This window comes from Tursiops truncatus, chromosome 15 (genome assembly GCF_011762595.2).
Source record: "Tursiops truncatus isolate mTurTru1 chromosome 15, mTurTru1.mat.Y, whole genome shotgun sequence".
NCBI lineage: Eukaryota > Metazoa > Chordata > Mammalia > Artiodactyla > Delphinidae > Tursiops > Tursiops truncatus.
In genome coordinates this window covers 188,422-252,047 of record NC_047048.1, presented here as the reverse complement: position 1 = coordinate 252,047, position 63,626 = coordinate 188,422, and the positions used below count along the sequence as shown (strand labels likewise).

Genomic DNA, 63,626 nt, shown 5'->3' with positions numbered 1-63,626 from the left:
GGGAGCTACAGCAGATGTTATCCTCCCGGGAAACTGAGGCCCGGGGGTGACCTGGCTTACACACTGAACACGCTCAGAAGAATCGGGGCCCGGATTCGGGCTGGGTCCCTCGGTGCTGAGCTGCCCTCACACAGGACCCTGCAGCCGTGCTGGAGTTCTGGGGTCCTTGTCAGACACTCGGCGACATCTGGAGGCCTCTCCTTGGCCACGTCGGGCCCAGCGGCCTGGTCTCGTGTCCGAAGGCCATGCGGCTCCCCGAGGTGTGTGGCAGAGCTGTGCGGGACCAGGAGGCCAGGCTGCCTTTGGAAAGCGGGTGGTCCTGAGTCCAGGGATCTCTCGGGAGGCAGAGCGGGGCTGGGCCGGGACAGACCCCCAGGTCTGCGGATGGAAAGCGTTTCTGGGCTCCGAGGCTGCCTCTCTCCATGGCGTGCGCCTGCCTCTGCCCACGTCAGCTTTGCCAGAGGGGACCTGGCGGGGAGGACAGACTTACTTATAAGCTGTCATCTGTGGTAGAGCTGTGTCCTCATCACCAGGGGCTGGGCTCACCCCGGAGCCCGACCAGCGCTTAATTCTACATGAGGGTGGGCACCGTTTAAGCATCTCCTGGTGGGCTTCTCCATCCTGGAGCGTATTAGGGTAACTTTGGAGCAGAAGTGACCTGGGCGGATTCACGTCTGAAAGGATCACTAATTAGCTGTGCAGACTGGGGGCGCTGGAGGAGGTGGGAGGTTGCACAGGATAAAGGGCAGGGGTGGGGCTGGGGCCAGCTCAGTGGCATGGACTGGGGACTGGTCAGGTTTCAGAGACATTTTGAGGGCTGAGTCGACGAGGTTTCCAACCAGCTCAGACGATCCGTGCGAGAGAGAGCTCCCGGTCGGCTCTGAGACGCCTGGTCCCAGCAGCGGGGGGCATGGTATCCCCGGGAACCCAGAGGTGGGTCTGGGGGTTTGTCTTGGTTGGGTCAAGGTTGACTCATCTGTGGGGCTCCCAAGAGGAGGAGGTGCTGGACTGAAGGGCCCTGGGGTTCAGGAGGGGGCTCTGGGCTGGAGATCCCACTGTGGAAGGGTCAGCGTGGAGGCAGCGTGGCAGCCCGTGAGGCTGGGGGGTGCTGCCCAAGCCGGGGGCGACAGGAAAGGCCCTGGACCCGCCAGTGTGCAGAGGTCGAGACTGGGCCTCTAGGGAGGACACTGCCCCCAGGACTGGCCTGGGGAAGGGGGCGCCCGTCCAGGGTAAGTGGGTGCTGGTGTCCCGGGCGCAGAGGGATCCTGCGGGGCTGCCGCTGTCCCCAGACCCAACAGGTGTGGCCCTGCTGCCCGTGGCTGCCCCGCCCAGGGCTCCTGTTGCAGGGCTGTCGGAGCAGTGCTGCTCACTGAGCATCTGCTGTATACCAAGCATGGCGGCTCTGCAAACGGCACCCTGTGCAGCCCTTTCCGTCACCGGCGGTGGGACACCGGCTGCGTTCGGCCACACGCCCAGCTCTGTGCTCAACACGTCTCCGGCATCACCCTTAACATCTCGAATCTCCTTCTGCTGTATTGCCCACTCTGCCTTTGAGGCCAACAAGGCTCAGAGGGGGGAGCACTTGCCACACGTCGCACAGCCGACAGGGGTGGAGCTGTCCTCGAACCCAGGACTCGCTCCCCGGGCCCTGGGCCTGGGCTCTGTCCTGCCTAGGATGTAACTGCCCCCGAGGCCCCACGGCGGGGGGCGCATGGAGGTGTCGAGAGGCTACAGGGCCTCCTCCACACCCCAGGGGTGCCCTCAGGTCACAGCAGGACGAGGAGCAGACCATGTGGCGTACTTTGCTCTCTCTTGCTGAGAAAAACAGCTACAGACAAAGAGGCCTCCTCCAGCCGCCACAGGCCAGGCCCCAGCCACCTCCCCTCAGAAGGGCAGCCACGTGTCCAAAGGCGGAAGGAGGTGGTCCGCATCACTCCGAGCAGAGGTGTGAGCCCCAAATGCCAGCACCCCTCCCAGGGTGCTCCAGGGGGCCGGGGCAGGGCAACGCCTCCCAGGGAGGCTGGGGGCAGGCGGGGGGTGTGTGGTCTCATCTACCTGGGGGCTAAGGGCGACCCAAGGAGTCCTGGGTACTTGGTCCAGCCTGGCCAGTGGGAGCATGTGTCCACACCCCTGGCTACAGTCAGCGTCCCAGACGGGGCCAGTGAGATGAAGCCCTGAGAATTGTGGGGCTGGGAGGGTTCAGTGGGTGCTGCCTTCCACTGCGGAGAAAGTGGGAGATGAGCCTCTTGATCCAGCCACACCTGAAGCTGCTCGCTCCTGGCCCAGCAGTCACCTTCTATCTCCTTGGGCATTTTGCGTTGGGTTCTTGTCATAAGAGGTCTGATCTACAGAATTGGAAGCGGGGGGCTGGGCTGTGACTTTTCTTCCTGTCTGGAAACTCACATTCCGGGAAATGACAGGGAGTGGGGGGGGGGGGCTCCTGTTGGGCCCCTGACCCAGGACTTCCCTGACAAGGACAAAGGGGGTCTCCTCGCCCACCTCCTCCCTTCTGAGTCGCCGGGCCAGGGTCTGATCGCCCTGTTTTTGCACGAGGCCGTTTACGGGTCTCGTCTGTGATCCGGAGCCCTACGTGTGCAGGGGAAGCTGTGTGCGGCTGGGTCCCGGTGTGGCAGCTGAGAGGGGTGGTATCTTCACGTCCCACACACCACGCACGTGTCCCCTGAGCGGAGGGGTCACAGTCGTGACATCGACTGGCCATGTCTGTCCTGTTCAGGCTGACGGAGGAGCGTCTTCTCGCAGCCACAAATAGTGCACAAGACTTGGGGGGGGCCTCCTCCGTTCTCGCTGTCTCCTTCCTTGCTACCCTATTTTCCCCTCCCCCTCTCCCTCCTTCTCTCCTGCTGCCCTCCCTGTGCCCTCTCTCCCCGTCCCCTCCTCCCCTCCCCCCACGTCTTGGCCTCCCCTCTCCTCCCCAGGCCTCCTGGCCTCAGGGAAGCCGCCTTCCACTCCCCCAGTTGCTTCCCCTGGGGCGTGCCCAGTGGGCCAGGCCTGCGGTGGAAGCCTCTTTTATAGGAAAGTCCTTTGCCCCAGACCTCACTTGGCCCCGGAGGGCAGGGGTGGGGATATCCCGGCTGCCCCAGCCAGAGGACACCTGCCCCCAGGAGGACTCGTTGAGCCACCCCCGCCCAGACCATCCCTGTCCCTCCCCCAGAGGCCAGCCCACCAGGCCAAGGGCGCTGCCGCAAGGCAGCCCTTCCCTCCTGCGCCAGGCCGGTGGGAATGTGGCCAGGCTGACGGCACGGCCACAGGAGAAGAGGCCACGATGCTCTCGGGGGTCTTTACATCACTTCTGCATTTTCTTTCCACAACAGCTCTGGAACCGAAGGATCATCGTCCTGTTTTCCCCGATGGGGAAACTGAGGCTTGGAGCTGTGATATGATTTGCCCCGTCACAGGGTCAGCAAGAGGCTGAAGCCAGGCTCAGCTGGCCCTTGGATGGCTGTCCAGGGCTGGCAGTTTGGATGAGGGGAGGGCTTCCTGGAGGAGGAGGACCACCTGGCAATGCTGTCAGTTCAGAGGGAACTTGAGGCCCAGGTAGGGTGGGGACTTGCCAGCCCCCAGCCCAGAGCCATGGCTTCTGATTCCCACATGTCTCTTTTCAAATAGAAGCCACTGAGTTTCTTAGACAGAATATTAGTCATCGCAGGCCTGGACGCTGGATTAAAAAGATGCCAGACAAGCAGCCCCGCCCCCCGCCAACCTCATGGACCATGCTGCATCTCTGCTAACGCTTAGAAAATCAGGGCTCCAGGAATCCCACTACTGGGCATATACCCTGAGAAAACCATAATTCCAAAAGAGTCATGTACCACAATGTTCATTGCAGCTCTATTTACAATAGCCAGGACATGGAAGCAACCTAAGTGTCCATCGACAGATGAATGGATAAAGAAGATGTGGCACATATATACAATGGAATATTACTCACCCATAAAAAGAAATGAAATTGAGTTATTTTTAGTGAGGTGGATGGACCTAGAGACTGTCGTACAGAGTGAAGTAAGTCAGAAAGAGAAAAACAAATACCGTATGCTGACACATATATATGGAATCTAAACAAACAAAAAAAGTCCTGAAGGACCTAGGGGTAAGACAGGAATAAAGATGCAGACGTAGAGAATGGACTTGAGGACACGGGGAGGGGGAAGCGTAAGCTGGGATGAAATGAGAGAGTGGCATGGACATCCATACACTACCAAATGTAAAATAGCTAGCTAGTGGGAAGCAGCCGCAGAGCACAGGGAGATCAGCTCGGTGCTCTGTGACCACCTAGAGGGGTGGGATAGGGAGGGTGGGAGGGAGGGAGACGCAAGAGGGAGGGGATATATGTATACATATGGCTGATTCACTTTGTTATACAGCAGAAACACACCACTGTAAAGCAGTTATACTCCAATAAAGATGTTAAAAAGAAGAAAGAAAGAAAGAAAATCAGGGCGCTCAAAACCCGGCAGGAGAAAACAGGGGTGAGAGTACAGGACACATCACCAGAGCTTCCACGTGGCAGGAAACCATCCTCACAGCCGCCACCTGAAGGAAGGATGCCATTTCTAACCAGAGGGGAAGGGTTAAGAAAACACAGTCTGTTCACACCTGGGGTTTTAGGTTGTTTCCAACTCTTGCTTTTTCAAGTTGCACTGCCCTGAACCCTTTAGTCTGTGGCCGTTCTGTATGTGGGTCATTTTCTTAGGCTAGGTGCCCAGACGTGGGATTATGGGGTCAGGGACCATGGCCACTTTCACGGCTCCTGATCCAAGTGGCCGCCAGCTCTGACCGCGGCCAGCAGCCGCTGGGAAAGCAGCTCCCACAGCCCCTCCCCTCCCGCTCGGTGTCCCCCCGCCATGGGAAACAGCGGACCCTGGGCTGCGTTTTCATTGTTGGCCGGCAGTAGAGTGTCTCCATGAATTTGTCCCCATGTGTTGCTTTTGTGCATCTTCCCTGGTCTTCTGACGAGAGAACATGAGCAAAGACCCCGGCAGATGATGTGATTTAAAGATTTCCTGATACACTTGTTCTGTGCAGATGAAAATACACAGGGACAGTGGAAACATGATTATAACACGCAACTGAAGGATTCCCTTTGTTCAGGTTTTTAAATTTTTTACCTGTTTTCAACTTCTGTGCTGTCAAATCTGACAGTCATTTTTGAACTTTAAAAATGTGACACATAGGGCTTCCCTGGTGGCGCGGTGGTTAAGAGTCCGCCTGCAGGTGCAGGGGACACGCGTTCGTGCCCCGGTCTGGGAAGATCCCACATGCCGTGGAGCGGCTGGGCCCGTGAGCCATGGCCGCTGAGCCTGCGCGTCCAGAGCCTGTGCTCCGCAACGGGAGAGGCCACAACAGTGAGAGGCCCGCGTACCGCAAAAAAAAAAAAAAAAGTGACCCATAGCAAATGTGATTTGTTCTATGTCTTCTAGAGCTCTGAAAGTTCCCTGCCTTCTAGAAGTCTGATCAACTATGGGAAAACTAGAAAATACGAATTAGCAGTTTTTCATAACTTTCATTTTGAAAAATTTCAATCTTATAGAAAAGTGGTAACAATAGTACAATGAGTGGCTGGTGCCCTTCACCTGCGTTAAGCACCCACTTGCTCTCCCCACCTGGGCTCTGCCATCCATCCACCTGCCATCTATCTGCCATCTACCACCCGTCTCCCCACTAGGTATCTATGTATCTTCCATGTATGTATGTATACACATATGCATCCATCCATCCACCCATCCATCCATCCAACCACCCATCCATCCATCCATCCACCCATCCATCCATCCATCCATCCATCCATCTATCATCTGTCACTTCCACTCCCCACTCCCTGAACCATGTGAAAACAAGCTGCAACATCCTGGCGCTTCACCCCAGGTACCACAGGTCTCCCAAGGACAAGGAAGTCCTCCTGCATTACTGTGACACCATCACCACACCTAGCAGTTTGACTTGGATACGATAACGTAATATTTCTCTGGTGGATCCAGTTATGTCCTGAGAGCTGCTTGCTGGTCTGGACGGAGGAGCCAGTCCAGGACCGGCAGCCGAGCTGACCGTCCTGCCTTTTCAACCCCCGTCGGCCCCAACAACTCATTCCCCGTGTTCTCTTCCTGACAGTGATATTTCTGAAGCATCAGGAGCAGGTGTCTGCTGGACCCTCTCTGAACCTGGGTGTGTCTCCCCCTCCTCAAGGCAACGGTGTTGGTGAGAACGCTGCAGGGGAGGGCGTGGACCTCCACCAAGACACACGTGGTTGAGTTTGTTCCAAAGCGTTTGTTTAACAACTTATTTTCTCAATCCATTGAAATGTATTTAGTGGCGAGGGGAAGTGAGGGTTTAGTCAGGCAGTTTCTCTAAACTGCCCCAGTGGCATTTAATAAATAACCCTTTCGATTCCTCTAGAACAGCCTTTTCTGGGCCCTTTGGTCTGAGAGCCACGCTGCTCTGATCACCCCAGCTCTGTAGTATTGCACCTTCCTTCTCACACTCACAGCCCCTGGTCTTCTTCACTCTGGAAGTTTCTCTGCTCACCCCTCAGCCCCGCCTCTACGGGCCACTTTGATTCCTTGCTCCCTGTGAGCCGAGGTCACCTGTGTGCGGATCCACCAGCCCTCGTCTGACCTGTGCCTTCTGCTCCAGGGAGGTGCTGGCTTCCCCGACGTAGGAAGCCTTTGCCATCCGGTGAGCCCGTCTCTCTGGAGGACACCATCTCACCACCTTTCCTCCAGGAGGCCTGGAAAGCCAGTGAGGCGTGTCCCCCGACTTGCCGTGAGCCCCAGGCTCCGACCTCTGCCTGCGGGGCTGGGGGGGGTGCCGGGGTGGGCGAGCCCTGTCAAATCTGAAGGCCAAGGGGGAATGTAGGCCCCTCCCACCCCATCCACAGTCAGGACAGAGGGACAGGGCCTGCAGGCGGCCCCCAGGGAAGGAGATGTGGGTTAGCTATGGGTTCAAGCCAGGTGATCAGCCAGACGTGAACCCTTGGAATTGGCCATGAGTCCTAAAGACCCTGGGAGTTGGTGGTGGTGGGGGGAGCGGTTAGCTGCTTTGGCCTGGCAGGCTGGCCAGTAGAGTTTCTGTTTATGTCTCTACATGTTGTGTCCCTGCCCACAGCCTTCCAGTGGCCTCTGTCCCCCTAGAACAAATCCACATCCCTAACTTGGTCTTAAGGCCTGTGTGACCTGCTCACGGCCCACCTGTCTGTCCCAGCCCATGCCCTCCTACCACCCCCTCTTGTTGGTCCTCGACAAACCAAGCCGGTTCCTGCCTCAGGGCCTTTGCACGGGATGCTGTGACCTCTGCTTAGAATGCTCCATCCCGATCTTCTCATCACTGGCTCCTTTTCTTTCTTTCTTTCTTTTTTAAATGAAATAGCTCTTTTTATTTATTTATTTTTAATTAAATAAAGCCCATTGTGGTGTGTGGGCTTCTCATTGCAGTGGCTTCTCTTGTTGCAGAGCATGGGCTCTAGGTGCGTGGGCTTCAGTAGTTGCGGTGTGTGGCCTCAGTAGTTGTGGCATGCAAGCTCTAGGGTGCATGGGCTTCAGTAGTTGTGGCGCGCGGGCTTAGCTGCTCCGGGGCATGTGGGATCTTCCCGGACCAGGGCTTGAACCCACGTCCCCTGCATTGGCAGGCGGATTCTTAACCACTGCACCACCAGGGAAGCCCCGCACTGGCTCCTTTTCAAACAGGCCTTCCTGACAACCCCAGATTCCTGACCTGGAAGAGTGTACACTTACTTGTCACTTGTTTATTGCTCCCTGAAGAGACTGTGTGTTCCATGAGGGCATCGTGTTAGCGCTGCATCCCTGTGCCGCGCCCAGTGCCTGGCACAGAATATCTGTTGCGTGAACGAGTGAATATTTCCTCAAGTGGCCCTGTGAGTTGGCTGCTACCCAGAGGAGGCAGCTGAGGCTCCGAGGTGCTGAAGAGTTTGCTCAAGGTCATACGGCAGATGAGGCAACGGGGGTGGGCAGAGCTGCCCCCCAGCTCTGCTGCTCTCCAGGTCCTTCAGGATTTTCAGGGCAGGACATGCGCCCCCCGCCCCCGCCGCCCCCTACACCCACACTCACCTGCTTAGCTCCACCAAGTAGATATGAGCTCCGGGTGTCTAGACCAGCCTTGTCCAGTAGAAACGTCATTAAAGCCACATACAGAATTTAAAATTTTCTAGTAAACACATTAAACAAAGGAAAAACAAACGGGTGAAATTAATTGCAATCATACAGTTTACTGAACTCAATATGTCAGAATCTTATCATTTTAACAGGTGATTAATGTCAAAATTATTGACGAGAGATTTTACTCTTCACCTTCATACCAAGTCCTGGGCGCTGTGTGTGTTTTACACTAACAACAGCACGTCACAGCTCAGACCGGCCATGTTTCAAATGCCCGATGGCCTTGCGTGGCTAGTGGCTCCTGTCCTGGACAGTCCAGATCTGGCGTCGGTTCCTGAAGCCCCCCCAGTGCTCCTTCCCTTAGGTCTTTATTCACAAAATAGCCACGAAACGACTGCGGGCTCATGTGCTATTTGAGACTCCATTGCTGTCTGTGTATTGAAAAAGGAAAATAAAAATGTCTAATAGAGAGTTAAAATCAGCATTGAGAGTGCCCTCCTGGGCTGCTGGCTGCCTCATCTCCCTTTCTGGGGAGGCTGGACTGGAAAGGCCTGATCCCGAGCCTGGGCCTGGGGCGGCCTGAGATGACGACTTAATTAACACCCGCCCGGCACTTTTGATCTTCAAGGAGCGGTGCCCACTCAGCTGAGGCTGCTCCTGGATTAATTGCCCTGAACCAAGAAATCCTTGCCCAGAGATAAAGGGAAATATGCTGTTTCGTCATTACAAATTGCTCTGAAATCTGCTCTGGCACCCGGCAGAGGCCTGGGTCTGAACGCCCCGCTGGCCCCCACCTGCACCACCCAGACGAAAGCAGCTGGGCGGCTGTGCCCTTGCCTCGGGGCACCGGGCCCTGCGCGTGTGCGCAAGGCTGCTGCCTTCGTGGGCAGGAGGCTCAATGGCGGGGGGCAGCCGGGCATGGTAAGGTTATCGGCCCCCACTTTTCAGATGAGAGAACAGACTCAAGGCAGTGCGGGGACAAACCACCCCAAGGCCAAGGTCAAGGGGCAGAGGGCAGCTAGAGCACCTTGGGACTGGGGGTCAGGTGGACGTGGGCTCCAGTCCTGATGCCTTCACTGTCAGGTGGCCACATCATCCGGCATGCCTGTCTGAGGAGTGCAGGACAAGCCGGCCCGAGGGTCCCCTCTGGAGCACAGGAAGAGCCCGTCCAGAGCTGCCACGGCCCAGGAGCGACCGTCTCAGACAGCGTTCTGCGGCTGTGGGCAAATGCCTGACTTCCTGGTATCTGTCAAATGGGAGGTGGGGCAGCTCTCCACTCCCAGGGGTCACTCAGGGACCGAGGTGCCCAGTAGATATTAGTCATGACTCCCACTGTGAAAACAATGGTGAGAGCAATAATGGAGCGCCGACTGGTGCCCGGTCCCAGGCAGGCACTGCACAGGGCAGAGCGGGAGTGGGGTGAGGGGGGCTTGTAGGGTGAAATGCTGGCTGCGTACCACCAAGTGCTGGGCTGGCTGACAGGTCCTTACTGACGCCCCCCGCCCACCACCTCTGAGGAACGGCCAAGGCCCTTCCCTCTCCTCCCAGGGTGCGGGGGCCATGGGCGGTGCCGGAGGGAACCCAGCGAGGGGCTGACGGCCAGACAGTTACCCCAGCTGCGCCGGGAGCCCCCCTTTGCGCCTATTCGGAGCACCTGACTCACCTTAATTATAGGTCCGCGGCACGTCGGGGCGCGCCGGGGACGCCCGAGATAGTCCGGAAGCACCGGCTCCGGGGGCGACCGGACATCCCGGGCAGCCAGGTGCGCCTTCAACGCCCGCCGGCACCTCCCCACCCCGACCCGCGGAGCTCCCCGCAGCGCCCCCTTCTTCCGCCAGGGGCCCTCTGGCTGGCCTGGGGGCGCCCGCAGCCTGCCCGGGTCACGTGTCCCGGGTGTGGGGTCCGAATTTTGTGTGTGGGGGGGGGCGGGGGCGGGGCGGGGGGCGCACGCGGGGCGGGGAACTGGCCGGGGGTCTGAGCCGGCCTCCCGCCCTGGGCGCCGGTGCCCCGCGGAGCCTGCAGCGCCGCGCCCACGCGCTCAGCACAGCCGCCCACGCCTCCTCCGACTCCAATGTATATTTAGCCTCTTTATCAAATGTTTGCAGTGAACCGTGCGAACCGCCTAATAGCGGCTGGAAGTGAAACTCGATTCCCGGACAGAAAGGAGCATGTGCCCGCGCCCGAGCTGCAAGGATCGCCGACAGGGGCAGGTGCTGGAGCCCCACGCGCCCGGCCTCCGGAGTGAGGTCCCCTCTCCCGCCGAGCATCCGAAACCGCCTTCCCACTTAGCCCCCTTCTCCAGAGATGAGGACGCCAGAGTCTGAAACGGGGAGGGGTGTCGGGGAGAGGTGCCAGGGCTGGGGAGTCCACGCGTGCGTGGGTTCTCATCCAAGTTGGTGACCTCTTGGTCAAGACAGTCCAGGGTCTAGGAAACAGCTTCTAGGGATCTATTTCTGCCAGTTTCTTCCGAGGATCCGGGGGGAGGGTGGGGCGGGCTGGGTCGGGGGTCCCTGTCCCACCCCAGGGCAGGCCTTGGTGCGCCAACGCGCGTCGTGCCCCGAGTCTCCCCCCAAAACGGCTGTCGCGCGGCTGCACAAGTTTGTGCCACCCTCGCGCAGCCGCTGTTGTCGTGGTCGCTATGACGACGCGCCGCGGTTTTATTTTTAATAGCGGCCAGCGATTAGAAGGATGCCTGCGCCGCCCCCCCGCAGATCTCCAGTCCCGGTGGTGGATGCACCCAGGCCTGCCCCTCTCCCCGCCTAGCTTTGGTTGGAGCTCCCGTAGAAGGCGCCCCCCACCCCCGTTTCCGCCTTCCCAGATCTCCTCCCCTCCGCCCCAAACTCGAACTGAGAGCCCCTGAATTGCCAGGCCGGGATGGGGCACAGAGGGAATCACCCTTCGAGGTTTGCTCAAAGGTGGCGGGACACCCAGGAACCAGCGAGCCTCTGTACAGAGGTTAGAGCCGGAAGGGCCCCTGCCCCCACCCCCCCTGCAATACAAGGTGACCTTTCCTCTTTCATTCCCACACCCACTATCAAACCGAGTCCTTTCACCCCAAAGAAGTGTCCTCGGGTCCCCTCTGCCTGCGAGGAATCCGAGGCTCAACCAGACGTGCTGCAGTCAGCAATCAGGATGAGTGAGCCACGGAGGGCTCTGCTCGGGGTGCAGCCTGAGTCCTGGCAGTGTGCTTTTGGCGGCCGTCCAGAAACCGTCCAGTGGTCTCCCTCCGAAGCAATGGAGGTCCACCTGGGTGGACAAGGGCTGGCTCTAACGCGCTTTTAAACGGTTCCAAGGTTTCCCTAGTTCTGCCTCGGTCATCCTTCATCCTGACCCCTGAAAGCGCGCTTGACGGGGGAGGTCGCAGGTGGGGCTACGGTAGACGAGGCAGGTGCGTTGGGGGGCTGCAGGTGTGTGGAGGCCAGTGGAAGAGCGCTGGTAGCCCCGGCCCACTGGGAATCGCAGGAGGGGCCCACCCCTCCCCCCAGGAATTTGGGGGAAGGCGAGCGCCCCCCAAGCGCCCACTGGACTCCGCCTTTGAAATGCCAGAGCCGGCCGAGCCGAGGATGAAAGACCGCCTGCGGGGCTGAGCCTTTACTGCCTTTGGCGGGAGGGCGGCCGCGGCGGGCAAGGGCCTAATCCACAGGATGGGGGCGTGGGGGTGGAGGACTAGGGCAGGCGGAATTCTCCTTTGGCCGCCCACCGCTCCGCAGTCTCCTCGCCTCTAACGGCCTCGCCGTCTAAGTTCGGGGTCGCTTGGCACGTCACCCCTCTAGCCGATACCGGGGATCGTCCGCCCCCTCGAGGGACCCGCCGCCGGGGTGCGATCCCGCCAGGTCTAGGCAGGCGGAATCTACCCAGCCCGGCGCATCGCCCTTTGGTGGCGCGGGAGCCGTCCGGCCCAGTTCAGGCCTCGGCCTCCCTCGCGTCTCTCCCCCGCATCGCTCTGTGCGGCGCCGCGGCCGGAGGTGGCGCTCTGTGCACCCAGCGGATCCCGGCGCGGGAGGCTCAGACTCCCGGGTGCCTCATGAGCGGCTCTTTTCTTTTCCTTGCCTTCCAACCCCTCGAGTTCCCGGCTCACGCCGCCGCCCGGCTTTCCACGAGGCAGCAGGGACTTGGAGGATGAGGGGTCCCAGGGTGGGGACGAGGCACGCTGCAGCCCCCTCCTCCGACCTGGGCGCTCTCCCCTCGTGGACTGTGGGTGGAGGCTCCACAGTCAGACGCCCCAGTCATCGGATTCTGGGCGGGGGCGCGTGGCAGCCGCCAGGTGAGTGCCCCAGACGCACCCCTAAACCCGCCCCACCTCTCACCAGAGACTCACTCCCCCTCCTTTTATGGAGAGGGGGAGGCAGGGGCCCATGATCCAAACCGTGGAAAGAAGCCGGAGCGCCGGGGCGGGGGGCGGGAGGCGGGGGCCGGCTCGCTTTTGCCCTTTTTGGCGTAGCAGTTCTGGGCGCTGCCCTCTGCCGCCGCTGGGGCCCGAGAGAGGCGAGCCGGCGACGGCGGCACTTCTGCGGCGGCCTCCTCCCCTCCCCGTCCGGTGCTGCAGGATTGCAGCTGGCACTGGAGGGTGGGCAAGCTCGAGGGAGGGGGTGCGCGGGGAGCCCCGGCGGCTGTGCTCGGGGCCGGGAGCGGGGCCTTGATGGATTTTACTGCCTGCGTGAGCGCGTGTGTGCTCACTGCGGCGGCGGCGGCGGCGGCGGCCGGGCCCTGCCCGGCCCGTGCGGCCCCCGCACGCTTCCGAGGTGCGGGTCGCGGTCCCGGAATCCGGGGGAGGCGAGGGGGGGGGGGGGGGGGGGGGGCGCGGCGGCGGCGGCGCTATAACCCCCTCCCCGCCGCCGGCCGGCTCCACACGCGCGCCCTGCGGAGCCCGCACAACTCCGGCGAGCCGGGCCTGCCCGCGCCCCTCCTCCTCTCCTGCCGCCGGCGGCGGCGGCGGCGGCGGCGGCGGCTCGGCCCTGCGCCCGCCCTCAGGCCCGCGCGGCGAGGCCCCGGGCGGGCGGCGGCTGCCAGGCGGAGCGGCCGCGGGCTCTGCCCGGCTCGGGCCGGCGGAGGGCGGAGCGCGGCGCCGGAGCCGAGGGCGCGCCGCTGAGGGGCGCACGCAGGCCGCCGGGCCGCGCCGTGCTGGGCCGTGCCGTGCCCGGCCGGGCGGCGGCGGCTACAGGAGGCCGGAGGCGAGCGCGGGGCCGGCGGCGGGCGCGCAGGGCCGCCCGCAGCCCGCAGGGAGAGCGCGAGCCCGCGCCGGGCCTGGCCGGGTGTCCAGACAGGTGATGGGTGGTGCGGCGGCAGCGGCTCCAGCCTCGCTCCGGGGTCCCTTTCGGGGCTGACGCCCGCAAATATGCAGAATTACCGGCCTGGTCGCTCCTAGAGCCAGCGCCGGGGAGCGAGCGCGGCGGCGGCCAGCACCGGGAACGCACCAAGGAAGAGGCCCAGCCCCCGCCCTCCGCCCCTTCCGTCCCCACCCCCTACCCGGCGGCCCAGGAGGCTCCCGGCGCGGCGGGCGCGGCGAGCGCGCACTCCCTGCTCCTCCTCCTCGGTGGCGCTGCCTGCCTCTCCGCACTCGCTGCTCGCGCCTGGCGCGCTCCGTCGGCTCCCTGCTCTCCGCGCCACCCTCCTCCGGGCCGCGCTCCCTGAGGGATGGTACTGAATCTCGCCGCCACAGGAGCCCGGCTGGAGCGCCCGCCCCGCGGCCTCGCCACCCCGCCGAGCCGCCAGCGCCTCGGGACGCGATGAGGACCTGGGCTTGTTTGCTGCTTCTCGGCTGCGGATACCTCGCCAGTGCCCTGGCCGAGGTGGGTGCCACCCCCGCGCCCCGTCCTCTCTCCGACTCCCCCTGCGCACGCCCCCTGCGGCCGCTCGCGGGCCGAGGAGCCCGGGCTCTGGGGCTCTGCAGAGCGCATTTTGATTTCTGCTAGCGTGGTCGATTTTTAAATTTTCCCAACTGGGTTCTATTTTCTGCCATGCCTAAGTGTGTCTGGTGAGTTTCCAGCGTGTTGCGTCGCTCTGCCGTGGAGGGACGGAGTGGCGGCTGGGTGGACGAGTGGGGAGAAACTTCGGGGGGCGCGGGCTCCTTTCCGAGGAGGGAAATCCGGGGCGCGGCGGACAATGCAGCATCGGGGTGCGGGGAGCGCGGAAGGGGGTGTGTGTGTGAGCCAGCGGAGTCAGGGAAGGTAGAAGAGCCGCCGACAAACAGGTAGGGGCGGTTGCGGCGGGAGCCCCCGGCAGGCAGGGTGGGCAGCGCGGAGCCGCAGACCCAGGTTCCCGGTCCCCATGCCCGGAGGGGCGGCTGGGCCAGCGCAGTCCCGCCCGCCCGGGGCCTGCTTACAGGTGGCTGAGCGAGGCGAGCCGGGGCCGGGCCAGGCGCCCTCGCCCTCCCACCGCCCGCGTCCCCACCCTCAGCCCCCAATCTCGAATTCCGAATCCCCGGGAGCTCTGCTGTGATGAATGACTTTCTGCGCCCCGTCGTGGGAACTTAGTGCTTGAGACCCCCCAGCTACCCGCGACTCCCTTTAAAAAGCAGGAAGCAGCGGGGTTGGCGGGGGGTGGGGTGGGGGGGTGGGGAGGCCGAGTGGTGGGGGTGGTCTGGGCTGGGACCCGGAGCTGTGAGAGGTAGATATTAACCCTTAAGTTCCCTGGCAGCCCCTCCCAGCCGCGGCTGGATTTGGGGCGTCTTAGTCGGCGCTAGGGCCGCGGCTGGGCCGGAGCCCGGGGTGGGGCGAGTGTGTGTGTGTGTGTGCGTGCGCGTGTGTGCTGACGAGAGACCCTCTCCCCCGCAGGTTCGGCCCGGGATTCTGGGTGTGAAATTTAAGCCCCAGGGTGGATTAAAGTGTTAGGGCTGCCGTGACTTTCGTCGCCCATCCGTGACGCATTTCAACTTGATCTTCCTAGATGTTGATTTCACTGTTAGATCAGCAACTCCCTGGGCCCCTCTCTGCCCCAGACCTCTTGTAACCGACACCCCGGGGCGGAGGGGCCGAGCGGTTTTTTTTTTTTTTTTAATTTAATGGTGGGGAGCGCTTTCTTTTTGCAAGGGCAGACATGGCTGGGGACGGAGAAATGGGGGTCTCACCCAGCCCCACCCCGGCCTCAGGCTCCAGGGCCCGGGCTGGGGGTCGGGCGGCCTGCGTGCGAGGCGCCCGCGCGCGCTGGGGCGGGGCAACCTCGGTCCGGGGACCAGGCGCTCTGGGCGGCCCGGGGCGCTGACCGTGTTGCTCTGCTTGCAGGAAGCCGAGATCCCCCGCGAGGTCATTGAGAGGCTGGCGCACAGTCAGATACACAGCATCCGGGACCTCCAGCGACTCCTGGAGATAGACTCCGTAGGTAAATCGCGCCCCTTCCCTCGGCGCGCTGGGAGGGCGCGGGCGGCGGGCAGGCGGGCAGGCGGTATGTGCGCCCCGCGCCGCCTCCCGCGTCCGGGCCGGGCCAGGCGCCGAGCAGGAGCGCACCGAAAGGTCAGAATCCAATCCCGGGCCATAAAAGCCCAGGCGGATGAGTCAGGAGTTTCTCTTCCAATCACCACTTTCTCTCCTGGCGGCGGCCGAGGGCTGCTCGCTCGCCCAGGGATTGTTTTTGCACTTAAGGAAAATGCCCAGTGTGTCACAGAAAGTTCAGCCGCATAGAGGGCGCCGGCGCCCCGACCAGGTGTGCGGCCCAGGCCCCGGGCGCCGGTCGGGTAGGCGTGCACCGGTGCCCCCCGGCTGGGCCCCTTTGTCATCCCCGCGAACTTGCCCCGCTCCTGACGTGGGGCTGGGCCTTTGTGGTTGTAGGAGGCCCTTGTCTTTCTGTTTTCATGAGCCAATAAAAAGGCGCGCCTTGGACACATCTGCTGTTTGGGGACTATTTTGGGGCTCCCCCACAGGCTCTGGAGCTGAGCCACTTTAGAAAACAGTTTCTTCGACAAGAGGACCCTGAAGCTCCTTTGGGTGGCAGTGGCAGGGTACTGGCCCCAGGTGGGCAAAGGTGGTGAGGGGCCCAGGTTGGCTGGGCCGGGAGCCCGATGATGTTGGGTGGTTGCGCTTGGGTGTGGACCAGAGGGAGGCCCTTCCTAGAGGACAAGGATTCTGGCCCACGTTTTTGTGGCAGGAGCTCCAGTGTGAGTTAGCTGGGGAGATGCTCAAATCGGAGAGCTTACTGTTGACGGGATTAAAAGAGTTCCCCAATGAACTTGTCAGATGGAGCCGCTGAAGCCAGTAGGAGTCGGTTGGAAGAATTTTACGTGAAATGAAGATTTTTCTCTCCCTGCAAACTACTCTGAAAAAGGGGGGCGGCGGGGGAATTAAGTAAAATCACATGGTCTAGTCGTTTGGAAATTTGTACCTAATTATGGTGGTGGAGAGGCCTGAACTATTTTCATTTCATGCCAAAACCATTTTCCAGCGAGGGCGATGGTTTCTGTAGTTTCTTGACCCAGGAAATCCTTTGGGTGATCCTTATCAGGAAGGGGGTAGAATTTCACTTGGAGATCAGAGTTGGGCCGGGGGGGATTTTGATCTGGCCCCTTGATGTGTAACCCTGGGGGGAAGGATTTGGCTTTGGTGAGCGGAGGAAAACACTTGCCTGCGTTCTGCTGCTCCCTGATGGACTGGGGAAAGTGGGGAGACTGGCTCCCAGAGAGGTTTTTTTCTGGCTGGCAGAAGAGAGGCCTGGGAAAGGCTGGGCCTCCTTGCAGGACCAGCTTTGGGTTGCCATTGGGAAATGGGCCATTCACTTTCTGCTGGGGCCATTCTTATTCTGGTCTCCGCAGCCCCGCCTCTCCCCCACCCCCCACCCATGAATGCTTTTAGCATTGCAGCTCTGGGGTCACGCTGATAGCGTTCTTGACCTGGGGGCTTCTGGGTCCACCGCCTCCTTGGAGGGTCCAAACAGAAAACGTAAGGGTGCACCAGCCGGTTCTCCGGGCTGGCTTCAAATTGCCCCCTTATAAAAGCCCCCGGGAGCCCGGCTCCCTCCTGCCCCAGGGGGTGGAGAGAGTGGATCACCTCCCCCCCACCCCCCACCCCCGGCCCGTCAGAAGATCTGGGGTCTGAGAGTGGGACTCCTAGTGCCTGGGAAACGTCGGGGGTGAGAACATTGGAGGGGCCTCAGGGTCTCCCTTGCTCAGCAGCCATGCCCCTCTGGGACCCTTTGTGATACACACCCCAAAGTGGGTCTCCTCCATCCTGGTCAGCCCCCCTTTCACAGATATGGAAGCTCTGACCTGAGCTGTTTGCTTCTGTAGCTTGTTTTGCGGGGTTGGCGGGGGCGGGGGGTGTCTCTTCCCCGACTTCTCTTTCCGTTCAACGTGAAGAGTAGAAACGGAGCTGGCTGCTAGGAAAGAAAGGTTGCAAACAGCTGTGGGGTCATTTCTTGGAGGATTAAGCTGCCCTCCAGGCCCAGCACTCCCCACCAGGTCCGGTCAGAGGCCGGTCTGGGGTCAGTGAGGAGGGGGCTGGGTGCGGAGGAGACCCGTTGTTCTGGGTGTCCTTACTTTTCTTTGAAACTCTGAAGGGGGCTCTTCCAGGCTGATGCCCAGGAAGCAGGAAGGAGGCTCCTTTAACAGAGTGGCTCCTCCCAAGTGGGCTGGGCTGTGTGATTGGCAGGTGGGGCGTGGCCTCCTCCCTGTAGCCGGACCTTGTTCCCATTTTACAGGTGAGGAGCTGCGCTGGAGGCCCCGAGGCGGTGGATTCCTGTGCCAGCGCCTGCGAGTTGCAAGCGTGCACGAGGACCGGGCAGTTGGTTTTTCACGTGTGGCCTTTGGGTGGAGAGACCAGCATGTGGTCTTCTAATGGCCAGTAGCGTGAAGTTTGTGGCCTGTGTGTCGGGTGTGCTGAGAGCAGGCCATTCAGCGGAGCTGTGGCGGGAGCTGGGAGCTTTGTTCTCTGAGCAGCCTGGCCCAGCGCCCGTGGTCATTGAGTAACCGATACATAAATATCCCGTCTCGGCCATTAGCGCTCCTCCAGGACTGACGGCTGGAGGACGGCTCCCCATCCTTTGGACGTGTGTGCGTAACAGGCAAAAGGGAAAGCCGTTGATTAACTGTTCTGAGAGCAGTTTTAGGGCATGATTCACGCGTCGGCTTCTCTTGGGAGTCCCCACTAGTTGCATCTCGACCTGCGTAAATCAGAGGGCTGCCTCCGCGTCAGCGGGGTCAGCGGGTCCGAGCTGGGCTTCCAGACCACCCATCTCGATGGGGCAGTGGCTGAGCTTGTCTGACCGGGAGCTCTTTCTACTCCTGACTGAGATCGAGTCCCTGGTTCAGGTTTCAGGACAGTCGATGGACTGGGAGGAGGCTGTGTCTTCTCTGCTCATTTTGGGGGGCGAGAGGCCTGGGCGGAAGGCGGTCTGGGTCTGGCCACGGGCCCCTGGGGTCTCCTGCCGGCCGCTGGCCTTGCTTGTCCTTCCGCGTCTCAGGCCTCAGTTTCCTCCGCGGTGAAGAAGCGGCACACCTACTGCACACGGGGCGCCTTGACATCCCAGCAGGCGGCTGTCGCCTGGCTAGAGTGAGGCGCGGGGGTGCAGCCCGGGTTGCTGCCGTTCCATTTTCTCTTAGAAGCTCAGGATGGACCAGCTGCTTCTGGGTTTGGCGATGGCAAGATGGCCACCACCAGGACATGACTCATAATGTCACTTTTTCATGAAAAAATGTTTCTTGTAACAGTTGGTTGACGGGAAATTCTTACTGCCTGAGTAGCTCTGTTCTGATCTTATTTTGGGTCTCAGAAAAAATGAGCGGCAGTGGAACATTGAGTCATTTTGAGGGAAGAGCTGGGTTCTCCTGGACGCCGGCATTCAAGGCAGGCATGTCTTCTGCATTCCCATCGCGTTTGCCCCGTTTGTGCTCCGTTTCCGATGAGTGCAGGTTCCAGACTTGTGGGTGTGTGGACAGTCACCAAGGCCGAGGTGGGCCGGGCACCGAGGAGTGGGCCTCTGGTCTGAGCTGGTGGCCAGGATACCACTGGGGCTTCTTGGGGTGGGGGGGTGGCAAGAGGGGGAATCTTTATGCAGCTGCTGACTATTGGGGTGCACCTTCTCGGGACCTGTTGCCCCTGGGTATCTATGGGGGAGGCAGTGACAGAAAGGAGAAGTGGGACGATCCCCCAGTGGGTCTGGAGGCCAGGGTGGGGAGGTCAAGTGGGACCCACTTCATCCAGGTGCAGGCGCTGTCCTTGGGCTGGGTCAGGCCAGATGGCAGGTGGCAGGACTGTGTCTCCTGCACCCCCTTTCTGGGGGCCTTGGGGACAGAGAGGGTGGTGGTGTGCGTACCGAGGGGACTGTAGCCAGTCCGGGGGACTAGGCCCAGCTGTGACCTTGGCTCTGAGGCCGCTGCTCTGCAGGCCTTAGATACTTGGATGGCAAAGCACTTTCCTTCCTGAAAGCTGTGTCCCCCCGACAGGCACCCAGACTCCTGACTCCCCACTCCCGGTTCTCGTGTCCTCCTCCTCCTCGCAGTGGGCTAAGTTCAGGGACCAGTGGGGTCTGGCTGAGGCCCAGTCTGGCCTTGCTTCTGACGCCCCTCGACGGCCAGGATGCTCATCGAGGGTTGGTTTAAGTGAGGGCAGTGGGGGAGGAGACACGTGCAGTGCACAAGTCGCGGCAGCAGCCCCTGCTGGTCCTCGGTCCAGCCCGCTGTCCAGCCCGCTGTCCAAGGTCCCCTGTCCAGCTGGCAGCAGCAGGCCTGTGGGCTCTGGTCTCCTGGGCAGGGAGGGCTGGCCTCGGGTGCCTCCTTACCTGGTTCAGCCCTCACCTGCGCTTCCTTGAGGAGGAGCCGCGGGGCAGGCCGGCTGCAGCCCCTTCCCCACGGGCCTGTGGCTTTGGCTTCGTGGTGACGTGTGTCGGGGACCTCGTGTCAGCTGCGTGGGGCTGGGTGGGACGTTGCTGGCGGTTGGGAGTCTCATCCTGTGCACATCTTGAAGCCCCCTTGTGGGTGTGGAGGGACCCCGTCTGGTCTGGGGAGGGACGTGCTGCTGGACAGACCCTGGGTGCGCAGGTGTGGGCGGCCGGTCGCTAGCTCCTGTTTCTACCTGCAGGGGCCGAGGAGCCTCTGGAGACCAGCCTGAGAGCCCACGGGGGCCATGGCGCCAAGCATGCGCTGGAGAAGCGGCCTGTGCCCATTCGGAGGAAAAGAAGCATCGGTGAGCCCCAGGACTGCTGGGCCGGTGGGGGGCTGCGGGAGGGGCTCTGGGGCCTGCCCTCTCCCCCATTCCCCCAACCGTGGCCTCGGGGGATCCGTCCCTTCTCTTCTCTGTAAGACAAAGGCACAGCCTGCTCAGGGTCCCGTGCGCGTCCCTCCTCCCTGCTCATTGCTGCAGGCCTGGCCTGGGCCGAGAGTTTCCAGGAGGGGGGAGCCGTCATAAATTCCTGAAGTGCCCGGTCTTGTTGGGGCCTGCGCTGCAGACAGCCTCGCTGGAAGACGGGTCGTGTTTAATTTCCAGCTCGTAACGTGCAGCACACTGTGCTCCCAGCTGCGCCGCAGAGCAGTGGGTACAGCCGTGCTGGGCCTGGTGGGCCCTTCCCAGGGCCCCAAGCCCACTCAGACCTGGCCCCCCGGCCCCCATGCAGGGTTTGTTCCCTCTCGCAGAGAGACCCCGGGTCCGCCTGGTCCCTTTAGGAGTGATTAGCTGGTGGGGGTCTCCTGGGGCCTCAGGCTCAGCCTTGAGGGAAGATCTTGCCCCAGGGGCTCAGCTGGAGGGTGTGTGACCACCCACTCCCTTGCCACCTGTGGGTCCCGACTGCTGCCCATCCCCCGTGTGACCTTGGGCATGTGACTCCCTCTGTCCGAGCTTTATTTCCTCCAAGAATATGGATTTTATAGCGTTTACTTCTGGGCGTGGTGTGTGGGTAAATGATCCCTGGCTGAGGCCAGCGGGCCGGCCCCGGGTGGCGTTTGCCGTTGTGAACGTGTGTTCCCATCTCCACGGCCAGGTGCTCTGCTAGGGCTGTTGTGAACGTGTGTTCCCTTCTCCACGGCCAGGTGCTCTGGTAGGGCTGTTGTGAACGTGTGTTCCCATCTCCACGGCCAGGTGCTCTGGTAGGGCTGTTGTGAACGTGTGTTCCCTTCTCCGAGGCCAGGTGCTCTGGTAGGGCTGTTGTGAACGTGTGTTCCCAGCTCCACGGCCAGGTGCTCTGGTAGGGCTGTTGTGAACGTGTATTCCCATCTCCAAGGCCAGGTGCTCTGGTAGGGCTGTTGTGAACGTGTGTTCCCTTCTCCGAGGCCAGGTGCTCTGCTAGGGCTGTTGTGAACGTGTGTTCCCAGCTCCACGGTCAGGTGCTCTGGTAGGGCTGTTGTGAACGTGTGTTCCCTTCTCCGAGGCCAGATGCTCTACTAGGGCTGCAGGACCCTCGATGAATGTCTGTTCTGCTGCAGATGAAAGGGGTGCCTGTGAGCAGAGCTAGGGCTGGACTGAAGGTCCCTGTCCCTGGCTCCACCTTTGGCCCTGCCTGGCTGGACTCCCCAGGCCCCTGTAGCCGGTGGGCGCTGTGAGTGGAGCCCCTTCCCCCACTGGGTCGGCCAGACCCCCAGCACCCAGCCCTCTTCGTTTGGTGGCTTGTCCCTAGAGGCCACTGAGGATGCACATGCAGGAGGAGGGGGCCCTCAGGAGGTGGGGGCATCTGAGACACCGCCCCCCTGCCCCCCTGCCCCCTGGCACTGGGGTGAAGGCGGCTGTCCCTGCTCCGTGCTGGCTGCAGGGGTTGTGTGAGCCCCCGGGGTGTTGGGGGATTTTCAGCCCTCCGCCCCCAGGGTGGGCTCCCCACAGCCCCCTTCCCCAGGGTCTCCCCTCCTGGCCCTCAAGCCCCTGCTCATCTCTGGGCCAGTCAGGTGCACCCGTTGGGGGCTGGAGTCTTTCTGCTTCTGCTGGACCGGGGGCTGTGTGACAGGCCCTGTTGGAGGAAGCTGTGGGCCATGGGGATGCTCCTGCCTGGGCCTCTGGGAGCTGCCGCAGCCCTGGGGCTTCCAGAACATTCACCGGGCTCTTGCCTCTGCAGAGGAAGCCATCCCCGCAGTCTGCAAGACCAGGACGGTCATTTATGAGATACCTCGGAGCCAGGTGGACCCCACGTCTGCCAACTTTCTGATCTGGCCCCCGTGCGTGGAGGTGAAGCGCTGTACCGGCTGCTGCAACACCAGCAGTGTCAAGTGCCAACCGTCCCGCGTCCACCACCGGAGTGTCAAGGTGAGCTCGGCGTGCCCCCGCCCCAGGGGTAGCCCCGCCCAGCCAGGCGGCCGGCATGCTGCTGAGCCGGAGGACGCTCCCGTTTCTCTGACAGGCACGCTGAGGCCGGGGGTGGAGCCGGGGCTTGGGTCATGGTCGGTCATGCGAAGCAAGTTTGGATCTCGTGACGCAGTTGTTTGCCTCACTAACGGGTCTCGCGAGGTGTCCAGCGACTTAGCTGGGAGCTGCCTGACGTCTCCTCCAGGCCCTGGAGAGGCCTCACGAGCACTTCAGTGGGGGCTATGGTGCACGGCAAGGGGCTGGTGGGCCCCTCAGGGCCTCACCCTGCTGGAGACAGGAAGGGAGCGCTGGGGTGGGACCTGGTGGGGGGGGAGGCTGGGGGTCGGGTGGGCTCAGGCAAGGGGCCAGGTGCTCTGCCTGCCATGCTGGACCTCCGTCCCTGTCTGAAATCCGGGAGGGCGCCCCCGTTCCACTGGACGTGTGTGTCAGTGGAGTGCTAGCCAGAGGGGTCCTTCTGGGGGTGCTGAGGTGCTGGGGGTCAGGCCGCACCCCTGTGGCGGGGGGTGTACTCTTACTTGGAGACCCACAGGCCCCATGGCTTGGGTTGGATGTCCTCGCCGCCCTCCTGGGGCCCCTGGGAGCCAGCACATGGCCAGTGCTTTGCCATGAAGCCCTCTCCCAGGCAGGGGGCTGGCTGTGATGACCTCTGAGGGCAGCACCGGGGGCACGCACAGAGGTCAGGCTCACGTGACACGTCCAGGAGCTCCTCCGCTGAGTCCTGGGGAAGACTCTGCTTCCTCGGGTCACTGGGCAGCCAGACTGGGGCCTGGCTTTTGGCCCGGTGGCTGGAAGCCTTTCCCGGCCTTGGCCTGCTCCCCTCCGGCTGCACTTGCCTCTCGTGTGGAATGGGTCTGAGGCGCTGGGACTCAGGCTCTGGGACTGTGGAACTCCCATGGGGGCAGCTGGCCTTGCTATTTGGAGGCAAGGGTCCCTGCTTCTGGGTGTCAGTCTTTCTCTTTTCCAAAGGGCAGGTTGGAGGGAGGCTTCTAGACTGTCTCCTGGCTTCTCCGAAGTGTGGCTGAGGCTGGAGAATTCTGGGGGGGTTCCTGTCTAGAGGAGGGGCTGCCCCCCCCCCCCCCGCCTGCCGGAAGCTGGGTCTGGGTGGGTCATGATCCCACGTGACCCTGGGGGCGTGGACTTGGCACCTTCCACGAGGAGCAGCCCCGCCCCCTCTCAGCTGGGCCTCCAGTGGCAGGGGGTCCATCTTTCCTGGAAGGAGGCCTTCGCTTGTGGGGTGCAGTAGAATTCATTTCTCCACTAGGAGTGATTTCAGATCCCCTGTGAGTCAGTGAGTCCAGGCCCGTCAAGCCGGCCGCCGGCCCCGCGTGAGGTGCGGGGTGAAGGACCCTGTAGCCGGCGTGTGAGAAGCACTTTAGACTTGGAACTGGGACTTCACTTGACCTTGGGGACTTGGTCCTCTGCGTGCTTTGGGTGTTGAGTAAGCAAATTCCGCGCCTGCTGCCCCACGGCCTCAGGCAGACGCTCCCCTTGGGGCTGAGTTGCCCCTGGAGTGCTTGCCTGGGGCGCCGGCTTCCGCCTCAGGGCTCCAGACTGGGCGGTAGGGCCCCCAGCCCAGCACTGCATCCCCACTGCCCCCGCTGATTCCTCTTCCTCAGTTAAAGGAGGAAACTGAGGTCTAACCGCCCTGCCTGTGGGGTCTCTGCCGCCAGCCCGGCCAGCCCGCCTCTGCTTCCTTGGGTCTGGGGGTCCTCGCTTGTGGCGTGTTGGAGGCGTCTTATGAGCCCCAAGAAGCTGGGTAACTGAGGTCTTTCTCTCTGGGGCATGGGGGTGGGGTGCCCAAGATTAGACTGTCCTGCAGGTGGGCTTTGGGGCCTGTCCTTAGGGCATGAGACAGGGGCTTGGAGGCACAGGGGAGCGGGAAGGGAGTGGGGCTCTCTGCGCGGGGGCTCCAGCCTTTGGGGATTCCCCAGTGCTCCCACCCCGGCTTCCCGCAGTGTGAGGACCAGGGCGTGTCTGGTCCTGGGATGGGCATTAACCCCGCCTCTCTGCCCTGGTCCACCCTGAGGGCGGGTAGGTGTGCAGAGCTCCTCGGGGATCCTAGCGGCACAGTGGGTGAGGATGGGTGGTCCACCTCCGCTTGGGCACAGGCCCGGGGCTCCCCCATGGGCCTCCGTCTGCCCAGAGGGCTCAGTCCTGCAGCCAGGGGCCAGGCAGCCTGGCTCCACGTCGGAGGCCCTGCCCCCCTCAGACCCGGTCCCCTTCCTCCGTCTCCTTCTTCAGGGAAGGCATCCCCTCCCTGCCCACCCATCCGAAGGTTGGCAGGAAAACATCCAGCCCCAGACACTGGGGGTTCTGGCAGAGAGGAGACAGAGGCCAGTGGGAACAGGAGGCCCCTTGTGGGGGCTGGCCTGGCCCCCCAGCCTGTCCAGGAGCCCTTCCTGTTCCGTTCGGGGTTGAGGCCGAGCAGGGAGGGGGCCCCTGGGAACCCCAGGCTGGGTGCGGTGTGATGGCTCCTGGGGGTCGGTAGGGATGACGCCCTCCGGGTCGTGCACGGTCAGAGGCGCCCCTTATTGGAGGGAGATAACGGTGAGGTCGGGAGTGGTTGCCCTCCTGAGGCCCAGGTGGCCGAACGGCGCAAGGTGTCCTCAGCTGGAGGCAGCCCCCAGGCCCTGGGTCAGGACACGCCCCCCAGCTCCCCACCGTGACCGCCGTGAGGCGTTTTGTGCCCACAGCTCGCTGGCGGCCTTGGCCCTCCAGGGCCTGCCCTCGGGGTGGCATCTGGAGCGGGCCCTGGCACGCCTGCAGACCCTCCAGCGTTGCCAGGTGGGCAGGGGTCCCGGGGGCCGACTTCCCTGCCCTCTGCTCAGCGTGGTCAGCGCTTGGTGTCTTCCCCGCAGTGCAGACCCCGGGCCGGGCTGGCAGTGGCTCGGGGTGAAGGAGCATCTCTGAGCAGCCATGTCCCCACCTGCGGGCCTCCAGCCTCTCACACGGTGGAGGTGTGGGGCTGCATTTGCTTTCAGGGCAGCCCGTGGGCCAGGCCTCCAGAAGCCTGGACCCAGCTCTGTGGTCATGCCCAGGGTGGGCGTCCGCAGCTCTGCTTTGCTAGACCTCAGGCTTCTGGGAAGTGGGTCTGGCGTGTCCACCTGGGATGTCCAGTAATGGGTCTCTGCACCCAGTATTGGACTGGGGGTCGCTTTGGGTGGGAGGTCCCAGCTGGGGCCCCATTAGCCATTGCTGTTTGGGGAGCTAGTTTGGGGCTTTGGGGGGAAAGCAGTGGCAGTGGCAGTGAGTCTCAGGTAAAGGGCCCCTGAGTCCCTCCCCTCTGGTGGGTAGGGATGCCCTACCCTTGCCCGGGGGGAGCCCTAGCGGTCAGGGAGGCCAGCGCCTTGGAAGGTGGGCATGCTTCTAGGCCCTGGAGCTGGGTCGCTTTCTCTGTGCCATTGTGGCCCCTAAGCCGGGCCTGGAGGAGGACCACCGCCTGTGAGCCAGGTCGAGGTCTGTCGGCCGTGACCCCAGGAGTCGGCCGTGGAGCCCCAGAGCCCTCACCCAGTAGACTCAGGGTGTCCCCCCGGCTAAGCGGTGAGCCCAGGGCCTCTGCCGGTTCCAAGTCCAGGCCTCCTTCTGGGGAAACAAGCCCTGTTCATGCTGCCCCAGTTTCCCCGTCTGTAAAGCGAGCCGCTGCTGTGCCCTCTCAGGGTAGGCCTGGCACGTGGGGTTCAGCAGATACTGGTGTTTATTCTGGGTGGCACTCTGATAATCTGGGGGGTCCCCTGCAGGGCGTGGCTCTCCCTGGCCCTCCTGGGGGCGTCCTGCCTCATAGCAGCCCAGCTCGGGGGGCCAGTGAGCGGCAGGAACTCAAGGCCCTGCTTGGAAGGGTGACGGCATTGTTGGATGGCGTCTCCTGTGGGTCTGCTCCGGGAACGTGCGGGTGGGGTGTTCGTGACACAGCAGCTCCGTGGTGGGGAATCTGAATGTCAGGTTTTTCAGGTGCAGCCCAGGCTCCCAAGACAATCAGCGGGAAGGAGGGGGGATGTGGGGCCCCAGTAGGCTCCAGTATGGGTCTGGGGCCCGAGGCAGTGGGATGGGGTCCCAAGGGTGTCAGCGTCTTGATCTGTGGCCTTGGCTATTGTGCAGGACGCTTTTGAGAATTTAATGCTCACAGTGTGTTCTTGGGGGAGAAAATGTAGCCGTTTCCTGGCCAGACAGAGGTGCCTGACCGGCCTGGAACCCTTGCACACCCAGAAGCAGGTGCCACCGAAAATTCCTGTTTGTTTTTCTTTGATAAGAAAAATAAGACTTTTCTCTAAAGACTTGAGCAGCTGGTGTCATGTGCCCTTCACCAAGGGGCCCACGGGGGACAGCGCCGCTGGACCGTGCACGGGTCCCATGGCCAGTCTGTCTGGTGGGTGGCAAGCCCGCCCCCGTGCCTGGGGCCCTGGGTCCTCGTACCTTCCCCGCAGAGGAAACCGGGGAGGTGCCCAGAAGGTGTAGCCACGTGGCCATGCCGGGCCTGGACGGGGGTCCCCCATCTTCTGGCCTCCAGGCCCTTTGTGAAGGACTGTCCCTGGGCTGGGGGCTTCTGCTCGTGGCCCGGGGCCCCGTTCACGTTGGCCAGCTCTGGACCACGAGCCAGGCTCCCCCGGGGCCTCCACGTGCCCAGGGTGAATGCTGGGTGGGCTCTGCTCCCTTCCTGCCTGTCTCCCCGGGAGAACAGCGAGGGGTGGAGTGGGTGTCCCTGAGGGCCATCCCGGGAACTGGGACCCGGGCAAGGCTGCAGGGCTGGGCCCGGCCCCACGTCAGGTGGCCGAGGGGTTCTCGTCTGGAGTCTATGGCAGGCCAGAATGTGCGTCCAGACCGACAGCCTCCCTGTGAGCCCCGAGGGCTGCGCGCTCCTCCGCGGGCCTCGGGGGGGACAGGAGGGAGGGCGACACCCGAGCCGCAGACCACGAGCAGTAGCCCTGCTCCTCAGCTGCTGATAGGCAAGTACACATTGTCCCAGAGGTCCCTAAAACGTGGCCGCAAACACCTTCCTTCACCCAGAGCTCCCACCTTGAGTGCGTCCCTTCGGGCCTTCTCCTGGCGTGTGTGAGCCCTTTAGGTTTATTTTAAGTTAAAATAGGACCAGGGACTTCCCTGGTGGTCCAGTAGCCAAGACTCTAGGCTCCCAATGCAGGGGGCCTGGGTTCGATCCCTGGTCAGGGAACTAGATCCCACGTGCCGCAACTAAGAGTTCACATGCTGCAACTAAAAGATCCTGCGTGCTGTGGCTAAGACGCGGGAGCAGCCAAATAAATAAATAAATATTAAACAAAAAGTGGGACCAAACCGCAAATGCCGCACCACAGCTCGCTGTTTCCTCCCCGAAAACCCTGCTTTTCCCACTGGGAGGAGCCCGGAGGTCAGCAGTCGGGCTGCTCGCACCCCGGGTGGGGCCCGGCGCCTCCCCACCCCCAGGGCTGCGTGCGCTTGTCCATAGCAGGCCGCTGTCTCGGCAGGTGGCCAAGGTGGAGTACGTCAGGAAGAAGCCAAAGTTAAAAGAGGTGCAGGTGCGGCTGGAGGAGCACCTGGAATGCACGTGCGCGAGCGCCAGCCCGAGCCCCGGCCACCGGGAAGAGGAGGCGGGTAAGGGGCGCCGTCCTGCTGCTGCAGCGGAGGGTCCGGAGCCTGGCTTCTGTGGCCGCGTCCGGCGGGCTCGGTGGGTGGGTGGGTGGGTGGGGGAGGCGGGATCGGGGGCTGTAGCCAAGGCCCGTTTACTAAGCTGCCCTTGTGGCCTGGGACCTGCTGGGGAGGGAGGGAGGTCTGGCCACTGTGCGGGTCCAGTCACCCGCCCAGCTGGTGGGGGGAGCGGGTGAGATGCGGCCGAGGAAGGGCCCTGTCCCCGGCGGGTGGTGGGCGCTGGCCGCGGCGTTGCCAGTCAGGGTCCTGGCCTCCCCCGGGGCAGACTTTGCCCAGAGCAGCCCGGCGTCGTGACCGCCGTGTTGGGCCAGCTTGAGGGGACCAGGAAGTGTCTCCGTGCCAGCGCCATCGAGTTGTTTTACAGAAAGACAAACACCCCAGGTATTTACGGCTTCAGTTTCCACCCCACAGCCCTCCCTTAGGCCCTCTCACCCTCCCTGCCCTTCTGTCAACAGGAAGGCGTAGGGAGTCAGGTAAAAAACGGAAAAGAAAAAGGTTAAAACCCACCTAACGCGGTCCACCAGGTAGGAGCCGGCCGCCGGCCATGCCGCAGTCCTGGGGTGGGAGGCGCAGCGACTGATCACTCGGCGAATCACCCCGAAGGCGAGGACGCGCCCTGATTGGCCTTGATCCGTCCGCGAGCTTCTGCTGTCTGGCTGGGCTGCGGGTCTCCGCATTCCCATCCCCAACCCCTCCCCTCCCGCTGCTCGGGACACCTGGCCCATGGCTCCCTCCTGCTCCGGGGCCCCTGCTCTGGCTTTGGTCCTTGTTGATTGGGGAGGCAAAGGCATCACACAAGCGGAGTGATCTGGGTTCCCTGAGCAGCAGTGGGGTAGCTCTGACGTTTACTCGCTGGGATCACCTCGGACAGGTTACCCACCTCCTTTGACAGATGAAAAAACTGAGGCTTAGAGGGATTACAGATGAAGATTGTTGAAGGCTGAGTAGATCCTGTCTGAAAATGCTTTGTAAACGTACAGGGCTGTTGGCTACTGTGTTGGCAGTTGTGTTTGGCTGCTAATAACATGCCAGAAACAAGGGTTGAGATAAGGTAGGGAGACCAGAGCATGTATGGCAGTCTCAGGGACCCACTTCTTTCCAGGACTAGTGGTGTCCATCCTCAGAGTTGCCTCATGGCCCGAGATGGCTGCCAAAGCTCCAGAAATCACGTTACACTCCAGGCCTGGAAGAAAGATTATGGTGGGGACTGGGGACAATCGTGAAAGGACCCAGTGACTTTTGCTTTGATCTCATTGGCCACCCCTCTGCTGTAAGGGGGCCTGGGAAAGGTGGTCTTTCAGAGGGGCTTCCCAGGAGAAAGTGGCTGTGGGCAACCACGGAGGAGGCAGTTTTAAGCCTTCCTGGTCCTTCGTGTTGGCCTGTCTGGCTCTGCAGAGCCTGGTCCTTGCTTCTGGGCATGTGGGAGCCCATGGCATCCAAAACAAATAGTTGTGAGAGGAATTCTTGGAGACAGGTGCCCGGGAGCCCAGGCTCCAGCTGAGTGATGTGTGACTGCAGAACGCTGCCAGGTCAGGAGTTTCTGAGGCCCGTAGGTCACGTCCGTTCAGGAGGATCCTCTGGGGAGGAAAGGTCCACGTGGACAGATCTTGAAGCAGCCCCAAAACGACTGCTCAGCCTTGGCTTTTGGGTCCCCAGGGTGTGGTGCAGGGGCTGGTTTTATACCTGCCTGTGCTGCCAAGTTTATGACCACTGGGCTTAGCCTCCATGGGCTAGCTGATGATTGATACCCCAAAGGGAGGGGCAGGCGTCCCTGCCTCCCTGCTAGCGTTCAGGCTGTGGGCATGTGGTGGTACAAGTGTTGGGATGAGCAACAGACAGGCGACGTAGGGTGGGGAAGAGCTGCTCTTAGCTCAGCTCAGTGTAGCTCTGCCTGGTCACAGAGACCCCTCTGTCTTGCTGGTGGCATCCATCCTCAGGGTTGCCTCATGGCCCAAGATGGCTGCAGGATCTCCAGAAATCACATCAAGCTGTAGGCTGGAAGAAAGAAGAAGGTGAGGAGACAGGCATAAGAACCTTTCTGGGCCTCAGTTTTCCCTATCTGTACAATGGGAGAATGGGGTTTGCTATGAAGCTGTGTACTGTGAGATCCCAAGAGCCTAGTCCCAATTCTGGTCAGGATGTTACAGAAAGGGTAATGAGGCATATTTGATTTGAAAATTTTAATAAAAGCTCTGAATCCTACGACTTGCCATGAGGCGTGTGTGTGTGTGCGTGTGTGTGCGCGTGTGCGCACACCCCTGATTGGCTTAAATGTTTCACACAATCGACGTCACTCAGCGGTGTGTGTGCTCGCGGCCTCTCAGCGTCTGTCTCTCCCCTCTGCCTGCAGATGTGAGGTGAGGATCAGCCAGCAGCCCTTTTCCGGGACACGGATGTACATGGCGTGTTACATTCCTGAACCTACTATGTACGGTGCTTATTGCCAGCGTGGTCTTTGTTCTCCTCCGTGAAAACTGTCTCCATGCACACTCTGGAGAACAAAGAGACAGTATACGTTGTTTATGTGACATCAAAGCAAGTATTGTAGCACTCGGTGAAACAATAAGAAGCTTCCTTGTCAAAAAAAAGAGAGCAAACAAAACCACGAAACATGACAAACAAAACTCACTCACAAAAATATCTAAACATTTGCCGGAATGGAGGGACGCCCCGAGGGATGGAAGTGACAGACGTCTCGGCAGACTGGATCTCTTTCCAGGGTGGTCACAGGTGCTTTGGCCAAGGACACAGAGCCTGCTTTCTGAAGGCTGCGATCGGATGCCGCCGGGCTCTGCAGGGGCACGCAGGAGCCGGGAATGTCTCGGAAACCACATCTCCTTGCTGTAGTGTTTAAGTCTATACAGAAACCTTCCTGAGAGCCTTAAGTGGATTTTTTTTTTTACACCATAAAGTGATTATTAAGCTTTCCTTTCTACTCTTTGCCTAGCTTTTTTTTTTTTTTTTTTAATTATCTCTTGGATGACATTTACACCGATAACACCAGGCTGCAGTAACAGTCAGGACGGTGGGACGGTACCTTTCCTAGCAGGATGCAAACAAATGAGATGTATTAAAATAAACATGGTATACCCACCTATGCATCATTTCCTAAATGTTTCTGCCTTCACGTGTTTCTTCCTTGCCCCATTTTACTCACTTTTTAATTTAAGCCATTTCGAGAGAACTGCGTGAACCAATCACATGCCGTCCCCAGGCCTCTTGCCCTGAGTCCCTCCCACCTGCTGCGGCCAGGCCTGGGGATGTGGCTTTCCGGAGTGGCTGCCCAGGGTTGCTCCCTGCTGCTGCCGCTGGTGTTTGGACAGAACCTAAACTCTTTATTTTTCGTAAGATGTTACGCTTTACGTGTATTCAACAGAAATTATGTGTGTGTGTTGTTTTTTTGATTTTGTTTTTTTGTAAAGGTGAAGTTTGTATTTTTGTCTAATATTACCAGTTTTATATACCTGAGAGCCTGCCATGTTTTTTTTTGAACCAAAAGGAAAAAAAAAAACCCACCAACAAAATGCATACATGTGAAAAGCATTTGTGGCCACGTTTTTCTAGTTGCGTAGCCGAGTCCATGCCCTGTCTGTCACGTGGCCCATGGCCCATGGCCCGGGTGCTGGAGCTCCCGGGTGATGATTGGGAGATGACAGTGTCCTGGGCTGGCCGGTGATCCCAGGCCTGCCCGTGGGATTCCAGAAGCTACGGGAAGCGGCCAAAGGAGCTGTCCTGCTGGCGCACGTGGCCTCACGGAGGCGGAGCCGTGCATCCCCTCAGACGCCGAGTGGACGAGGAAGACCTGACCCCACAGAGCGCGTTGACCGCGGTGTCTGCGCGTGTACCAGTGGACACGGTCAGCCTTACGTCGCCCGCGGCCTACTGCTCCTGTCCTCATTGCCTCAGGGCTCCTGAGACCGTCAGAATCCCTTTGTTGCCGTGGGATCATCTCTGGTGATAGTGTCCCCGGGGTTCAGCTGTTCATGGAGATTCTGTAAAGGAGCGTCTTCAGCGCATCTGCAGGGTGTGGTCTCGGCTGCAGCGTGACGCCTTTCAGCGAGAGCGCGTGGGGGTGGGGGTGGGCGCAGGTGGCGTGGCCCCGGCCCCCCACAGGGGAGCGCCCCCTGTGCAGGTGCTGTGAGGGGTGCCCGCTGCCTCCAGCCCCGTGGCTGGCGCCCTGGGGCTGCGCCGTGCTCGACGCTGTGCTGCGGATACGTGTCTGATGCTAGATGTATAAACGTGATCTGTGTATTTACGTCCCGTGAGATGCTGAGAACACTGCTCAGTTTTTCTTCCTTTGTGCAAAGCCATCTGATGAATGGTCTGTCCATTAAAGCGATGGCGCAGAAAGGCCTGGTGTGCTTTTGGGGAGGAGGAATGTCCCAGAAGGGGAGGAGGGCCTTGGCGGTGGTGCTGGAGGATGTCGGTGGGGGGGGGCTGTCACTGTGTCACACAGAACGGAGGGTCTCGGGCCAGCTCCCCATTCCCAGATGATGGCAGAAGGCCCTGCGGCCTCAGCTCTGGTGGCTGCCTGGCGCCCGTCCAGTCCGAGGACTCCTGAGGGCCCCAGGCGAGCCTACCTGCGCCCCGTCAACCACCGAGAGGTTCAGGTGGCCCCCTCGGCTGGTTCGGCTCCCTTGTCCCATGTGTGTGTGGGTGGAATTCCACTGGAAGCACTAGATAGTGGGGAGGAGAGGTTCCCCTAAGGAATCGGGGCGCCATTCAAAGATGTGGCTATACAATGGGGTGCTGGGTGGAGCCTTAACCTGGGCCCCCAAAGCAGAGCCCAAGAAGGGCTGGGGGTCAGAAAGCTTATTAGAGGGGGAATCCAGGAGTGAAATTGTGCAGCGGGGAGTTGGACTTCATCTGGGGGGCTTGTCAGAGCTGTCTGCCCAGGCTGTGCACGCGATGCCTGGCCTCCTGCAAGGTCCCTCCTGTGGCCTTGCCAGAGGTGGGCAGGAGGTCGGGGGATGCCCGTGGGGCTGAGTTGGAGAGCTGGGAGGATGCTGTGGACACAGGGCTGTCTGTGGCAGCCCAACAAAACCACGAGTGCAGGGCTGTGCCCGCAACTCGGGGACATGTCCCAGAGCCTCCGCGGCCACCTGTCACCCGCACTTTGTAGCGCGCCCACCTCTGTGCCACCCCAGCCCCCTGCCCTCCGAAGAAGCGGCACCCCATCCTTCCCCCTCCCGTCCTCTCTGAGAGTGAAGTATGAAGCCTGGGGGGCCTTGGGCCCTGCCTGGCTGGGAAGTACCCCCGGCCTCTCCTCTGTGCCCTCTGCAGGCCTCAGGACCCCCCACCCAGGCCTCGCCAGCTCTGTTCATTCCATGGGGTACAAATTGCTCCTGAGTCTTGGGGCGCCCAGGTGAAGGAGGAGCCAGTGTTTCTGGGGCTCAGTGGACAGCCGTCATCCCGTGGGGCCCCTGGCCTGGGAAGCAGAGTGAATGCCCTGAGCGCCCCCAGGCTGGGGAGGGCTATTTATCAAGAGGTCTGTCTTCAGACCCTTCCCGGGCACTCGTGGGGGGCAGCTGGAGGTGGGGTGTGGGAACAGGCTCTGCTGGGCTCTTCCCTGCCTGGGACCACCTGGCAGTGTGACCCTCGGTGTCTCACCAGGTGATCTTGGGCGACCTTGCCATGTGACCTTGGCAGGTCACTTCCCCACTCTTGGCTGGACGGCCGTGCTGGTCTCTGCGGTGAAGGGAAGGGCTTGGCCCAGAGCAGAACCTCCAGAAGGAGCCGTGGAGCCCTCTACACGGAGGAGGGGCAAGGGAGGAGCTGGTCCTCAGGCCAGGGGAGCAGCCCACTGGGCCCCCTCCTGGTCCTTCCCTAACGGGAGGGGCTGAGAGCCTCCTTCCTCACCCACCTGCTGCGAGGCCGTGAGACAGAGCTTCACCTGAGCAGAGCCTGCAGAGCAGATGACGGGCTAGGAGGCTTCCCTACCGCCCTGCAGGGCTGAGCCCCCTCCAGGCCTCAGGCCACCTGCTCTGCTCACGGCTCCTTCCTGGGTCTTTCTCCTCACCAGCCTGGGACCCTGGGAGGCAGGGCTGGGGTCTGAGTCTTTTCTGGGCCCCTGAGCGCCCCTGAGCGCCCCTAAAGTGGGCAGCAGGCTGTTTGCTCAGAGCCCATCCCTATGTCCCTGGGGCCCTGGACCTCAGGTCAGTCACGGCTACACTGAGGGAGGAGCCCTGGGTCACCCCTGGGGTGGAGGCCAGGTCCCAGCCCGGCCTTGGGGGTGTCAGCAGTGGGCAGGAGCTGGCCGTCACCCCGCGGCCCCCACAGCCCCATGGCCGGCTGGAATCCACCCCCAGCCCCTTCGGGGCCGGGGATGCAAAGCCTGTGGCTTCTGCAGAATAAAGCAGCGACTGTTCCGGCCGGGCCCTTCAGCTGCCAGAAATGTGGAGCGTTCACTGGCCTCCGGCCTGCCGAGCGGGGGCGGCCGCCTGGGAGGACTGCGCACCAGACGCCGGCCCTGTGCGCGCCGGCTGAGGCCCCTGCCCGGCGCACTCTGGTGGTGAAGCACCCCCAGCCCCCCCCTCTGGCCCTGCGGCCCTCGCAGGCACCTGTCTCTGCCAGGCCGGCCACCTTGGGGCTCCACCAGGTGCTGCCCTGCCTGGAAGTCCCCTGTGGCTCTGGTGTGTAGGGCGTAAGGACAGATGGAAACTCTTCTCTAGGCGGGGGACACACTGCAGGGCCCAGGCTTGGAGGGGGAGCCGCTGCCAGATAGCTCTCCCAAGGGGCCTGGCCCCCATCACCCTCACCTGGGGACCCTGGGCCCTCATCCTGACCATCTGGGGACGAGGAACCCAGAGTGTGCAGCGGGCAGGCCCCCACCGAGCCCCCGCCTGGCGATCAGTCCTCCTCCGCACTTCCAGGCTCCGGGTGGCCATGCCCTCTGCAGGCTGTGGAGGCCCAGCGGGGCGCCCGGCAGAGAGGCTGGCTCAGAGCCCCCTCACGGCTCTTCCTGCTGCGCCTCTGAGATTGCTGGGCTCACGGGCCGTGCGCGGGCCTGGTGGGTGTCATCCTGTGGCAGCTCGGGGTGCCTGGCGCCCTCCTTGGGTGTCTTGAGTGGGGGGCCTCTCTCGGGGCTGGCTAGGCACGGGTGCTGGGACCCTGGCCCTTTCTTTCTGTCTCGCTGCCCCCAGGTCCTTCCCAGTCCGTGTTCCGTCCTGCAGGCCCTCAGGAAGGGTGGGTGGGTATCCCCGTCACAGCCCCCGGACCCCGCCAGGCCCCAGGTGTCCTTGGATGCTCATGGAGAGGTTGTGGGCCTTCCCTACAGCTGCATTTCTGGAGAGAAAGAGGCAGCTGCAGGCTTGCCAGGACCTGTGTTCCCAGAGGGGCGCTGCCCCCTGGAGCGGGAGGCCTGCCGCCTCGTCAAGACAGAGGCTCAGCTCAGCACCACAGCCCGCCTGCGAACTCTCCCTGACCCCAGAGCCACCGTCCCTTCCTCTGCCAGTCCGTGGCCCTCCGCCCTGTCCCCCCCCTCCACAGCACAGCTGGCATCAGGAGGCCGGGTCACCCACCCAGACTGCCTCCGGGGTGGGTGGACGGGCGGAAAAACCAAACCCCGAATTTTAGATGCCAAGGGCAGTGGCTGTGGCTGCTGGGTCTCTAGAGGTTCCTTCGTTCGTTTGTTCATTCGCTCATTCATTCATTTCTGTCCCAGCAGAGTGTACACCGGGGCAGCGCCCTGAGGTGTCAGAGAGGGAGGTCAGTGACCTCCCACAGGGCCCCTCTCTGTTTGGCGCTGCTGTCAGCGGAGTTGTTTTCTTAACTTAATTTTGGATTGTTCATTGCTGGTGAGTATTGATCAATATGCAGTTGTGTTTTTTTTTTTTTGCGGTACGCGGGCCTCTCGCTGTTTCGACCTCTCCCGTTGCGGAGCACAGGCTCAGTGGCCATGGCTCACGGGCCCAGCCGCTCCGCGGCATGTGGGATCCTCCCGGACCGGGGCACGAACCCGCGTGCCCTGCATCGGCAGGCGGACTCTCGACCACTGCGCCACCAGGGAAGCCCCTGCAGTTGGTTTTTATGTGTCGATCCTGCAGCCTCGCTGCTTAGTTTCTAGCCCTAATGTTTGTGTGGGTCTTGCCATTTTCTATGTACAAGATCGTGTCACCTTCAAACAGGAGTAGCTGACTGCTTTCTTCTTAATCTGGATGTTTTATTTCTTTTTCTTGCTGGATTGCCCTGGTGAGAAGCTCCGGTACAGTGGGGAGAAGTGGGGGGAGCAGACATTGTTATCTTGCTCCTGATCTTAGGGGGAAGGTTTTAAGTTTTTCTCCATTAAATGTGGTGCAAGCCGTGGGTTCCGTCCAGGGTGAGGAAGTTCCCTTCTGTTTCTAGTTTGCTGAGTGTTTATCATGAAAGGGTGTTGGATTTTTTCTGGGTGATGCTTTTTCCACATCAGTTGAGATGATCATATGTTTTTCTTTATCCTATTAATATAGTGCATATATATATGTAAAACGTTGACTGATTTTGGTATGTTGAACCAGACTTGCATTCCTGGGATAAATCCACCTGGTCATGGGGTATAATCATTATTTTTATACGTTGTTGGATTTGGTTTGCTAATATTTTGTTGAAGATTTTTACGTCTCTACATAAAGACAGTGGTCTGTGTTTTCTTGTAATGTCTTTGGTTTTAGTATCAACACATAAAAATAATGACTCTATGAGAGTGGGTTCCTTCCTCTTATATTTTTTGGAAGAGTTTGTGAAGCACTGGTGTTAATTCTTTTTAAAAATATTTGGTAGAATTCACTAGTGAATCCATCTGGGCCTGGCCTTCTCTTGTAGAAAGATTGTGATCATGAATCCAACCTCTTTCCTTGTTATAGACCTCCATTTTTCTTGTCATTTCTTTTTGAGTCAGTTTTGGTAATTTTTCCATTTCATCTAGGTTATCTAATTCTTAGCACACAATTGTCTAGAGCGTTCCCTCATCATTCTTTTTATTTCTGTAAGGTGAGTAGTAATGTTCCCTTTTTTCATTTCTGATTTTAGTAATTTAAGTCTTCTTTTCTTGGTCAGTGTAGCTGAAGTTTCATCAGTTTTGTTGATCTTTTCACAGACACAGTTTTTGCCTCCGTTAATAACCTCAGTTTTAGTCCCTCTAGTCTTGATGGTTTCATTCCTCTGCTTGTTCGGGTTGACTTTGCTGTGGTCCCAGCTTCTTATGGAAGATGAAGTTATTGATTTGAGGTCTCTCTCTTTTTCTGTAACATAGGGGTCTGCAGTTGTAAATTTCCCTTTAAGCACTGCATTAGCTGCATCTCCAAAGTTTTGGTGTGTGTGTGTTTTCATTTCCATTCACCTCAAAGTATTTTCTAGTTTCCCTTGAATACTCCTTGTATGTACTTCTATCTATGTTTTCTCTCTGCTCATGAGAAGAGCACCTCCCCAGGTTACTAAATAGTCTTCAAAACCATGACTTCTGGGCTTCCCTGGTGGCGCAGTGGTTGGGAGTCCGCCTGCCGATGCAGGGGACGCGGGTTCGTGCCCCGGTCCGGGAAGATCCCACGTGCCGCGGAGCGGCTGGGCCCGTGAGCCATGGCCGCTGAGCCTGCGCGTCCGGAGCCTGTGCTCCTCAACGGGAGAGGCCACCGCAGTGGGAGGCCCGCGTACCGCAAAACAACAACAACAACAACAACAAAACCCCATGATTTCTGCTGGCTTCCCAGGAGTCCACCTGGCTGGCTGAGGCCGCCGTCTCACGGGCCCTTCTGTGGCCTGCTCCCTGCAGGCTCTGGCTCCTGGGTGCAAAATCTTCCTAGAAGTGGAAGCACACATTTAAAGGTCCGTCACATCTGGCAATCCCCCCAGCAGCGTGTGGGCAGTCCAGCACCCTTCTCATGGAGGCCATGGGGGCCGCACAAGCACATAGAGACAGACCCTCCTGCAGAGAAAGGAGGCGCCAGGCTGTGCGTCCAGCGGTGGTGAGACGTTCCATGACCCGTCATTGCCCCAGGACGGCCCCCATTCGGCCTCAGCGGGGAAGCACCCCAGCCGGCCTAGACGGTGTTGTGCATCCCAGCAGCTCTGCCTTCTAGGTTGAAACTTTTGCCTTTGTCGAGGGGCTTGAATAAATAGTGTCACAGTTCATCACGAGGCAGAGAGCCCCAGGCTGAGAGCAGGTCTGGGGAGGCTGTACCGGGGCCAGGCACAGGCCTGGCCGCTTGACCCTGAGTAAGGCGTTCCCTCTCTGGGCCTGAGCCCCAGCCGGGGAGGGCCCCCTGGGGGATTGTCCTGTGCTGATGGGGCTGTGTTTGCAGAGTATTTGTAGGTTAAGGAGGGCTTTCTCAGGGCGTCCCCCTGGGCATCTTAAGGGTCTCCCAGGCCAGGTTTTCTCAGTGAAGTAGAGCCTCCTAGATGGGGAAATGGGGACAGGGACCACATGCTGGGGAGCAAACTGCAAAGATATCACCTGCCAGAGCAGGCCCTCCCCTCCCCCCTCCTTCCTCCCTCCCCCTCTTCTCTCCCCCCTCCTCCCCCCTTCATTTTTTTGGAGCCCGTCAGTGCCTGGGGCTGCACTGGGATTGCAGCTACCTTGGGAAGGCCCTGGGGGCAGAGGGCTCTGTTTACCTAGTGCTGGTGGCCGGCCGTTGGGCAAACAGCCCTCGGCTCCAGGCCTGCCTGTCGGCCTGGGTGGTGTCCAGGGGCCCCTCGGCCTGCATACTTTGCTCCCCCCTGACCGACCTGCGGTGACCCTGAACAAAGGAAATCCCTAAAGCTAACTTCCACGGGCTGCATGTGGGGACTGGTCAGGGGCTCCTCGGAAGTCACACCCTCTCCCGCTCCGGCTCCTTAGAGAGGGTGTGAGGAATGTGCTGAGACCCCAGGGTGAGCCAGCTGGGTCCAGGGCCAGAGAGGGAAAGTGACCTGTCTGAGGAAGCACAGCACAGGTTCCCCCTGTGGCTGCAGGACCCCTGGGAACCAACCATCTCCAGGGCCCCAGGCCTCCCCTGAGAACACCTGGTGGCTGGGGGCCCCAGCACTGCCAGGGGGAGGAGGGGACAGTGGGGGGACAGGCCCGCTTTCCGAGGTGGCTGGGCTCCTGTCCAAATTCACAGCAGCCTGAGAAACACCCTCCGGAAAAAAGCAGCCCAATCGGCATCTCGCGTGTTTGAAAAATTCTGGCATTTTCCCCCTCAAAATCTGTCCTAGTTATGCTTGAGATCTCCTGACCCCAGAATACTTTTATTTATGACAGAAAATTCATCTCCATGGCAACGCCTTAGGAAGCTGCAGGCTCGAGATTATACTTCCCAAGCAATGAAGACAGTAAATGGATTTCTCACAAAACAGCAAACAGCGACTCCATCCCGCGCCAGCCGCTGGGCAGCCTGGGGGGCACTGGGGGAGGGTCTGGGGGGGACCTGAGGGGTGAGGGAGGAAGCCTTGCACAGAGCAGCCAGCTCACCCTCCATCCTGAGCAAACACAGCCCAGGGCCGCCTGAGGCCTAATGGCAGGCCTCCCCGACCCCAGGCGCCAGGCCCTCCCAGCCACCTGCGAGGTGACAGACGTGCCTCGTCTTCCTCGCCTGACCAGTGGGCACGGGATGGGAAGGCCGCCCTCAGACGCTCGCTCTGCAGCCCTTCTATGCACCTGTGCTTTCTATGCACCTGTGCTCTCAGGCCAGCCCGAATTCCACAGCGAGGGGGAAAGCGCGGGTCTGTGCCAGCGGGGAGACGGTTCCTCTTGTCAGGCGTGGGCTGGGTGTCCCTTGAGGGAACCTCAGTGAGACATCAGAGTGGAGCTGCCTGTCTGGTTCCGCAGGTCTCTCATCCAGCGATTAATCCTTCCGTCCTCATCTACCCATTTATTCTTCCAAACACCACCCACCTACACACACCCATCCACCCACCCACCCAACGGATAGTCCTTGAGCTCCTACCAGGGCCTGTCGCCATGCTGGGCACCAGGGCTCTTTGCCTTCGTGGAACTGACCATTGGGGCAGAGTCAGGCCTGGCGTTACTCTCTCTCTCTCTCTCACACACACACACACACACACACACACACAATTATAGGCCGCAGTGGGGGCTTGGAGGAGAAGGCAGCGCTGGCTGTGCGGTTGGGTCCTGAAGCCGTGTGGGGTGCTTTGTATCTTAACGCTCACAGCCACCCCCGGGACTGGGGCCACAACAACCTCTATTTTGCAGAAGGGTTCTGTATGGAACTGGCCTCAGATCCCATAAGTGGAGGCATCAGAATCTGAGCCTGAGCCAGGTGGTGTTTGAACACTCAGGGTCTCCTTTCTCCCCGGAACTTGAGGAGGGCTGCTAAGGGCACCCAGGGTGGAGAGCAGGGGCCGTGGGTGAGGCAGGGGGAGGAGGGTCCCAGGCAGAAGGGCCTGCTGTGGGCAGCCCTGTCTCAGTCTGGGGACTGAGTGGGGGGGGGCTACCCACTGTCCCTTGGCCCCTCCTCTGGCCCGCATCCCCCAGAGCACATGTTACCAAGCTCTGCTAATATGGAGAGATTAGGAGAGGTGAGCCTTTGGTTTCCAAACATTAGAACAAAAGTTAGGCAAAGCCATTCTTCAGAGACGCTGCTGTGGTGAGGCCAGACGCTCCTGGGCCTTCCTGCTTCTCCTGGAGGCTGGGCCTCTGCCGGGCGCTGCCTCCCTCCTGGTCCAGGGTGTGAGAGGCTTGGCCTGGACGTGGCCCAGCTCCACGCAGGCTCTCGGGACACTGTGGCCGGGGTGGGTCTCTGGGAAACCACCCGTGTCTGAGGACAGAAGGAAGGTGGCTGCGGAGAGGAGACACTTTCTTCGCAGGCTCCTCCCAGCGTCAGCCAGCCTGACGTTCCTGCCCCTGGGCTCCGTCCTGGGCCCGGCCGTCTGTCCTCAGCTGGGCCTGCGGCCTCTTTCCTGCTAAAGGCAGTGACCTCGGGGTAGGGGCTGAGTGCCTGGCACCCCCTGCCCCCCGCCTCCCTCTGCAGTGCTTGGGACTGGCCTGCAGCCAGGGGTCAGAGCAGAGAACGGTCCGGCCTGGTGTGTGGGTGGGTCCAGGGCTCCGAGGGGACGGGCGCCTGCCACTCACAGCCTGGGGCTTCGCAGGATGCAGGCCGACGTGGGAGGAAGGGGCGACCTGGAGGGTCAGGAACCCCACCGGCCCCAGTCTTGCCAGGGCCACCACTGCCTCACCCCACCTCTGGGCCAGCGTTCCTGGTGGTCCCGGCTCCCAGGTCAGTCCTCGGTCGGCCGCCCGAAGTCCTCGGTCATATATTGTTTTCTACCCACTACCATTCATTAGTGGAAGACCAGCCTCAAAATGCTGCAGTGCGCCTAGGACACGTGGCAGGCGGGGTAGAAAATGAATGCGAAGATCCCTTCCCATTCCGCTGTGAAGTCATTAAAGGAGGCTCTCCTAAAGGCAACGGCTTCAATGCAGCAAGGCTTGCTAGCCTTCCGGAAGAGGTTATTCCAAAGGCACATAGCAAAGCAAGAGAATTCGAGAAGATGACTTGGGTCCTCGGCTCCCGCCTCCCCCCAGCAGTCTGGTGCCTCTCCAGGCTCCTCGGGTCACCTGGCTGACAGTGCTCCCAAATCGCTGCTTCCCAGGTCTAGAGGGAGGGAACGGCTGCCGGATCATCTGCCCCGCTCCCCTCCGTGTCCAGGGCTGGGCGTGTTGGAAGCCTAGAGCCCACGGGCCGGGGCCTCCCTGCTTTGAACCAAGCCAGGAGCCGCAGCAGGCCTCCCACTGAGCCCAGCCCTGGACAGCCCTTTCACGTGGGCATCCGAAGGTGCTCCACAAACAGCAGAAACGGAAGACCCAGGAGCCGTGGGGGGCAGAGGCTTCTGGGGGACCCCTCCCTAGCGGGGCTCACAAGGTCCCTGGGCTGGGCCCCAGGGCTGCTCCCAGCTCACTCGTATCAAGGCCTCTACTTTCTAGGAGGGGAAGGGGCGTCCAGCCAGCCTTGCTGCCCTGCTGGCTGGGGGGCCCGTCCTGCTCCCAGCACTTGCCTCGGCCCCCAGGTGCCCTGCCCTCTCCCCTGGTGGCTGACGGGCCGCAGGGCTGGCTTTCTGGAGACAAAGAAACCCTGGCATCCTCGGAAAATGGTACCTGGTGTCGGCTTCTCTGCTGGGGCTGCTTGGGTGGGGGCACCCCACACACAGAAAGGGCACAGGCCCGCTCCCAGAGCCTCCAGACCCTCCAGCTCACAGGGTTGGAGGCGGCGCTGGTGGGGGGGGTCAGCTCTGGTCATGCCCTGCGCTGCGAGCGGAGCGTCGGGCACACAGCCGTGCGGTTATCACCCTTATCAAGCAGTGAGGAATTGCGGGGCTTCCCTGGTGGCGCAGTGGTTAAGAATCTCCCTGCCGATGCAGGGGACACGGGTTCCAGCCCTGGTCCAGGAAGATCCCACATGCCGCGGAGCAGCTAAGCCCGGGCGCCACAACTACGGAGCCTGCGCTCTAGAGCCCGTGCTCCGCAACAAGAGAAGCCACCACAATGAGAAGCCCGCGCACCGCAATGAAGAGTAGCCCCCGCTCGCCTCAACTAGAGGAAGCCTGCGCGCAGCAACGAAGACCCAACGCAGCCAGAAAAATAAATTAATTCATTAATTAATTTAAAAAAAGAAGTGAGGAATCGGGCTTGGGGACCTCCAGGTCAGGACCAGGTGGAGGCCCGGGACAGAGCTCCTGGCCATGGTGAGAGAGAAAGCTGCCCACCCAGACTGGGCCAGGCCGCTTCGCACGCCCCTGTGTGGTCGCCCGGCCCCTGGTCAGTGCGCTCCTCTGGAAAGGCTTTCAGAGCCCGGTCCAGACACATGGGAGCTGTCCAGACACCCCCGGTCGCCTCACCAAGGAGGACGTATGGGTGGCAAATAAGCCCAGAGAAAGGTGTTCGACCCCATTAGCCATCAGAAGAGCTAAATAAGAGATACCGACAGGACCAAATGCTCCCCCCGCCAACGTTGTAAAAACTCTTGGACACCCTGGTCCTTCCCACAGCCCCAAGGGTGATGTCCACCTGGGAGGACTTGTGTGACTCAGAAGGCCAACAAAGGCTTCCCGCCTTGGGGAGGGGATCCAGACGCTGAGCCAGATGAATTGAAGGAAACCCACCAGGCAGGTCTGGGTCAGAGTCACAGAACGCTGGTGCCGAGCAGACTCATTTACAGACAAGAGAAGTGGGAAGTGGGGGGGGTGGTGAGGCCAGAGCAGGTCAACACCTCGGGACCTGGATCCTCCGCCTGGATGTGTCCCCTTGTCCCCAGCTCTCTCTGCCCAGGACAGGACACCCTTGGGGCATAACTTCCCATGTCCTCTGTGTCCGCTGCCAGGCTGTCCACGTGGCTGCCCTTGCCTGATGTCCTGACCACGGTGGGAGTCTGTGGTCTCTGCCTGTAAAGTCTCATTGCTCAAACTCACAGGCCCTCAGGTGAAACAGCCCCATCTTAGGAGGAAAACCCAATTTATTTTTGCACAGGTTTGGGAGAACGGATTCCAAAGATATGAATAATTCATCTCTCATAGCTTGCTCTGCTCCTCCGACATTTCGAGGTCAGGAGAAACAGCTGAATTAATTAATTTTGTGTTTTAGTAAAAACAACAACAGTGCTTCAGTCTTTTCCCCCCAACATGCAAAATGCTTTACCAAAGGGGAGGGTTTGCTCGGCACCGGGGGGACAGTGCTCAGGCCAGCTGGGGGAAGGCAGGCACCCCCGCCGAGACCAGCTCCTCGGAGGGCAGCAGTGACCCCTGTGAGCTGGCCAGAGCAGACAAGACTCCACGGACACAGTCACTCGTGTCCTTTTTCTTACAAACCCCAGCGAGCTGGTGTCATTCTCCGGGAAGAGCCAGGGTGAGGCTTAAAATGCTTCCTGCTGCCATCGGAGGCCTTGGGGTCTGAGCCCTGAACGCTCCTGCTTCTGTGGGGAACAACCACTGTGCGTGGTGGTCTGTCGCCGAGTGGTATGGGGTCACGGGTGTGTTAGGAGGACCTGAGACCCAGCGTCGGTGGTGGGCTGGGCCGTGGCAGCTTGAGAAGGAAGACTGCTGCTGTGTGGGCTTGCCCTTCCACCCCCATTCGCCCTCCTGTCCCTGTCTGCCACTGAGTGGAGGGACATCTGAGGGACTGAGGGAGGCAATGCCCTGGTCACTTGGAGCCTGGGTCCCTGAATGAGCACGCAGGCTGCTGCCCACCGACCAGAACATCCCAGTAGGGCTTAGGGGAGTGAGAAGCAGGCTCTTCCCGTGTCAGGCCCTGGAGAAAACCCACCTTGTCCCAGATTTTCCCTGCACACCCTGGGGTTGCCCTGGAAGGACGGAACCCACAGTTTGGGGTCCAGAGCCTGTGCTCTACTGAAAAGAGAGTTTCTTTAGAAAAATGAGTTAATTTTTTTCTTATTACAGAAGGAATAAATGTTCACTTTACATAAAGAAAAAAGACAAACTTCCTGTAATAATTTTGCCAATGGGACTTTAGAGAATACTGCTGAGGTTTCCTGGGAACATCTTCTTGGCTCTTAAAAAACGGGCACAAGGGGCTTCCCTGGTGGCGCAGTTGTTGGGAGTCCGCCTGCCGATGCAGGAGACACGGGTTCGTGCCCCGGGCCGGGAAGATCCCACATGCCGCGGAGCCGCTGGGCCCGTGAGCCATGGCCGCTGAGCCTGCGCGTCCGGAGCCTGTGCTCTGCAATGGGAGAGGCCACAACAGTGAGAGGCCCACGTACCGCAAAAACAAAACAAAAAAAAGGGCACAAGGCAGGTGTGTCTTTAGAGGTTGGTGGATAAGGATGTGATGTCTGGAGCTATGGCAGTCATCTTGCAACCATGAGAGCCAATTCTGAGGAGTAGGGCCAAGTGAGGATGGCAGAGCAGAGAAGAGGAGGGACCTCAAGTCCTGTGATGCCACATAAGCTTTATGCACCAACTCAAACTTCCTGTCACGTGACATAATATATTTTAAAGCCACTTCAAGTTGCTTCTTTGGTACTTGCAGCCAGAACATCCTAACTGGTTTAGGACATGTGTGTACTTGTGTATTAAGATTTCCCTTCTTAACATTAAAAGTGGGTGAAAGGATTGCTCCTTGGGCAGAGGAGAGGCTGGGAAAAGGCAGTTTTAGGAGAGGAAGTGACAGAATGAGGGGCCAGAGGAGCTGTGGCCAGACCTGAGCCCCCAGGCCAGCCAGTGCCCTTGGAGTGGTAACCCCTCCTCGTCACCAAGGGACAGTGCAGGGGGTGGGCCGCCCAGCCGCTCTCCAGCTGCATGGCGCCCAGCTCCTGGAGTTCCTCCCACGCTTTCTCCATGAGCTGTGCAAGCCCTGGGTGAGCACAAGGCCCTGGGGTCAGCCCTCCGGCTGCCGGACTCTTTCCCACAGAACCCCGAGAAGGGACTGAGTAAGCAGAGCTATTTTTATGTCTTCAGTCATCAGAGTTGCTATCTTAGTTTATAAGACAGTTTACGCTCCTTAGAAACTCGAGCTGCCCAGGAGCCCCTGGGGAGCTGCCAGGACAGAGTTTGCCCCTGGCCCTCTGCCTCCTTTCCCCTGGCCTAGCCGGGCCATGCGAGGAGGGCCACCACCTGCTCCCGGCAGCCGCCTTCCGGGAGCTTCCTGGGCAGCTGGCACCTCCTCCATCAGCTCCCTTCCAAACCTAGCCCCTGGTGACTCTGGGACGGAGGGGGCGGCAGAAGCACCCACCTTGCTGGGCAAAAGCCTCTGTGGAAGGGGTCCCCCAGGGATGCTGGACGAGGCCCCGACTGCCCTCCTCTGACACACACCCCTTGCCCAGGGCCGTACTGGAGACCCTGCCCATCAACTTACCTGGCCCCCTGGCCAACCTGGAAGGGAGCCTCCCCTCCCCCATCATAGAGACAGGGCTCTGACCAGGTCACCCAGCAGAGCCAGGCCTTTGAACCCAGGTAACCTCCCTGGATCTGCACCTTTTCTGCTTGGGGTGGATGGTGTGACCTAGGACATTCAGAGATCTGGAATCAGCCCATGTGTCCCCTCTGTCACTCATTCATTCATGAGCAAGTACTCGTTGAGCCCCACCACGGGCCAGGCTCTGGGTGTGCAGGGGTGACAGGTCAGGTGCTGACCTCGGCGCTTATGACCTGGAGGTGGAGACAGATGGCTACTCTGTAGAACTGCACAGATGGTGGCCCGAAGCAGAGGGAGCTGCAGTCTGGCGGGCTGAGGGGCACGCTGGGTTGAGGAATGTCCCCCCAGAATTCACGTCCACTTGGGACCAGTGGCTGTGGCCTTATTCGGAAATAAGGACCTTGCAGATGTCATTAGTTAAGTCAAGGCCATACTGGCGTGGGGTGGCCTGGAATCGATGGCTGGTGTCCTCACAAGAAGAGGGAAACGCGGACACAGGCCTGGGGCAAGGGACCCTGTGATGATGGTGGTGGAGGTCGGGGCTGCGCTACACGACAAGGGGCGTCACGGGTGCCGGCACCGCCAGAAGCTGGAGAGAGGCCTGGACCAGACCTCCCCAGAGCCTCCAGGAGGAAACAGCCGACGCAGCGTCCGGACCCTCAGCTCTGGGCCCACGGGGTCCTGCCTTCTCACCGCGAGCCTAGCTCTGCCCACGAGAACTTGCCACCACGACGGACGTGCTCACCCATGTGACAGGGCCCAACATGTGTGTCCGTGGCCACCTGAAACGTGGCCTGTGTGACCAAGGGACTAAGTGTCTAAAGTGTCACTTTGATTTGTTTCCATGTAAGTGGCAACGTGTGACTGTGCGGCCATGTTGCAAGCAGCCCTGTGAGGCCGCCCAGCCCCAGGGAGAGTCCTGCCCAGTGGGACAGGCCCACGGAGGGCCTGCCTGTGCCCTGAGCTTGGCCAAGGGGCTCCGTGGGTTGGGGGCGTCTGGGGGACTGTTTTGTGGCACTTGTACCGTATGGGGCTCATATTCCTGTCTTCTCTCTGCCAGTCAGAGCTGTCCCAGCCCGGCCTTCCCGACTTCGTCTGGCTCCAGGGCCAGGGAGCACCCAGAGCAGGGCGTCCTCGAGAGCTCTGCCCAAGTGCCCTGGCTTTCCAGTTTTTCTTTCTTGAATTTACAAGACTCTAGGGGTTTGCCGAAACCACTGTCTTTGCTTTGCGAGCTGCCCCAGAGCCAAGTGAGCATTCGCTTCCCAGGGTTAACAGAATTGCTTTAAATATAGACTCTAGCAGCAGTCCTGACTGGGCAATAAAATGTTTTATTGGTGGTAGTCATTCTTCGGCAGGGCGGTCCGTCAGCTCAGACTTCCAGCAAGGGTTATGTAATTGCGAGTCCGGGGTCCTGGGAGCAGGAGTGCCGTGGTGCGGGCTCCGAGAGACCCAGGGTGCGTCGCACACGTCGCGCGATTACCTTAAAGGTGACACCTTTGGGTTCGTCAGGAAGAACGAAGAGCCTCTAGATACATGAGGATTACGTAGGGCTTTGAAAACATGATCTCGGAATGATTTTTAGTTGGTCTTTCGGTGGACACACATCATCTGGGGACGGGTCTTGGCTGTGGGGCCGAGAGCAGAGGGGCAAGGGCTCTGCAGTCAGAGTCTGAAGACCCACGTTGGAGTGTAGGGTCGCCACTTGCCTGGGGACTCAGATACTAGAACATTCACCTGTATCTTAGTAATAAAGCAGACGGGCTCAGAGGGGCTATTAATGGTGATGATGGAGGTGATGGAGGTGATGATGGGGTTTTGGTGGTGGTGGAGGAGCTGGTGATGGAGCGATGGTGCTGATGAAGGTGGTGGTACAGGCAGTGATGATGGATGTGGTGGCGGTAGGGTTGCTGACGGCTGGTGATGTTGGAGGGGATGAGGTAACGGAGGCGGTGGTGGCAGCAGTGGCGGTGGTCCTGGTGGACGGGCAGTGGTGACGGAGATGGAGGCGGTGGTGAGGAGGACACAGGCTAGGGTCGTGGTGTTGCCCCAGACTTTCCTTGTTTTCAGTGTCAGTGAGGTCCCGGGGACCTGCCTGGTCTGCTGGGCCTCCTACATTTTTTCTCTCGCATCACAAGGCTGGAAAGCCTAGGGTCAGATCTTGGTGTGTCTCCATGTTTAGAGCCACCATTAGGCCCCCACTCCCACTGGGCCTGCAGAGACGGCCGCCCAGCCCCCCAGGACGGAGAGAAGACACATCCACTCCCAGACGTGCGTCTGTCTCCTGTCTTACAGCAGCGGCCCCTGAACTTTTTGGCACCAGGGACTGGTCTCGTGGAAGACAATTTTTCCACGGATGGGGGTGGGGGGGGGAAATGGTTCAGGCAGTAAGGAGAGCGACGGGGAGCGGCGGGGAGCCGCAGACGAAGCTTCGCTCGCTTGCCCGCCGCTCACCTCCTGCTGAGCGGCCCGGTTCCTAACAGGCCGCGGGCTGCTACTGGTCCGTGGCCCGGGGGCCAGGGACCCCTGTTTTACGGGATTCAAGCTCAGCTGAAGGGGCCGGGGTGCGGGAGGGGCATCCCTCAAGCGTTTACCTGTCTCTCACAGCAGTTGATCGAGGTGTGATCGACACGGGGCAAATCCGTGAACTGTGTGTACAGCTCTGACTTACACAAGCACCCCTGGGTGACTGCCTCCCAGATCTGCCCCACGGCGTCTCCCAACACCCAGAACATTTTCGCAGCCCCTAGGACCAATCCCCGCCTGCGGGGAGCCCTGCTCTGACTCCCGTCCCTGTAGATCAGCTTTCCTCTCCTGGACGTCACGGAGGCAGAACCCTCCAGGGCCCTCCTGGTTTGAGATGTCGTCACCACGTGCTCGTGACCCCCGCCCACCCCTGTGCCGGGTCATGTGCGGCTCCACTGTGCCCAAGTCTGTTTGTGCATCGCCTTGACGCACCTTTGGGTTTGACCCGGTTTGGGACCGTCGTGCTCAGCCGACGCGAGCAGGCTTGCCTGCCTTTGTTCACAGGCCTTGTCCCTCTGGCCTCCTCCGCGTCTGTGGCTCTGAGGGCCGCTCTGGGTCAGATCGTGTGAGGACCACGGTCCCCCGGCGGGGGTCTCCCGGTCCGATTTCTCGCACACACTTTCCACGGCCTCCAAAAGCCCGCAGATATCTGCTCTCAGGAAATGGCCAGGAGTCCAGCATTCTGGAAGCAGAGCGGGCGGCCTAGAGATGGGCGTGGAGACACGTGTTCACAGCCAGCAGCGCACAGCTGTTTCCTCTTGTGGCTTCCCAGCCTCCGATGATTTGTTTTATTAGAGGCGAGTTGTGTTTGCTACCGACCCACAGCCCCGGCGGCCCTGGGGAGGCCGGCGCCCAGCACTGACCCTGGCCCCCCAGCCTTCCCCCTGGCCTGTTCCTGCTGTGCACGCACTGGGGAGGGGGGCGCCGGGCCTGGGGCCCAGCATGGTCGGTGGGCTCAGGGCTCTGGAGAGAGCAGGCCTGCCTGGCCTCGCCGCTTGGAGGCCCGCCGGCAGGTGTGCACTGGCCAGTCCTTGGTGGAGCTCCATCTGCTGGCCTCCCCCTGCACAGCTGGGCTTCGAGGTGGACCAGCCCCAGGCCAGTGACCCCCATCAGCTCCGCAGGAGTAGCAGAGCAGGCAGGGCCCAGACAGCCGCCCACAGGGGAGTTCTGTTCTGAGCACCCCTGCGGGGCCTCGGCAAATCCCGTAACGACCCCAGGCTGCCGCGCCCTCACCTGTCACAGGGCCAGCCGCTGCTGCCCTCAGGGTGCATGTAAAGGGCCTGGGGTGTGACCAGCCTGCCACCTTGTATGCATTCCATACGCACTTGTGTCCTTTCCGCCTCGAGTTAAACCAGCTGCTGGTCACAGCCGCCAGTCGAGGGGCGGGGGAGGCCCATCACAGGGACGGAGGCAAACGGCCAGTCCCGCCTGCCAAGGTCTGGGCAGCCACGGGGGACGCCCCTCCCCGAGGGCCTGACCTTGGATGGTCGCGCCGTGGGGCTTGGTGGCTGGTGTGGGTTTCTGAAGAGGATGTTTCCTGGTCCCCCTGCACCGGCCCACGAGCAACCCCACGCTGAGGTTTCCCAGGGCAGATGGGCTGCAAGGTGGGCTGTCTCGGCTGGGAGGGGCTCCAACAAATTAGCATGGTTTGCTCTGACCTTGGGGCCGAATTTGGCCAGTATTTAACTCAGAAGTGGGCTTTTAAAAGTTTGCCTGAAGCATCTGCCTTAATGGCCACATCTCGCGGGAGTGGACGGCGCTCAGCGAGCTGGATTTGGTTTGGGTTTGGCCTCTGCCTGGGGGGGGGGGGGGGATGCCCTCTCCTGGAGCTGGGGTCCTGGGGGAGCGGGCGCCACCTGCCCGCCCGCTGGCGCTGCACCCACAAGGGCCTCTATCCCTGGTCGCCCCGCCCCCTCCCCCCGCCCCGGCCCCGGCTGCTCTGCACCTGCTTTATGGGAAACCGTGGAAGGAGATTTTCTCAGGATTCTGGGTTAGGGGGTTTGGGGTGGGGCTGGGGAGGAGCCTCCCATGACATATTAAAACCTCCAAATGGAAAGACTTATTGAAAAATATTGCAGGATCCTCCGCCGTTACATCACGAACTTAGCACGTGTTGCAGGGCCGTCCAGTCTCCAGGCCGTCCTGGCTGCGCCTGTGACTTTTATTAACGGCAGGCTGGCCGGCCCCTGGGCCCCAGCATGGAAAATCTTCCCGCTTGTCTGGGTTTGCAGCTTGTGCTGGAGGGAGCCCAGCCCTGCGGCCAGATGCACACGCCCTTGCTGTGCACTGGGCCCCACGTTGTCCCCAGTGTTCTCCCAGGTCCCTGCAGCGGGGCTGCCCTGGGGGCGGGGTCTGTCCCCAAGGGCCGGGTCCACCCCCAGGGGCCGGGGCTGCAGGGTGCTCTCTGCCCTTCCTGAAGCCCCCGTGGGCCTGGCTCGGGCCTGGCTCGGGCGCTGCTGGGCCAGAACCGCTGGGTGACCTGGGCTCTCCCGTCCGCTCTGGGCATCTTGTCGAATCTTCCTCACACCATGGGGACAAGCTCGGGCAAGGTCAAACCACTGGACGAGGTCGCTCTTTGGTGGTCAGGGGTTTCAAATCCCATAGACACCCCGGGAAGAGCAGTAGCTTCTCTGTGTTAAAGATGCAGCCGTGCCTTTTCTGGGCGCGTCATTCAAACTCCAGCGTGAGGCCAACCCCAGGAGATGCGTGGGTCCCCCTGTGCTGGCCCAGATGGGATGGTTCCCGGACAGGGGCCTGGCTGGGCTTTCCCCAGGGTCCTGGGAGAACACACTTTGGAAACTGCAGTTGGCTGGTAGAGTTCCAGCCCAGGACTTGGGCCTTAATCGGGGGAGGAGGCCCCTGCTGGGGTTTCTCATGGGCACCGAGCTCTCCAGCCTCTGGGCAGCTCCCAGGCCTTGTCGTGCTGAGAGTGGGAAGTGGGGGTCTTTCACCCCCACCCCAGGGGTACAGCTGGGTGCCTGCTTCTGGGGACAAAGAGATATGAACCTATTAGGGAAGGTTCCTTCTGGGCAGGCCCAGCCCGGGGGCTGGGGGCTGGGGGCTGGGGGCTGGGAGCTGGCAGGAGGGGGTCTCCAGGTGGGGTGGGCACCACGTGCAGCTACCACCGTCGACGGAGTGGCCATGAGCCCCAGAGCTGTGGAGCCTCTTCCCCAGGCGCCTGGCTTCCCGTCCAGTGCCAGCCTGGATCCCAGCCAGTTTAGGCCGAAGAGACATCCGGCAAGGATCGCTTATTGAGGGAGGCCCCCAGACTCCTGAACAAGCCCTAGACACCCTAGGGTGCTGTGGGCTACAGACTGGGGCTCTTACAGTCACCTCGGAGGGGTACATTCCGGCCTCTTCACCAGAACCTGCTTTCCTGCGCCTGCTTCCCCGGGGAAGCATGGGGGGCTGGGAAGCCCCTGCCTCGTGTCAGGGACCCTGCTCTCATAGGGCGACATTCTGCAAACTTGGGGAGGGTGTCTATGAACAAACAACCTTCTGTGCGCTCTGCTGACTTTCTGGAACAAGCCCTGCCAGCCTCTCCCGGGAGCCGCTCGGGTCTGTCTGCCGAGGTGCGGGGTGCTGGGTATCAAGCACTGGACCCTGGGCCATCTGCACCCTGGGGCCCCTTCTGCTGAGCCCCCTCCTTGAGCAGAGAGGCTGTGCTTTCAAGGTTCCCAGGTAGAAGCTCATCCTTGGCAGGTAGCGGTGCCCACACCCCGCCTCTGGCTCTGCCTCCTGCCTTACAGGGTCTCCAGCGCCAGCCCTCTTTGGGCATGCAGTAGGCGCCGCGTGTGTGCCACTGAGCTTCGGCACGTGGCTGGGGGTTGCACAGCCAGGATTGGACCCCAGTCTCCCCACCACTCTGGGTCGGCTGCCCTCCAAGCTTCCAGGGGCCTATTGGCAGGATGCTTGATTGAGGGCAAGGCTGGTTCCAAAGTTGGAGCTGGCAGGACAAGGACCGTCCTGTCCCCTGCCAGGGTCAGCGCAGGGCCAGGCAGCGGCAGAGGCCGGAGGTGGCCCAAGAAGGAAATGGCTGAAATTTGCAGCCAGGGCAGGAAATGGACTAATTGTGGAGGAGGAGTTGGAATGCCAGCTGGAATGCCGCCCCCTTGGTGCCGCACCACCCCACCCCCCCGCCCCTCCCGCCGGAGATCTGGGCCCAGAGGCAGGAAGTGACTGGTGTCTTGGCCAGAGGAGCTCTTGCCCCCTGGGGTGGGTGCCCTCCCCGTGCCCCCTCCGGTTCCTAGCCAGAAGCCATCTAGGAGGAGGGTTGGGAATAGACGGAGGGGCCTCAGGGTGGTGGAGGGGTCGCAGGATGTCGGAGGGGCCGCAGGGTGGCGGAGGGGCCGGGAGCTGAACCAGGTCCTGCCTCTGCCGCTCGCCGGGGCTCCCTCTCAGCTCCCTCCACCTGGGGCGTCGGCCCCACCAACCTCTTTGGCCCCAGTGCACTTGGCACTTAGCATGCTCTGGCACGAGTCACACTTTCGCACACACTCTTCTCCACCTGGAAGGCTTCTCCCCAGTGGAGAGCTTCTATCCAGTCTTCAGGACCCAGCTTTGGCGGCAGCTCCGAGATCAAGCTGTGCCGACAGCCCCCAGCCCGCAGATGCCGCGCCCCCCCCCGCTCTCCTACGGCCTCACAGTCCAGCCCCCTGTACCGGGGGCGGCCCCGCGCACTTCTCTGTCTCCCACACGGGACGGTGGCTCCACCACGCCGCAGCACTAGGTGGAGCACACAGTTGGCACCCAGTGTTTGCTGGGCTTGGAAACGTAGCCCTTGTGGTTTCAGTTGCCTGAGAGACGGCCTTGGGATCAGGAGCGAGTTTTCCCTTTCTTGGGCTGCGGGGGCTGCGTGGACTCAGCCTTCAACCAACGTGGCCGCTGTTCTCGCCATCAATCACCGTCCTCTCTGCAGCCCGGAGTGGTCAGACACGGCCTCCGAAGTCAGCAGGCCTGGGTCTGCTCTACCACCCACGGGCTCTACCTCAGCTCCCGGAGCCTCAGTTTTCTCCTCCGTCAAGTGGGCAGAATGGCATACCCACCCGGGAGGGACGTGGGGGTCCCAGTGATGGAAGGCTATGCCCAGCACCGGACGGGCGCTTACACCCCCCAGAAGGAGGACAGGAGAGAAGGGCCCAGCGACTGTGATCCAGGCTGGGAGGGCCCCCCTCCCCAATTCCTTTGCCTAGCATTCCCGCCCTGAGACAGGCACCCCGCAAAGGAGGACACAGCAGCCTCCTCCCGCCAGACCCTCATCTCCTGGGGGAGCTGCTGCCCCTCCTGAGGGTGTTGTGGGCATAGGGGCTGCTTGTGGCTGGGGGCTTGGCTTGCCCTTGGAGGCTGGTGAGGCCAGTGGTTATGAGGCAGCTGCGGAAGCAGCTCGGGTCTCGTGGGTCAGGCGTGTGGGAAGCAAGGGTGGGGTGCGGGTAGGTCCCCTCCTCTCTCCCCCAGGCCCCGACGTTCCTGGGCTGGACTCGCCCTGGCCCCTCCGGGGTCGTCAGCTTGGACCCCTCGTCCCCGGGACGCCCCCCGTCTCTCACGCTAGGGCTCTTCTCTTCATGCCCACTCCGGCCCTGCGCTGCGTACCAGGTCCCCACCCCTTCCTCCCAAGCAGCCCAGGGGCTCTCAGTTGGCTTCAAAGAAGAATTTCTCATGGGGGTGGGGGGTGACCGAGAGAAGCAACCTTCTTAGGAGGCTTTTATCGTTGGGGGCTGTGGGCTTCTGGGGGCTTTGCTGGGAGTCCAGGCCAGGGCTGAGTCTTCCTGGCCCATCTCCAGGATCTTTGCCCAAAGGGGCAGGTCCGAGTGGCCCAGGGAGGGAGCTACACATCTCAGCTGCCCCCGACCTCCCCCGTCCCCTCTCTCATCCACCTTCCAGGGCAATGTGGTGGCACCTGGAGGGAGAGGCCTGGGTCCCAGAGGGACAGGAGTGCTGGCTGCGGCCACCATGGACAAGGGGGCTGCACTTCGTGCTCCCCAGATTCTGAAAATCCCTCCCATTCAGAGCCCCCGCCTCAGAGCAAGGAGGTGGGGGGCGTCTTTGGAAAGAGCTGCGACTTGTGATGTTAAGTGTAACCCCACTGACCCCTGGACACAAGCCCCGTGTGTACACGTGTGTTTCTTCCGGGCCCTCCAGAGCCGTTGCAGGGCAGGCAGAGCTCCATGAAGACCCCCACTTGAGGGGCAGGTGGGGAGCTGAGGCTCGCAGACCTGCAGGACGCCAAGTGGCCACGCAGCATCAGGTGGCCACCCTCTGGGGACGGCCCTGGCCAGGCCCCTGTCCCTGGTGCCTGGCCGGGAGGCCTTGCTCGGAGTTTGGACCTGTCTCACCGCTTCCCGAAATTTGCCACTGGAGATCGGATACGAGCTAAGGAAACATTTATTTTAAATGTAAGCTGATCGTGGTGGAAGCCCTGGCCGGGCCCGCTGACTGCAGCCTGTGGATCGTGGGGCCGACGATATAAATAGGGCACAGTTGCTGTCGCTCTTAACCCGGCGGGGGGTGGGGGGGGGTGCTGCCGAGGGCTGTGTGCAGGGAGACTGGTGGGGCCAGGCCTGCGGCCCGGATGGCCTGCTGCAGGGTCCGACCCCACGCTGGTGAGTGCCTCTCCCACCTCATCTCGCCAGTGGGAGGGAGCCTCCTGCAGCCCCTCGGGCAGGCAGAGGCCCCTGGACCCCCCATGTGCCCCCGAGGGCTGGCACTGTCCTGTTCCCCCCCTCACCCCGGTCCTTGACCCCGGCCTCTGCGCCACACGTGAGCCTGAGCCTGAGAACGTCCCGCCGTCTTGTGCATCTCCGGTGGGACCCCGCCGCATGGCCTCACCTTCCTGGAAGCGGGGTGTCAGCATGCCCCACCCACTGCCAGCTCCCACCCCCGGATGCCTGACATCCTGTGCAGGATTCTGAGCGACTCCACACCGCCCCCCTGCACTACCCCGTCGTCGGAAACAAAGGCGGAGAATGCTGAGGGGCCCCTGGGACGTGTGACAGCGTCTGGCCGGGCTCCAGGAGTCACCCACAGGCATGCCGGGGAGCTGGCGGGCAGCCAGGGGTGTCCCGCCAGCAGCCCTGTGGGTGTGTGGGGGGAAGCCCATGGAACAGGCCCCTTCCTGGGAGCCCGGCCCAGACCCTGGAGCAGGAAGCCAGCCCTGTCCGTCCATCCGTACGTCCACTGTGCCGGCCTGGGGGTGGAGACCGGGGCCAGGAACGCCAGAAGGAGGGTTGGCACTTCCTCATGCAAATTCCCCTAGAGACAGGGAAACTGAGGCTCAGAGAGGGGCTGCCCTCGCCTCTGACCCTTGGAGCCCAGCACAGCGCGTCCAAGAGGGAGCGGCTGACCTCAGGAAGGGCGCGTTCGGGACACTTCATGCCAGCTTTGCTCTGAGTTAGCATGCATAGTATTCCTACTTTATTGGTATGGAAACCAGCGTCAGAGGTAGTTGATCGTGGGCAGTGGTGGGCCAGGGCTCAGGACCCGCTCAGGGCAGGAGGAGGCATGTCCAGAGCTCAAGGCAAGGCCAACACCGCCCGGAGGCTCCACCTCTGAATTCCCATTTCAGCGGGTGCTGAGGGCCCCAGAGCTGAATCTGAGACCGACAGAGCCTCTGGCCAGGGGCCCCAGGTGGAGGGCACGGCCCATGGCCTCCTCCTGCAGCCCCAGCTGGCGGGATGCCAGGTGCCCCGATGCCCCGGCAGCCCCTCCGGTGCGGCTCTGAGGCTCGGCCCAGGGCAGCGGCTTCTCCTGGACCCTGCGGCCTGGAAGCTGCGAGGAGAGGCTGGCCGTGGCTTGGGTGGAAGGAAGCGCAGTGGCTCCTGGTCTGAGTCCCCGAGGTCCAAGGCGTCCTTCTGCACCACTGAGCGTCTGTGTGGCCCAGCGATTAGCTCAGATCTGGGGGTCTGGGGATGAGTTGCAGCTAGGCTCCCCGACCTGCCTCAGAATCCCGCTCGCCAGTTGGTGGCGGGGCCACTGGGAACCCAAGATCTGCCACCAGGGGCTCAGGAGATGGGGCGGAGGGCGACGTCAGGGCCACTGTCCGAGGGTGCCGGGGTTTGGGGGTGGATATTGGGAGGGGGCACGTCGACCCCCCACCTTTCTTCTTCACCCAAGAGCCTGAGGACGGCTCGCCTCTGGGGCTGAAGGTGCAGGGCAAGCATCGTCTTACTCTAGTTGTGTCTGTCAGGCCTCCCAGAAACACCTGCCGTGATGGTGGAAACCAAGACACCATGCGGAGACCCCACGTGGGCCTGGGTCCTGGCCTCCACAACCAACTCACAAGAGAAACAACACTGACACTGAAATAAAAGTGTAACTTAAATAAGTGGGGCCTGACGTGGGGATTCAGAGTCCTGATCCTGGCATTTCCTCACCAGTCACGTGACCTGGGAACAATGCTGACCTCTCTGTTTTCGGTCTCTATCTGGAGAATGGGTGACTGTAGACCCCACCTCCAGGGTCTGACGTGAGCATTGACGGGTTAGGAGATGTAGCAGTATACAGTAAGCACTCAATAAATAGACGTTATCTTTGGGCACGACACACACATATATGTTTGCTGGAATTAAAGCAGGTCCTTCCTTGGCCCTCGACGTTTTCCACGTGCCTGTGGCCTTTCTCTGCGGCTTTGGTTGGACACCGACGAAGGGACGTGGGACACAGGCTAGGTGGCGGCTGTGGTCCCCGTGCAGCCCAGAGGACAGGGACGTCCCCGCCCCTGCCGGTCCTCCAGCAGGACACGGTGCCCACTGACAGCACACGGCCCTTCACCGAGGGCGCGAAGCTGTCCACTGCTTGTCCGCCCTGTGCATCTTCATGGACGTGGTGGGACCAGCCTCCTGGCACCTCCTCTGAGGGACAGGCCACCCCTGGGCCCTCGGGCATTTCCTCCAGCCCCTGTATACCCACCGGGTGCTTGTTCCAGAGCCCTGAGCGTCACGGCGAGGAGCTACATTGTGATCCCCCAGGCTGGCAGGGACCACCTCCCCTAAGACCCCGGGGCCCAAACGCAGCCTCCCCACAGGCAGTGGGCAGGGCCCTGCCCTGCCGGGCCTGCTCCCCTCTCTCTGGAATGTTCCACAGCCACAGCAAAAGTCCACTTGGAAAGGAAATGGGCAGCAGCTTCAGGCCCACAGAGAAAGGATGGTGCCCAGGGCACCGTCCAGGCATTTCTGAGGCCCCTCCCTGTTCCCTGAGTCCACAGGGACCTGGCAGCACCTGGGCCTCCCTCCTGAGGGTCAGAGAGGAGCCGGGTCTTTGCTTCCTTTGCGTGGTCCCTCTGCGGTCAGCGAGGGGCTCCAGCCAGGTCCGTGGGAGGAACAGGGAGAGGATGGGGTGGCAGGCAGAGGCCAGCAGCTATGGCTGTGACCCCAGGAGGTGACCCAGGCCTCACAGCCCTTCGGGCGGAGTTTCAGAATCAGCCCCGTTTCACAGGCTGCAGACTGCAGACTGCAGCCACGCGCCCATGGCCAGAGCTGGGTCTTCCTGCCCCTCCCCACCAGGCCCTGTGACCTTGGTCAAGTCCTTGAGGTCTGCACTCGGTTCGTCTCCCATGGGGCAGCAGCCCTGCCCTCCCCCTGGGGGTCTTGCGTTCAGCTTGGGCCTCACCCAGTGGCGCCATGGTGCTGACTGGCGAGTGTCCTGGGGCTGACCCCAGACGGCCGGGATTTGCCCCCTCATGTTCCAGAGGCCACAGGGTCGCATCAGTGTCAGTGGGGCTGGCAGGGCCAGCAGGCCCGGTGGTGCTGGCGGGGCAGGAGCCCCCTAAGGCCCCAGGGAGAGTCACTTCCTGTCCCTTCCTGCCTCGTTGGTTCCTCCTTTCTTCACCCCCTGAGCAGATGTTTCTCCCGTGACTCCTGGGGACCAGGCATTGGAGGAGCCATGACCCTGCTGGTCTTCTGGAAGCTTCTTCAAGTCCCTTCGAGCTTCAAAGGCCTGGGAGCTGGGTGACCTCTGTCCTCAGCCGGGCGTGGTTTCCGGGCATTCCTGGGGTGGCAGGCAGCTCTTTGGGGCTATTTTGGGATCGCCACAAACTTCACTCTTCTCCTGTGAACGGGGACTTTTCATCGGACTTGGCTAAGATGGGGATGACGTCACTCCCAAATTACAGGGGCTCTGCTGGGTGGGGCGGGGTGAGGGCAAAGGGTGTGACCCCCTAGCACCCTGCCAGGTGACCCAAGGCCTGTCACCTGTGGGTAGGCTTGGAGCTCCCCTCCCAAGAGGCCACACGGCCACGTGGTGCACAGTGTGCGTCTGGAAAAATCCCCACGCTGGGTAAAACATCTGTTTGTTTCTTTAGGACGGGGTAGCTGGATGTGAACCTTCCAGGGAAGTGACTAAACGCCTTTGTCTTTCCCAGGGAGGCTGGCCTCTGCTGCAGCCCAGAAGGGAGGGGGTTAAGCGGTCCTCCTTTCCCACCCACCCATGGTTAGCAGGTCCCATCCCAGCCCCAGAGCCCGAGTAACCCAAGCTCTCATTCGGCCTCTGACAAGCTTCGAGGAGCCCCTGCCCGGCAGCCCCTGAGACCCCGGCCACCTCCCCCAGGGGCAGAACAAAGCACCAGCTCCAGGGGCCCCATTCACCCAGTAGGAGCGGCGGAGCGCAGCTGGGAGTTGAAGAGAGGTGGAGTGTCCCCAGCTTCCTTCCCATGTTGGCGGGGGGGTGGGTGGGGGTGGGGTGGGCGTGGACAGAGACGGGCAAGAGGAAAAGAAGCAGAGACCCTCTCAGGACCCTCCTGAACGGGGCAGGGGGTACCCCCAGCACTGGGAGGTCCCCAGGCTCAGAGCACCCCACAAGGCCAGGTGCACACACTCACTCACTCATTCACTTATTCATGCATTCACTCATTCATTTGCTCACTCGTTCATTCCGCAAGCATCTGGAGTGGCTGCTCTGGGGTGGGCACTGGGGGAAACCTCTCTCCCCACCTCGCTTTGAAATTCTATTCAGTCCCTTTGGGGTCATGGCACAGAAAATTCCTATTAACATGCAGCTCGCCTGCAGCCCGGGGCTAGGCTGGCAGCTGGCACTCGGCGAGCGCTGGCGGCGAGTTGGGGTGGGGGAGAGAGGCAGTCGTGGTTCCTGTTGACACTTGGCGGGAAGTCATGTGGCCTGGGCTCCGGCTCCCTGGTGGGCCTTGCGGGAGGGCACCCGGCAGGTGCACCCTAACCCTGCCAGGGGGTCAGAGGATTCTTTGGCTGCAGATACCGAAACCCAGCTGTCTGACACAAAACAAGGAAGAGCGCGATGAAGGCAAGAGGAGTAGAGACGGGGCGGGTCTGCGCGGTTGGCAGCTTGACGTCTCATCCCAGACCCAGGCTGTCCCTCTGCCCAGCCGTCCTCACAGGGGTAGACCTTGTCCTCAGGACAATCCTCTGTGGTCACGCAAAGGGGCAGGGGCAGTTGGGGCCCAACCCTACATTTAAATTCAGCAGAAGAGTCTGGGAGCAGGGGCCCTACTCCCCAAGCTTGGGAGACAAGTCTGCTCCTCAGGCTGATTGCGCCTGGACCACAGACGATTGACTGGTCTGGATCAACAAAATACTGTCATTTTGGGTCTTTCCTGGTGGCACAGTGGTTGAGAGTCCGCCTGCCGATGCAGGGGACGCGGGTTCGTGCCCTGGTCCGGGAAGATCCCACATGCCGCGGAGCGGCTGGGCCCGTGAGCCGTGGCCGCTGAGCCTGCGCGTCCGGAGCCTGTGCTCAGCAACGGCAGAGGCCACAACAGTGAGAGGCCCGCGTACCGCAAAAAAACAAACAAAAACTACGGTCATTTCAACACGTAATCGATAAGCAGTTTATCAGTGAGCTCTTTCCCTCTGATACAGAGTCTGTGGAACCTGGTGCGTATTTTGCATTGACAGCACGTCTTGACCCGCACACTGCATTCTCACTGGAAATACTTTATCTGTACTTATTTCCATAAAATGTACAGTTGAAAAGTAGATTCACTTAGCTGGGTTGCCTGAACCATACTTGAAAGCTTTCTAATTGATTCGAATACCCCCCAAATTCATTTTTCTCTAATATTCACACTTCCAATGACAAATCTACTTCAGTTTTAAATTTTCCTGCCTGCTATCTTTTGAGCATATTTTCATATGATTACCTTTTCTGTTATCTATTCATTTCTTTAGCCCATTTTTCTATAGTGTTTGCCTTTTTCTTTATTTGTAAAAGCTGTTTAAATATCAGAGCTAGTAACCTTTGGCCTATGATATAGTTTGAAGATGTTTTCTCAGTTTGTCTTTTATCTAGTTAATTTCTAATTTTTCTGCAAAACAAAAGTTTTTTAAACAAAGAAATTATGGAAAAGCCCATCCATGTTTTCTTTCAGGGCTTTATGGGTTGTTTGTTTATTTACTTCAAAGACTTTAAATTTTGAAACAGTGATGGACTCACAGGAAGTGGCAAAGACAGCAGAGTGTCCCATCGACCATTTCCTCTGATGGATGAACTTTATCTGACTGGTCAAAACGAGAACATTGGCTCTGGATCAGAGTGGCAGCAGATCTGTGGAATTTCGTCATGTGGGCAGATTTGTGCAAACACCGGCACATCAAGACCCAGAACTGAGCTGCCACCATGAAGATTTCCCTCATTATGGTTTCATTTTGTTTTATTTTACATTTATATCTCTGACCCATTTTTAGTTTACTTCTGGTATAAAGGACAAGGGAAGAATCTAATTTAATCTTTTTCTTATGACTATCCTACTATCCCGATACCACGTTTTTCTTTCTTTTTGTAGACAGCTTTATTGACGTAAAACCGACATTACTCATCTACATGTATTTGGAACGTATAATTTGATCAATCCTGACATAAGTATACACCATCACTGAGGGATGCCCATCACTAAAATCAAGATAATGAACCTGCCCATCACACCAAAGTTTCCTCGTGCCCTTGGTAACCCTCCCCCGGCGCCTCCCTGGTACCCACCCCACTGCGCTCCCTGTCACTTCAGGTTGTCTGGCATTTTTATGGTTTTATGTAAATGAAGTCACAACGCATGTAACCTTCGTTTGTTTGGCTTCCTTAGCTCAGCCCATCAGCAGAGGCCAAACTTTTTTATTGTTGTTGGCTGCCAGGCTGTTCACCTCCACCCACCCGTCCACCCATCCACCCATCCATGTGTCCATCCATCCATCCACCCATCCATGTGTCCATCCATCCATCCATCTATCCACACATCTATGTGACCATCCACACATCCATGTGTCCATCAACTCCTTCATCCACCTACCCATCCATCCAATAGCTACCATAACTTCTCAGGGCCAGGCAGGGCCCTAGGTGAGGCCATGAAGCCATGACAGGACGCAGCACTGCCCTCATAGAGCTGACATTCCAGGGCTTTAAGTCATGGGGAAAATAGAAGTCAGAAATGCCATGGGCTCTGCAAACTCCTTTGCTCCCGGGGCTCCCTCTGGAATGTGACTGAGTGGCTGTGGGAGGTCCCTACAGGAGGGCATCCCCAGGGATCACGGAAAGGAACCAATGGCTGTCACCGGCTCCCTTCTTGGTCTCATGCTCACTAGGAGTCTTCTAGGGGCACGAGGGCAGTAAAGGGTCCCCACGCCCACAAGCCTCCCTTCTGGGGGCTCTGTACAGCTGGGGGCTGGGGGCCGGGGGCTGGTGAGGGTCTCAGAGTTTCTGACAGTAGCTTCTGAGCACCGGCACTCACCGAGAGGCCTCTGGAGGCACCAAGCCAGGAGCCACGTTTATTGAGCACCTGCTGTGTGCGCCTCACCCAGTGATGAGCTCATCCAAACTCCTGAAAGAGAGACTCCATTCTGCAGCCAGAAACAGGTGCTGAGGGGCGGGAAAGGGCACAGCTGTGGGTCTGAACCCAAGTGGTCTGTCCCCCTCTGTGCGTTTCTCAATAAGGACCTGCCCTAGGGGCTGGTGGTGGCCGAGTGCCTGGCCGAGACGCCCGGAGTCTCTCCAACTCTGATCTCATTCAGAAGCTGGCTCAGGACGCCGGACGGCTGGGCGGCCATCCTAGCGTGACCTCTCATCTCCCGGCCGCCTGGCCCCGGCCCGAGGCAAGTCTCGGCTTCTTTCTGGCCTCCACTGGGATTACTTAGTGGATAAAGGATAACTGAGTCTGTGGCTCAAGTGTCAGGCCAGGAATGGCTAACGTGGGCGGCCAGGGGCCTCCCGCCCGCTGGCTGGATCTGAAGAGCCCGTCCGCCACACTGTGGCGGGCAGCTGGGCTGGGGGCCGTGAGGCTGGGAGGGAGCGGTCTGGACCTGGGCTCAGAAAGTCCCAGGTGCAAATCAGAACCTCCCTCACAGCGCGTCAGTGAACTTGGGCAAAGCAGGGGCCTGTTCTGTGCCTCACGCCCTCTGGAGGACGGGCGGATTCGGCCTCACTGCAGACGCTGAGTGGATGAGGGGGTGGGGCGGGCACGGGGGCCTGAGCGCCAACCTGCTCCTCCCCTGAGGCGGACGGAGCAGCCCCACACCCTGGGGGTGCGCCCAGCCACACATTCTGCTGCTCAGGGGCTGCCAGCAACGCAGACCAGCAGCTCCCTGCCCCCGCCCCCGCCCCGGCCATGTGCTGCACGCTGGACATCTGGCTCTTTTCACGGACTAGTTCCATCACAGCATGTGACTCTGCTATGGACTGAATGTCCCCCTGAGAGCCACAGGTTGAAGCCCGAACCCCCAACGTGACTGCATTCGGAGAGGCAGCCTCTAGGGAGTAATTAGGTTACATGAGGTCATGGTGTGGGCCCTGACCCGGTAGGCCTGGTGCCCCTATAGGAAGGGGCAGAGGCACCAGAGCTCTGTCCTTCCGTGTGGGTGCACAGGAGGAGGCGGCTGTTGGCGAGGGAGAGCTCTCGCCGGAAAGCAGCCAGGGGGCACCTCCTGGTGTCTTGGATGTCGTCGGGCCTCCAGGACTGTGAGAAAGTGCAGTTCTGCTCTTTGCGCTGCCCTGTCTGGGGTGTTGTGTTCTGACAGCCCTAGCAGACTGGTACCCTCTCCAAATGCCACGGTGACCCGGCCCGCCTCTCACTTTACTGCCTGGGAATAGGACATGGAAAGGGGAGCAAGGAGAGTCCTGAACCAGCATCCTGGGCCTGCCTGGACCCCTGGCTTCTGTGTGACCTCAAACAAGTCCTGTTTTCTTTCCGGGCTTCAGTTCCCCCGCACAAGATGAGGACATGGTACTGAGTGACCTCTGCAGGCTCCTCCACACCTGGCGTGCGGCCCTGAAGACAGGCAGGCTCAGAGCGGCCCCTACCCTGATGGCTGAGTGCATGCTGGGCCCTAGGAGGGCGGCAGAGGTCCCTGG

General features: G+C 60.9%; 1 protein-coding gene and 1 long non-coding RNA gene across 11 annotated transcripts; one reads left to right on the top strand and one right to left on the bottom strand.

The window, feature by feature from the left end:
- Nucleotides 1-2,912: 2,912 nt before the first annotated feature.
- On the bottom strand, nucleotides 2,913-12,439 carry LOC117308056 (uncharacterized). Of its 3 annotated transcripts, XR_012325927.1 has the most exons (4): nucleotides 9,790-12,439; nucleotides 8,079-9,458; nucleotides 7,746-7,930; nucleotides 2,913-5,035 (listed from the first exon to the last, which is right to left on the bottom strand). It is a non-coding gene; the product is annotated as an uncharacterized lncRNA (long non-coding RNA). The 3 variants fall into 3 exon arrangements; XR_004522030.2 differs by having other exon boundaries at nucleotides 8,079-12,439; XR_012325926.1 differs by lacking the exon at nucleotides 2,913-5,035 and adding an exon at nucleotides 5,784-7,627 and having other exon boundaries at nucleotides 8,079-12,439.
- A 134-nt stretch (nucleotides 12,440-12,573) lies between these two features.
- PDGFA (platelet derived growth factor subunit A) lies at nucleotides 12,574-31,438 on the top strand. 8 transcript variants are annotated; one of them, XM_073791769.1, is made up of 9 exons: nucleotides 12,574-12,693; nucleotides 13,786-13,915; nucleotides 15,347-15,443; nucleotides 20,129-20,233; nucleotides 22,086-22,273; nucleotides 27,790-27,916; nucleotides 28,426-28,494; nucleotides 29,908-29,982; nucleotides 30,321-31,438. In XM_073791769.1, exons 2-7 carry the CDS (start codon nucleotides 13,853-13,855, stop codon nucleotides 28,479-28,481), a joined length of 636 nt encoding a protein of 211 aa, XP_073647870.1. In that variant the 5' UTR covers nucleotides 12,574-12,693; nucleotides 13,786-13,852; the 3' UTR covers nucleotides 28,482-28,494; nucleotides 29,908-29,982; nucleotides 30,321-31,438. The 8 variants fall into 8 exon arrangements, with proteins under 8 accessions (XP_073647870.1, XP_073647872.1, XP_073647869.1 ...); XM_073791771.1 differs by lacking the exon at nucleotides 28,426-28,494 and adding an exon at nucleotides 28,236-28,351; XM_073791768.1 differs by lacking the exon at nucleotides 28,426-28,494 and having other exon boundaries at nucleotides 28,495-29,982.
- The last annotated feature ends 32,188 nt before the right edge of the window (nucleotides 31,439-63,626 follow it).

Coding starts and splice junctions, on each gene's coding strand:
- PDGFA (XM_073791772.1), top strand. CDS start 18,827: ATGAGCGGCAGTGGAACATTGAGTCATTTTGAGGGAAGAGCTGGGTTC. Junction 19,002..20,128: donor GGACAGTCACCAAGGCCGAG/GTGGGCCGGGCA, acceptor TTCTACCTGCAG/GGGCCGAGGAGCCTCTGGAG. Junction 27,917..28,494: donor CCACCGGGAAGAGGAGGCGG/GTAAGGGGCGCC, acceptor GCGGTCCACCAG/GTAGGAGCCGGCCGCCGGCC.